Here is a 72089-nt window from a genome sequence, read left to right as displayed (position 1 = left end):
ATGTTGATGGTATTTCTTTGGTAACACCGATCATTACTGAAATGAATCTATTCTAGGCGTGATGAAAATGTTTATTATGAGTTTTACATGAGATAAAGTGGTTAATTCTTTAAACTTTAATCTTAAGTATTGTGATGTTCAGTAAGGAAAGATAGATACTAGCGGTGTGCTAATATGCGATACTGACTTTCTGCTGAGCTGGGCAATATTGTATCTTTTGATATGATCTCAGTGATGATGTTATCTTATGGACTTCCATAATGTTGTACCCAGTGGTGGAAATGGAAAAAATGTGGTGGGGGATCCCACAACACAAGGGCCGGCCGGGGTGGAGGAGGAGTTTGGGGGGGGGGCGGTGACCGAGGGTGCGTGGTCTAGAGGGGGCGTGGCTCGTATTGGACATCCAGCAATGCTGGAAGACGTAAAAAATAAAATAAACGCCCGCGACGGCAACATTGCTTTTTACCGCCGGCTTTGGCACTGGTGTGTAATGCACAATGCTCGTGTGTAATGCATAATGCTCGCTACATGTACAACTGAAATGAATCAGTTGTACATGGAGCGAGCATTGTGCATTACACAGCATTGCTAAAGCTGAGGTAAAAGACAATGCTGCCGTCGCGGGCGTTTTTTTAAATTTTTTAATTTTGCAGCGCGGTTAATGGTCTTGGGCGGCTGATTCTGGCCGGATCCTGAGATCCGGCTACATATCTGGTGGCAGATCTCGGATCTGCCGAGAGGCGGCCCAATGACCAGCACTGGTTGTACCTTGATGTTAGTAGAATTGTCTACGTGTATAGTTGATGTTTTATATTAATCTAGGGATTTTAACATTTTGATATGATATGTATGTAATGCATCTTTGTATTTTTGTACCAATGGAATGTATGTACATTTTAAAGGTTCTGTGGTAACCAAAAACAATAAAATAAAAAGGGCGCCATAGACGCCATGCCAGCATGGAGGAGGCTCCAAAGAGCTCCTTTGTGCTGGCGCGGTGGTGGCCCTAGGTAAAAAAAAACTTGCCCATACTGACATGGCAGTGGTGCCCTGGATAAGTGCCCTAGGAAAAACAAACTCCCCAAACGGACACGGCAGTGGTGCCCTAGGTAAGTGCCCTAGGAAAAACAAACTCCCCCAAACGGACACGGCAGTGGTGCCCTAGGTAAGTGCCCTAGGAAAAACAAACTCCCCCAAACGGACACGGCAGTGGTGCCCTAGGTAAGTGCCCTAGGAAAAACAAACTCCCCCAAACGGACACGGCAGTGGTGCCCTAGGTAAGTGCCCTAGGAAAAACAAACTCCCCCAAACGGACACGGCAGTGGTGCCCTAGGTAAGTGCCCTAGGAAAAACAAACTCCCCCAAACGGACACGGCAGTGGTGCCCTAGGTAAGTGCCCTAGGAAAAACAAACTCAGAGAAAACTTTGACTTCCCCTAATTTAAATGAATTAAAGTATGTCTACTGAATACACGATCTCTTAACAACCATGCTCAAAGTGTCCATGACCTTATACTGTCAGACAACATAGACATCATGTGCATTACCGAGACATGGCTAGAGGACTCCATAGGTCCTACATGTTCCATAGCAGTCCCCACAGGTTATAAAATCCATTATACCAACAGAGATAGTGGAAAAGGGGGCAGGGTAGCCATAATATCACGAGACTCGATACCTGTGTTCCCCACAACTTCAATATGTTTAGGCTGTGAAACCTTACACCTTAAATATTGTCCTACAGACAACAACTGTATTAACTTTCTACTTATCTACAGACCACCCTCACTTGACTCTGAGTTCAATAATGAGCTCATACACCACGCCAACTCACTAATAGGACAGAACAAATCCACAATTATCCTTGGAGATTTGAATCAATGGTGTGGTGATTCAAAAGACAAAGAAGCAATCCATCTTGAAAAAAATCTTCAAAAAATCCAGTTTAATGTACTGAACCACGACCCTACCATGGCCAATGGTCACCAATTGGACTGGGTTATCTCTAATAACATTGAAAAAAACAATGTTACTACTACCCCATGTATATGGACCGACCATTACAAAGTAGTTTTCAATCTACTGATCCCTCAGCAAAAAAACCTGCTAACGATGCTAAGAAAGTGCACTCAAGAAATTTTAAAAATATCGAAAGTACAGATCTACAATCCTGCGTCAACAGTATTCTGGCTGACATTAAGGAAACAGACTCTTGTGACACCATCATAAGCAAATATGACCATCAGATGCTAAGTTTGATAAACCTAAAAGCACCTAATCGCGAAAAAACAGTCAGGCATAACTCCAACCATCAAAAATGGTACACACCAGAACTGACTAACCAAAAAAAGGAAAAAAAACTTAGAGAAGCACAATGGCAAAAAAATCCAACAGACGACAATTAGATCAGTTGGAAATCACTAGAAAAATCATATAAGAACAGCATTAACGAAGCCAAAAGGAATTACTTCAATAGTCTAATTGAAGCATCCTCGAGTTCAGCCAACAAACTCTTCGACATATTAAAATCTATTGACAAACCTCAGACTCTGGCTCCCAATTTCAATCCTTCCCAACTAGAATATGAAAACACTCAAATAGCTTTCGCTAATAAAATCACCAAAGCCAGAGAACGAATTGCATCTGCTCTTGAGACCAAGTCTCAACCTAACCCGTCAGTCGAACTGACGACTGACAAGGGGAAAGAGAAATTCGAATTTCAACAAATATCTATCGATACCATGAAGAAAACATTGGCATCTATGAAACCATTGTCTTGCGTGGAAAACAAGCTTCCCCCTAAAATAATACTTGAACACCCTGACATATTCGCTCCTTTATTTACTAAAATTGTAAATTCATCTTTCCGAGACAAAACAGTGCCGGAAAATATTTTAAAAGTCACCATTACCCCACTTGTAAAAAAAAACAACTTAGACCAACGGGACCCTAACAACCTGAGGCCTATTACGAATTGCAGCTTCACCCTTATAGTCATGGACAAAATCGCTATAGCTCAACTACAGGAATACGTAGATAAAAATGAATTACTATATCCACAACAATCTGGTTTTAGAGCCGTACATAGCACAAAGGCAGCAATGCTAGATTTACAAATGAAAATGCTGGAAATAATGGACAAGGGCAAAACCGGCTTACTAGTGCTTTTAGACCTAAGTGCCGCGTTCGACCTGTTAGGCCACCAGCTACTACAACAAGCACTAGCCAAAACTGCAAATTGCTCCAATGAAGCAATAAGCTGGCTCATCTCCTTCCTTGAGAATAGAATGTCACGTGTCCATTGGGGAGACACATTTTCAACCTAACATAACATCTTGTGTGGAGTTCCTCAAGAAGCTAGCCTGTCATCATTGCTCTTTAATATCTACATACACCTCTTGTGTGAATTACTAGAACAACTCCAAGTGTTTTTCACAAACTATGCTGACGACACCCAGCTAGTCATGGAATTGAGCGGTGATCATGTCAAGGACAGTATTACACTGAACACCCTCCACAAGAATATTGAAGAGTGGATGAACAACAACTGGGTGTGCCTTAACAGCAATAAGACCGAGTTAATGGTATTTGGATCCACCCAGGCGCGTGCCAAATTGACACCCGACTACAAGGCATTTCAAATCAAGGAATCTTGCATTGAAGTAGTTGGTAAGGTTAAAACACTTGGCATGACTCTGGAAGTTTCTCTCAATGAAGATGCTCAAGCGATGTATGTCAGCAAAAATTACAACTGCTACATTAGACTCCTCAAAGCAATTAGACTGCTTCTCAATGAAAAGAATTGTGCCACTATTGCCAGAGCCACCATTTTATCACGTTTGGACTATGGTAACGCACTCCTTGCTGGTGCCAGCAAGCAAAGCTTACACAATACCAACTGATTCAAAATCAGGCGATAAGAGTTATCAAACAAAAATCAAGGAGAGATCACATTAGCGAAGCTAGACGCGACCTACATTGGTTGAAAATGGAAGACCGCGTACAATTCAGGTCCATGTGCCTAACCCATAAATGTCTTTATGGAAAAGCACCCGCCTACCTAAAGACTAAACTCACACCCTACAACCCGACCAGAACATTAACATCTGAAGCCAAGGGCTTGGTAAGAACCTTAAAATTTTAAAAATAACTAGGTCTAGTAAGAGCCTTCCCCACCCGTGCGGCAACCTTCTGGAACAAACTACCGACATGTCTCAGACTGGAAACAAACCTTTACTCTTTCCGTAAAAAAATTAAAACCATGCTCTTTAAATAATCCCAGATAAGATCCCTCGTCCACTGCTGGCCTAATCTCTCTATGTTCTGACTTGTCCCGTCTACTGTCTTGTCTTTTTTATTATTTGTCCTTGTCTTCATGTATGCGCCCCGATGCTTGTGAGCAGTCGGCGCAATACATATAAACAAATAATAATAATATCAAGTGTGAAGAAAAAGTTGCATCTACATAAATGCAAACCTTTTTGTGTGTCTAATAGCACATCATGGAAATGAGAGGCAGTTTGATTGTTCTTGTCTTGACAAAAGGCACAGACTTGGATATTTATTTGGAGCTTTTGGCCTTTCTGATGCAAAATAGCTAACACCCCCACACTCCCGTTCTTATCACTGATCATTGCAAAGAGTTGTTAAGTTTTCAAAAGACTCAGTGGGAGCCCTGTGCACTTGGCTGCCTGAGTCCGTGTTTATCCCATCTCTCACAGGACTCCTCTGATCCCTGCTGAGCGATGGCCCTCAGGCTCCTGTTTATGTGCCGCTGTTTCTCTTATCGTTTGAGGACCCCCTAGCATCTCTTTCCGCCCTGACCTTCCAATTTCCATAAACTCTGACAGTGGCCTCTGCCCCCACGAGATACCCGTGGTAATGCCAGTTACTGCCCCACCTTCCCAGAACTCTGTGACTTACAACTGAATGATGTTCTGGTTGTGTCATATTGCAAAAGACTAATGAGCGTTGTCAGTTCTCACTTCCAGCAAATCCAAGAGGCTCTGCCTCTACCGCCTGAAACGCTGTGCCACAGCCTCCTGCTGGGGGGACTGGGTGGTCCCGAAAAGGCATCTGCAATAACAATCCCTGCACCCTCGCTGGAAAGGTCCTTTCCAGATCCTGGTGAGCATAGTCTTGTACACTTCTGGTGGGCGGGCGCTGCTTTTTCTGACCAGGCTGTTGAATGTATCTGTTGAGATCGGCAGGAGGTGGTTTAGTCTAGTAGATGGTTCCAGTGTTGGCTGGTTGAGCTGGTCGATGGTGCCTTTCAAATTGCTCTCAATGATTTGCTGGATGATTGTGATAGTCTACAAGGTAATCACAGAGATTTTGTGATGAGTTGGTGTGTTGTTGCACATTGCTGGGTTTCCTAACGTGTTTATGATGTTGGACATCTATTTCTGGTTGTTGCATGAGTTTGTGATCCGTTCGTTCTAGAATATCTTTTTTGCTTTGCGTATTTCGGCTTTGTATATTCTAATCTGTTTTTGGTGTGTGCTTTTTTTTCCGTTGGTCATAGTTTTTCCTCCGTGCTTGCTCCAGATTCTGTTTTTTTCTTTCCAGTGCTCTGAGGTGGGTTGAGAACCATCTGCCTATTGTTTTCTTTAGCGAGGGGGTGAATGTTATCTCTGGTGCAATGTCATCCACTGTTTCCGCAATCCATTTTTGGATGGTGTCTGTTCTTTCTTCTATGCCAGCTGATTCTAGACCTGTGATTGATGGTTTTGTGGCTTTCAATCTCGCGTTTATGTCCACACTGTTAATAGATTTCCTGTTTCTTTTCAAGATCCGAGGATTTTTTGCGAGGTTATCAGGTATCCGTGTTGGCTGTTGGATCACAAAGGGTATAATGAGGTGGTCGATCCAGAGGCTTTGCATTCGAGGTGCAGTTGTGAGCAGGTTTTTGATTATGGAGATTGCATCTAGTGTGTGCTCTGCTGTGCGTCTCGCTCCTTTCACCAGTTGTTGCAGATGCATTGTTGCTAGTTGATTAGTTAAAGTTTTGGGTGAGTTGATGTTCTCTTCTATGTTGAAGTCCTTAAGTATGATCGGGTGATCGTGTTTAATGGCGGTGTTGATGATGGCATCCACGAAAGTGTCTATGAAGGTAGGGTTGTAAGTTGGTGGCTTGTAGTTAGGTTGGTTTGAAGACCTACGGCTGGGTGCAGGAGGAGTGATTCACAATTTGGGATGTTTAATGATGGTGCTGTTGTTATTTTTAGCTGGTCCTTGCATGCTATGGTGAGACCTCTTCTTTTTCCTTCTCTGTTGACTTGTTTAAGTTTGAAGTTGGTGGGTAGGCAGTTGTGCGCTTTTACCTTGTAGTTCGAGTTAGCCAGGTTTTAGTGTGGACTAGGATATCTGTCCCTCCATCGCTTAGCAGTTTGTACATTTCTGTTGTGTGTTTGGACTTTGATCTCGCGTTGACTATGTTGCAGTGTATCTTTTTGTTTTCTGTGGTTTGTTTCGTCTTTGGCTGTGTATTTTTGTGATTGCTTTGGTGTTGGTGCTTTTTTCCACTGGCTTGTGAGTTCAGCTTTGTTGTTTCTGTTTCTTCATTGAGTAGTTTAGCAAGGTTTCGTATTGGATTGGATATGCCCAGACGTGGGTCCCGTGAAGCTGGGCCTAGAGACCCAAGGTACTCCTCACTGATGAGGCCCAATAAGGCCGAAACATGTCTGGGGACGCTTGTGGTCTCATGTAGAAGGGATGTGACCAAGCATTTCGGGCTGGACTGCCCCTTTTCGGGTGGACTGAGCCTCATTTAAATATGGTCTTTCCCCTTTTGTAATGGATTGGTAGGTGAAGAACGATGGTCTGCAGCGTTGCCCAGAGCAATGCCAGAGGTTAAGATTAATTTAATTCCAAACCTTCCAGCCAGTCAGGCAAGGGGTAGTGGGTAGTGGGGCAGGGAGATGGGCGGGGGAAGGCTCAGAGTGAATAGCAGTGGCAAACTTCACAGGGCAGATGGGTACAACACAGACACCAGCCCAGGACCGCAACAGGATTAAATGCAGCGGCAGAGTTCTTGTGACAGCAGGGTTCAGCACAATGGCAGACTTCAGCGCAGGAACATTTAAAGCAGTGGCAATTTTCTTGTGGCACCTGGATTCAACACAGTGGCAAACCTCTGGGCACAGCAGGACCTAAAGCAGTGGCAAACTTCAGAGGGCAGCCAGAGTCAACGCAATGGGCAACTTCAGAATGCAGCAATTTTAAAGCAGTGGCAAGCTCAATTGTCATGCCTAGAAACACTTGTGTACAGGCATGTTATAAATGCCACATCATATCATATCAAACTTCAGAAGCACCTGGATTTAACACAATTGCTAACTTCAGAGCAGTGGTAACACAATTGCTAAATTCAGAGGGCAGCAAGTTTTAAAGCAGTGGTAAGCCGCAGAGGGCTAGCACCTTACTTTATTGTTGCTGTAAAGCGGCTTTGTAGGGCACCCAGGGTGAACCAGTGCAAACTGGCAATGGGAGGTGCCCTTTGCCTATGCTCTGAGCCGGCTGCTGGCAGGGCTGCCCTGAGCGAGCACCTGATGAAGCAGTGTTTCCGGCCAGGAAGGGGAGTGGATGGAGGAAGCCTGGAACAAGGAAGGAGGAAGTGTTTCCGGGCAGGAGGGGGAGTGGATGGAGGAAGCCTGGAACTAGGAAGGAGGAAGTGTTTGCCGGCAGGAGGGGGAGTGGATGGAGGAAGCCTGGAACGAGGAAGGAGGAAGTGTTTCCGGGCAGGAGGGGGAGTGGATGGAGGAAGCCTGGAACGAGGAAGGAAGAAGTGTTTCCGGGTAGGAGGGGGAGTTGATGGGGGAAGCCTGGAACGAGGAAGGAGGAGGTGTTTCCAGGCAGGAGGGGGAGTGGATGGAGGAACCCTGGAACGAGGAAGGAGGAAGTGTTTCCGGGCCGGAGAGCGAGTGGATGGAGGCAGCCTGGAACGATGAAGGAGGAAGTGTTTCTGAGCAGGAGGGGGAGTGGATGGTGGAAGCCTGGTACGAGGAAGAATGAAGTGTTTCCGGGCAGGAGGGGGAGTGGATGGAGGAAGCCTGGAACGAGGAAGGAGGAAGTGTTTCTGGGCAGGAGGGGGAGTGGATGGAGGAATCCTGGAACGAGGAAGGAGGAAGTGTTTCCGGGCAGGAGGGGGAGTGGATGGAGGAAGCCTGGAACGAGGAAGGAGGAAGAAAACAAAAACAAAAGATCACGGGTACAATGGGCATGGCAAAGCAAAGGTCCGCTTCCAGCAGGTGGATTGGGGGCAAACTACTGCCAGAGCACTTACCAGAATATAAGCAGCTGGGAAAATCTCATCAAACAAACCCTAAAGACCTACACCAAAGCGATTGTGCCATCCTCAAACTCTGCTACTCACACCTAAGGGGTAATTCAAGAGCAAATAACTTGCGCACTAATGACATACCTCTATTTTCTCTCACTGGGGCAGATATTTTATGTAATTCTGAACTTCTTTGCATGTGTTCAAAAGGGGTCGGTCCCTATCACCCCCCCACCTAACCTGCTGTGAGTTTTTCTTTGGGGCGCTTACCTGTGTTACCGTGAGGGTGAAAACAAGCCCCTGGCATCACACCGTGAGAGGCCAGTTGAGGGATTTTCAAGTATTGGAATTGTTACTGAAGCAGGAATTAAAGGTTTCATTGCATACTCATTCATTTAATCATCTTGCATATTTTGATGTCTGATTGTCTTTGGTCAATAATAACTTTATTTTTTGTGCACCTAGAAGCATATTTGCACACCATGATTTCTAAGAAAAGAGGCAGACATTTGCCAAAATCTTTATCTCCTCCAAATGTGGGTGCAGATTCTTTGGGTACTCTGTGTTTGTCAACTTTTTCTGATGGCCAATCAAAAAACACGATAAACAATGCTAGGCTTTACAATCACAACATCTATCAAAATAATCACTCAAGAGCACCCCAATCAGGATTTAGGCAAACCGGAATCTGACTGTGGCACAATTACTCCAGACAGCATCCCAGTCACTCACAAGAGTATGAAAGTAATTTTCCAAATAATTCCCCAGCCACTTTAAAGTAACACAAGGCAATCTTTTAGGACGCCTCCTGTCCCTCTAGAGCATGGCTCTCCACATAGAAGGCATCAGGGCCTTGCCATCCTTTCAAATGAATAGGGCTGTGAGCCTCAGGGGGACCCCCAGCAACTGCCCCATGATAGCAGTCAGTAGTCTTATGACACAGAAATATATTCCTTTGTATTGCTTTCAGTCTAGGGCATTAAATGTGCACTTTGCAGCACTCGCCTTACAAGCACGTTTGCTGAGTCCTTCGGGCCGTCGCTTCCCTCACGGTACACGGAACGGTTGTCACCTTGTTGCCTTTTAGCACTCGTTCCTGTACATCAGCCCCGTGCTGATAAAGGATTTATAGCTTTTCAGTGGTCATTCAGTGTTTAAGCTTACTGCTGGCTGGCCGTCTCATGATCATCGGCGGCTATTAGCCTTATCGTTGTCGCCATTGTAATGTATGCGCCTAACAAGTGCCTCAGACTCTTTTAGCTCTAAGCAAGGGCAGGGCGAACCTTCATGTTGAAAAGGGCCCCCCCACACATCTTCAGCCGGGACTGGCTCTGCAAGACCTCAAGAATCTTATCCGCTCCATGTTTTCATGATAGCCATACACATTACATTTGAATACAGTGGGCCTCTTTCCTGGTTTGGAGCTAACCATGGAGTAATTAGCTCCATGGTTGCCTCCGAAACCGTCCCAAATCCGGCATGCTGAATGGAGTAATTACCGGTCCATTCCAGGGTTGGAGGGACCGGTAATTCCCCATTCATCTTTTGCCCTTCCCCATTTCTGCCCCATAGGGCTCAATGGGAATGGGGAAGGAGGTAATTACGGCACCGTAAATTACGGTACCGTAATTACCTCCGAAGTACCTTTGTGGGTCCCGTACTTTACTCCTGCTAAAAGCCTCGGAATACGGAGGTAAGGAATTACCGGCATCGGCAACCTTACCGGTGACGGTAATTCCTTACCTCCAACCTCGGAATTACCCCCATTGACTGTAAATGGAGGTTCTTGACGTAGTGAGTGGTTTTCCTGAAAATCTGGCGTAGTCGGAGTACTCTCGAGGATCAGATTTGGACAGCCTTGCTCTAGAGCAGTGCTTTTAAGGTTGAAAAGAGGAGAAGTAATGTGTGAGCGCCCTCAGTTTCTTTTCCCATCATATCCCTTTAACCCAGAAGTACCTAAATCATTCCTGAGAGCTCCCAGTCACTCCTGAGAGCACCCCCTATTCCTATGCAGCAATCCCAGCCACACTCAAGTACAGCAATAGCAGCGTATCCGCATTCTCAGCCTCTCCCACTCCCTCTTGCGAGCGCCCTGTCAGCCCGCAAGACAATACTTAGACACTCTCGAGAATACGTCTCCTTTACCTGGTTACCTCCCTAATCACTGTAGAGACCGACACTTTTTAAGAATATGCCCAAGTCAGTCGCAGAGAACCCGAGTCACTCTACAGAGCAACTCCCATTCACTTTCAGAAACCATAATCACCTTGCAGATCATCAGAGTCATTCCAGACAGCGCCCCACTCCCTACAAATAAAACACTGCCCCTCCAGGGAGAAGGGCAGTCACACAGAATACCTCCATTTAACACAAAGAGAAAACTAGTGGCTAAATGGACAATCCTATTTACTCTCAGGAGCAGCCCATGTCCCACCTAAAAGCACCCCTTCTCTGGAGCACAATCCATCACCCAATAGCACCCAAGAGCCTGCAGTCACTCCAAAAAACATCCTGTCACTATAATGTTCCACAGTATCTCCCGAGAGGCCCCCAATCACTGTCAAGGGGACGTGTAAGTGCGTTCCATCGACTCCTGAGGGCACACGTACTGGGTCAGTCACGAGCAGTGGTGGAAATGGAGCTGACGACGGAAAACGTCCGAAAAAATGAAGGAGGCAGCAGGGTAGCCCCTGCGGGGTCATGCCGCCGGGAGCTGGGGCCCTCACCCGGAAGGGCAAAGGACAAAGGGGCGGGATGGCGCCAAAAGCCGAATGGCCCAAAAGCCCGCGAAGGAGAAACAAAAGGAAGGGGGCGGGGCTTGCAAGATATAAGCAGCCGGGACCAGGGACCAGGCATCTCGCTCTTGCACTGGGACCCGGTCGCCGCCACCTGAAGTGCAAGGAATTTCGTTTCGTCGGAAGCCCAGCTGATCGGACCTCGGAGGGTCTGGAGAAGAAGAAGCACAAAGCGGCGACGGGAGGAAAAGGCGAAGGACTGGCTGCTGGATCGCCCGCCCAGCAGAAGGAAGGAGGATCAGCGGCAGAACAGGGAAACGCGGGAGAAGGAAGGAACCAGCAGGCGGGATCGCACAGCCGGTGGAGGACAGCCGGCGGGGCGTGGAGGAACGGCCCAGCCGGTTGGGAGCCGCAGCGGGAGAAGGCGCGCTCAGCCCGGGACCAGGAACGAGTGTCGAGGGTGGAGCGGAGCTGCGGGTGGGCCCGCCCAGCAACAGCCGAAGGACAGGGGGTGGAGCGGAGCTGCGGGTGGGCCCGCCCAGCAACAGCCGAAGGACAGGCGGGCAGCACCGGCAGGAAGGCAAGGGGCCAAGGGGCAAGGAAAGGCGGCCAGGACGCACGGGGCTGCAGCCTAGCCGGAACAGGACAAGGGGAACACCGGCCGGAGACGCATCCGCCTGGCACCAGCCCACCCCACCCAGACACCCCCCCCCTCTCTAAACGACCGGAAGCATCCCGGGCAGAGGGGCCAGCGCAAGGGCACGCAGACGCCCACGCCCTACCTCCGAAGGATAGAAATCGGACGGCGGGACACGGAGAGGCCGCCGCGGGGGAGGAGCAGATCACGGGCAACAGCAACGAGCGGCCTAGGGGGAGCAGGAAGCAGGGGCTGACCCATTGGAAGGCCGCCAAACAATGGATCTGGCGTCATTTATGGAAATGGCCAGGGTGGCAGCAGCAACCCATGGCCCAGAGTGGATGTCCAGGATGGTGGCCCAACCTTGCCAGGAAGGGCGCAGCCAGAGGGTTGAAAGCTCCCCTCTGATGTTTCAGGACAGTGGCAGCGAGGCCATCATGGTCGAGGCCGAGATCCACAGCCTGGGGGAGGAAGAAGAAGACGAGGAGACCCGGGGGAGCAAAAGGAAAAGGACAATGACGGCCAGGGCTAAAGCAAGCAAGGAGCAGGCCAGCAGCACCAAGAGACCACGGCTGAAGGGGAGGGCGCAGGAGGATGCGGCCTTAACTGCTCCTACACCTGCTGAGGCTCCAGGGAATCGAGTGAGCCCACCCAACACTCCTGCGACCAGAACGGTGGAGGTCGCGGGTGGAGGAACAACATCCCTGGAGGCGGTAAAAGGTATGGTGATGGAATGCATGCAAACATGGGGAAAAATGGGGCAAATGCCGAATGTTGTGTCCAGTACTGGTATTGTGGTAGGGGGGGTGTCTCAAGGAGGTATAGCCATGCATCCGGGGGCGTTACAAGGGCTGGGAGGGCCTTGGTGCAGCGGTAGCACGCAAGGCTGGGCTCAGTCGGGTGGAATGAGTCAATTGCCTCAGAAGAGGGGGATACCGCCCGGGGGTTTCTTATCGGTCGGGCTGCCTAGTGTGGGTCCACCTATGGTAGGCGGGCATCAAGTGCAGATGGCGGGGCTCCCTTGGGGTCATGAATGGACAAACCAAGGGCCAGGAGCGGCAGTAAGCATGGGGGGGGGGCAGCAGTTGGCTTCGGGTTTACCTGCAGGGGCGCAGGGGGTGCAGAATGAGACAGGGCCGGGAGTGGCGTTGACAGGGGGGCCGAGCTCGGCTCAGCCGTCAACAGCAGGCCCGATCGGCGGGGAAACAGGGGGATTGTGGGGCCAGACAACCCAGTATGGGAGGCCAATGCCAGGGTTCGCACCTATGCGGGCTACGGTGAATTCTTTGGTGTGGCACATTCCATGGGGGGTCAAGGAGAGGTTGTGGAGGAAGGAATTCATTGACATCTTTGACTTGTTGGGGATCGTCCCCACGGGGGGAGGCCTGAAGGAACTATCAGAAAAGGAAAAGGAGAAAAGGGACAGGGAGGCCACCAAAGTGGAGCGTTCCATTAACAACTGGCTGAAAGCTTATAGGATGTATATGTCAGTAATGTTGGAGAGGTACCCGCAGGGTACACTGGCGATGATAGCATATGAGCAATACGTGCATGATTTATATCAGAAATATGGCGGCGAGGGATGGCTGGAGTATGACCGGGGCTTTAGATTAAAGATGCAGATATGGCCAGCAATGTCATGGGACGAGATGGATGTCGGGGGATACATGGACAAAGTGGTCCCCTGCAGGGAACCCCAAGGCGAGCCGCTAGGAGAGAAGTCTCGGGGTGGGAGAGGCAGAGGCGGGTTCCCGCAACGGGGGAGAGGGTCCTTTCGCGGGCCCTCCTCCTGGGTGTACCGGGCAGCAGCCCACCAGGGGGAGCAAGAAGTCTGCTGGAGGTTTGCAGAAGGGTATTGCTCATACGGGAAGACATGCAGGTACAAGCACCAGAGGGGCGGGGGGATGTGCCCCCGCAAGGCCACTCCGGGAGAGGCAAAACCCAGGGATGGTGGGAACCAAAAAAATAAAGGAAACGTTGAGTGATGTGCCGACAAAACAAGGCAATGCTGGGGAACCAATGAATGACAAATGTATGATTAAAGGGGCATTGCCCACACCAGTTAGCCTTCGTGCCATGACTCCCTATCTAAATGAGTACCACAACAAGGCTGACGCGAAATTGCTATGGCAAGGGTTCAGGTGGGGCTTTAGGATCCCGGGGGCGGGGACTCAAAGGGGAAGGGAGACAGCCAACCTGCGATCCGCTCTGGAGAAACCCGAGGTAGTAGAAAGGAAGGTCGACAAGGAGGTGGGGCTGGGGAGAGTGGCCGGCCCATTTACTAAGCCTCCTATGAGCAATCTGGTGGTATCTCCACTAGGATTGGTGCCAAAGAAGGAAGAGGGCCAATTCCGCCTGATACACCACCTATCCTCCCCCGAGGGTCGATCAGTGAACGATGGCATCCCAGAGGAGCAGTGCAGGGTGCAGTACGCCTCCCTGGAGGATGCGATACTAATGGTAAAAGCTGCAGGAGAAGGGGCGTTGTTGGGGAAAGCAGACATAGAATCAGCCTTCCGTCTATTACCAATCCACGAGGATAGTCACCACTTGCTGGGTTTTAAGTTAGGGGACAAATACTACTATGACAAATGCCTCCCCATGGGGTGCGCCATTTCCTGCGCATATTTTGAGGCATTCAGCTCCTTTTTGGAGTTTACGGTAAAACGGGAGAAAAAAGGTGGGGGAATGTTGCACTACTTAGACGATTTCCTCTTCGTGGGGAGGGAGGGGACGGAAGAGTGCAGATCCCTGATGGAGGTATTTCAAATTAAAATGGAGCGGCTCGGGGTCCCCCTAGCACCAGGAAAGACCGTGGGTCCAGCAACAACATTGACATTTCTGGGGATCGAGATCGATTCAGTTAAAGGGGAATGTAGGCTCCCGCAGGACAAGGTACAAAAACTGAGGGGCTTGATTCAGGAACTGATGGGGAAAAACAAAGCGACCTTGCGGGAGTTGCAAGCACTGGCTGGAAACTTCAATTTTGCAGGCAGAGTGATACCAGCGGGGAGGGCATTTGCCAGAAGTGTGGAGCTTAAAACTGTGGGCTTGCAACATGCCGCACAGCACGTCCGATTGGGTGCAGAGGTTAAGGAGGATCTCAGGATGTGGGATAGCTTCCTGACAAGTTCCAACGGGGTGGCAATCTGGAGGGCTGACTGGGCAAGCAGTCAGAGGCTCAAATTGTTCACGGATTCATCGGGGTCCCTGGGTTTTGGGGCTATCCTGGGTGACAGGTGGTGCGGCATGGCGTGGCCGGAGGAATGGCATAAGGAAGGGGTCACGAAAGATATCACGCTACTAGAGCTGTTCCCCATAGTGGTGGCATTTAAGTTGTGGGGCGGGCAGCTGCAAAATTCTAAGGTCGCGCTATGGTCGGACAACTTGGCGGTGGTACAGATCATTAACACAGGGTCGTCCAGTAACCCGAGGGTGCTGCGGCTCCTCAGAGAACTCACCAGAAGTTTGTTAGAATTAAACATCGAGGTTAGAGCTCGGCACATTCCAGGGGTAAAAAACACGGCCGCTGATTCTTTGTCTCGTTTACAGTGGGACCGGTTCCGGGAGAGCTGTCCCGAAGCAAGGGAGGAGATGACCCCATTCGAGGTACAATGGTGGGGGATGATTGGGGCGATCTGACCGCATTGGTAGAAACTGCCCTGGCACCCGGTACAACCAAGAGGTACAGGGCTTGCTGGAGTCGGTTTTCACAGTTCCAGGAGGAGGTACTAGCAGGGGACCCCGGGGAGAACCCGGTGAGAGCATTCATAGGCTGGTGCTGGAAAACAGGGAAGACCCGGGCATGGGTAAGCTATCACCTGGCGGCCATAGCACATCATGCAAAAGTGCACGGGGAGAAGGACCCCACTAAGGAACACTACGTCATGCTCACCATGAAAGGCTGGGCGAGGCAAAGCATAACAAAACCAGATGAAAGGCGGCCAATCGATATTGGGAAATTGCACGGATTAATTAAATGTCTAGGGGAAGTATGTAAGGAGGAATCAGAGCGTGTGCTCTTCTCGGCCGCTTTTACGGTGGCATTTTTTGGGGCGCTCAGAATCGGCGAACTAGTGCCGGAAAACAAGAACGGCAAAGGGAATGGGTTCTTGCGCGTCAGGGACATCCAAGTGGGGAGCGCGCAGGTCATCATTTATGTGAGGAGGTCAAAGACGGATCAGAAGGGAAAAGGGGCGGCGCTGACCGTACATGCCATTCAGGCGAGCAGGGTTTGCCCGGTGGCGGCAACGGCAAACTTTATGCGACAGAGGCGGCAATCAGGGGCAGAGGCGCCATGGCTCACGCACAAGGATGGGTCCGCACTAAGCCGCTTTCAGTTCAAGAAAGTGATGGGGCTGGGTCTGGATAAAATGGGTCTGGCAGGGGGCCAGTTTGGGACACATTCTTTCCGGATTGGGGCCGCCACCTCAGCATCAGTTGGGGGACTGGGGGCGGATGACATTAAGAGATTGGGGAGATGGTCGTCAGGATGTTATAAACGCTATGTCAGGCCAGAGAAAGTGTAAAGATAACCATGCCATTCCCTCCATGTCATTTATCAGCAGTGCACCAAGGGAGACTACGCACAGTATGGGTGGTGGGGCACTCATTCATCTCAAGGGCAAAGGCGAGCTGGAACCAGCAGCAAGAGATCTTGACAGCAGGAGAATTCAAGATCGAGTGGCACGGGGTGCCAGGGATGAAATGGGCCCAGCTGAAAGGGCAATTGCATAAACTGCTAAATAAGCGGCGGAAGCCGGATGTGTTGGTGATACACTTGGGGGGGAATGACCTGACCAGCCTAGGGAGGGGGGTCCTGCTGAGAGACATCACAAACTCATTACAGGAAATAGCGGCACAGGTGGAGGAGACAGAGATCATCTGGTCCGAGGTGATTTCTCGGGCACAATGGAGAGGGGCAGAGAACCATTCGGCTGTAGAGAAATCGAGGAGGAAGCTGAACGGGGCAGTTGCCAAATTCTGCAGGGGCAGAGGTTTCCATCAGATCAGGCATGGCCTGATTGACGGGAAGACCCCCGAGTATTTCTTAGCCGATGGGGTGCACTTGTCCCCAAAGGGAATGGAGCTCTTTTTCTGGAACATTTGCACCAAATTGCTGGAGTTGTGAGAAGGATTGAGGAAGGAGGGAGCCAACGGTGTGCGGGAACCCACCAGTTGGCGTGGCGGTGTTTGGGCAACCAAGCACAAATGATAGACTCCGGACGAGCCAGAAGGAAACGGAATGGGTCTTCGCTCTTCTGGACCAGCGCCTCTTGGGGGCCTAAACGGCGGGGGTGTCTGGTAGGAACAAATAAGGCTCAGCTTCCCCCCAAAACAAACGGCGCTCTCCCCACCCACGGACCCCTGCACGGGCAGGATAGGAACAGGTACAATGGGTCGGGGGAGTTGGGGGCCTACTATGCCAAGTACAGGGGGAAGCAAAGGAAATCCGGCAAGCAAGCGCCACACGTACAGAATGAGGTCAAGAGTGTGTACAAATACTTCTGTTGTCATGGAAATAAAACTGCGGCCAATTTTGCCAATTGAAATCTTGTGTCATGCCAATTCATGGGGGACAAAAACATTGTGTGCATGCGCAAAGATAAATGGGAGTAAAGGCAAATGGACGGCTGCAGGGGTTATGGAAAAAAGTGGTGGGGGATCCCACAACATAAGGGCCGGCCGGGGTGGAGGAGGAGTTTGGGGGGGCGGTGCCCGAGGGTGCGTGGTCTAGAGGGGGCGGGGCTCATAGTGGACATCCAGCAATGCTGGCATACTTTAAAAAAAAAGGGAAAAAAACGCCCGCGACGGCACCATTGCCGTTTACCGCCGGCTTTGGCACTGGTGTGTAATGCACAATGCTCGTGTGTAATGCACAATGCTCGCTACATGTACAACTTAAAGGAATCCGTTGTACATGTAGCGAGCATTGTGCATTACACACTAGTGCCAAAGCCGTGGTAACAGGCAATGGTGCCGTCGCAGGCGCTTTTTTTTTCTTTTTTTCTTTTTTAAATATTGCAGTGCGGTTCATGGGCTTGGGTGGCTGACTCTGGCCGGATCTCGGATCCACCGAGAGCCGGCCCAATGACCAGCACTGGTCACGAGAGCACTCTCAGTCACGTCTGAGCTCCTCCCACCACACCCAAGAGCCCAGCCTTTCGCGCAAGATTATCTCCATTCATGACGGTTAGAACTCTTCAGACACTCTCGAGCAGCTTAGCTGTCCCTCCTGCTAGCTCTCTTGACAGCACGAGAAGTCCATGTCTCCCAAGAGGGAGGAACTCGAACCCCTCTGAGCTCGAAAATGCAACACCGTCCTCCCAGTGCAAACATGCCCCAGTCCAAACTTTCACTCAGCTTTCAGATCCTGAAGGGGAGCGAAAACGAGAACGGAGAGTCTCCCCAAGCAAGACCCCCACCAATGGGGCCAAGGCAAAAAGAGCTGAGCGGAGAACAAAAGGCAGGACCCGGAATTGGAAATGTTCCTAACTCACTGCATACTGCAGGTACTGCCAGCAAGTGTTTTCAATCGGCAAATGCACTTAAGCATCGAGTTGGTCTAAAGAGACATGTACAGCGTACACATGGGAGAGCATCTATCCCAGTGCACTTTACCAAAAAGCAACTATCCCAGTGCACTTTACCAAAAAGCTAATATTCCAGTGCACTTTACCAAAAAGCAACTATCCCAGTGCACTTTACCAAAAAGCAAATATCCCAGTGCACTTTACCAAAAAAAGCAACTATCCTAGTGCACTTTACAAAAAAGCAAATGTCCCGGTGCACTTTACCAAAAAGCAACTATCACAGTGCACTTTACCAAAAAGCAACTATCCCAGTGCACTTTACCAAAAAGCAACTATCCCAGTGCATTTACCAAAAAGCAAATATCCCAGTGCACTTTACCAAAAAGCAACTATCCAAGTGCACTTTACCAAAAAGTAAATATCCCAGTGCACTTTACCAAAAAGCAACTATCCAAGTGCACTTTACCAAAAAGCAAATATCCCAGTCACTTTACCAAAAAGCAACTATCACAGTGCACTTTACCAAAAAGCAAATATCCCAGTGCACTTTACCAAAAAAGCAACTATCCAAGTGCACTTTACCAAAAAGCAAATATCCCAGTCACTTTACCAAAAAGCAACTATCCTAGTGCACTTTACCAAAAAGCAAATATCCCAGTGTACTTTACCCAAAAGCAACTATCCCAGTGCACTTTACCAAAAAAGCAACTATCCCAGTGCACTTTACCAAAAAAGCAACTATCACAGTGCACTTCACCAAAAAAGCAACTATCACAGTGCACTTTACCAAAAAGCAACTATCCGAGTGCACTTTACCAAAAAGCAAGTATCCGAGTGCGCTTTACCAAAATGCAACTATCCCAGTGTGAATTGTGGGGAGGAGATAGCAGAGAGCCCCTAATAATATTAGGGGAACACATACGCCTTTATTTTTATTTTTGCTTTCTTAGGCATCCATGGCATTTGCCACCATAAAACGAACACACAAGCACTAAAATAAACTTTGAGAGGGCAAAATGGCCACAAGATATGTTACATCTTATCGTCAAATTAAACATGATGTGAAATGTGTATCATGTCTACCCAATGCTCATGTCTACCCAATGCTCACAGTATTTGTATTTTATTGAATTCATATAGCACTTTAATCCAAAGTGCTTTACATGAGAACAAGAAGAAATACAACAAGCTCAAAATGGCAATTGAATCACAACTGGAAAACCGTACAAGGAACAATTTACATTATTGCTGAGGTAAGGAGGGGGTGGAGAGGGACAGAGGAGTGAGAGGGAATGAGAGGTACGAGTGGAGGTGTAAGCAGAAGTAAGAAGGGAGGCGAGAGGGTGTGAGGAAGAAGAGAGGGAAGAATAAGACTAGATAAGAGCAGGAGGCAGGGTAGAAGGGAGTAGAGAGGAAGGAGAGGGTATGTAGGTAAAGGAGTAAGAGGTGAGGCATGGGCGGTGGGAGAAGTAGGAGAGGAAGTGAGAGGTGTTGGGGGAATGGTAAAGATTTTAGAGAAGAGCGAAAGGAAGGGTAGGAGGGAGAAGAGCGGGTGGGGAGGGGGAGGCAGTTCCAGTGGAACGGAGCAAGGAGTTGGAAGGAGCGGAAGCGGGAGGGGGCGCAGGCAGGTGGAGGAGGAGAGAATAGGAAAAGATCAGCAGGGCGAAGAGAACAAGAAGGGGAGTAGAGAGTAAGAAGGGAGGAAAGGTAGGGGGGTGCAAGACCATGGAAGGATTTGAAGACAAGACAGAGGAACTTGAATTTAAGCTGGGAGTGAAAAGAAAGCCAGCCTAGAGAGGTGAGATAAGAGGAGATGGAGTCAAAAGGTGAGAGAAGGAAGAGGGCGCGGATGGCGGAGTGGTAGACAGATTTAAGTGGGGAGAGGTGAGCGGAGGGGAAGCCGAAGAAAAGGGAGGAAAAGTCTGGAGAAGATGAGGGCTGTATGAGGGCAGTATGGCTGAGCCTGCAAATGGCTCTATCCTCCCGACGGCCCTCCGGTGGTAGCGGTGTGCGGTATAAATCAACATAACATAACTATGGGATCACAACGGTGGAAACACTCAATATCAGGTGCATAATGACACGCTGTGTGCAATGTGCAAGTCACAGCTTTGAATTCTAACATGTGCTTCTCAAGCAGGTGCTGAGCAATGATCTTATTTGTAACCTCATACTCCCCGAAATGGGTGCAGTTCTGCATTATCGCCTCGCAACATATGTCAGTCGCACAAACCTAACCGGAAAGGACCACAATATTTCTATTAAACATTCGTGCTACGAGTGGTGTGTGGCATTGTATCACAAAGCAATAAATAAATGCGCAAATACACGAGAAGCAACATAAATAAGGTGAAATTCATTCATTCCAAATGAAGAATTTGTTTTCTCAGCTACTGCCTGCCACACAGCATGAATAACATTTAAGATGGCTATATCGAGGAATATGTATTACCATCTTTTCATTTTTTTGTAAAATCACTGGTCATACTTCTTCAGCCTGCTTCTTTCACTCCTCAGCCTGCCTCCTTCACTGCTCAGCCTGCCTCATTCACTGCTCAGCCTGCCTCCTTCACTGCTCAGCCTGCCTCATGCACTGCTCAGCCTGCTTCATTCACTGCTCAGCCTGCTTCATTCACTGCCCAGCCTGCCGCATTCACTGCTCAGCCTGTCTCCTTCACTGCTCAGCTTTCCTCATTCACTGCTCAACCTGCCTCATTCACTGCTCAACCTGCCTCCTTCACTGCTCAACCTGCCTCATTCACCATTCAACCTGCCTCCTTCACTGCTCAGCCTGCCTCATTCACTGCTCAACCTGCCTCCTTCACTGCTCAGCCTGCCTCATTCACTGCTCAACCTGCCTCCTTCACTGTTCAGCCTGCCTCATTCACTGCTCAGCCTGCCTCCTTCACTGCTCAGCCTGCCTCATTCACTGCTCAGCCTGCCTCCTTCACTGCTCAGCCTGCCTCATGCACTGCTCAGCCTGCTTCATTCACTGCTCAGCCTGCTTCATTCACTGCTCAACCTGCCTCATTCACTGCTCAACCTGCCTCCTTCACTGCTCAGCCTGCCTCATTCACTGCTCAGCCTGCCTCCTTCACTGCTCAACCTGCCTCATTCACTGCTCAACCTGTCTCGTTCACTGCTCAGCCTGCCTCATTCACTGCTCAACCTGCTTCATTCACTGCTCAACCTGCCTCATTCACTGCTCAGCCTGCCTCATTCACTGCTCAACCTGCCTCATTCACTGCTCAGCCTGCCTAATTCACTGCTCAGCCTGCCTCCTTCAATGCTCAACCTGCCTCCTTCACTGCCCAGCCTGCCGCATTCACTGCTCAGCCTGTCTCCTTCACTGCTCAGCTTTCCTCATTCACTGCTCAACCTGCCTCATTCACTGCTCAACCTGCCTCCTTCACTGCTCAACCTGCCTCATTCACCATTCAACCTGCCTCCTTCACTGCTCAGCCTGCCTCATTCACTGCTCAACCTGCCTCCTTCACTGCTCAGCCTGCCTCATTCACTGCTCAACCTGCCTCCTTCACTGTTCAGCCTGCCTCATTCACTGCTCAGCCTGCCTCCTTCACTGCTCAGCCTGCCTCATTCACTGCTCAGCCTGCCTCCTTCACTGCTCAGCCTGCCTCATGCACTGCTCAGCCTGCTTCATTCACTGCTCAGCCTGCTTCATTCACTGCTCAACCTGCCTCATTCACTGCTCAACCTGCCTCCTTCACTGCTCAGCCTGCCTCATTCACTGCTCAGCCTGCCTCCTTCACTGCTCAACCTGCCTCATTCACTGCTCAACCTGTCTCGTTCACTGCTCAGCCTGCCTCATTCACTGCTCAACCTGCTTCATTCACTGCTCAACCTGCCTCATTCACTGCTCAGCCTGCCTCATTCACTGCTCAACCTGCCTCATTCACTGCTCAGCCTGCCTAATTCACTGCTCAGTCTGCCTCCTTCAATGCTCAACCTGCCTCCTTCACTGCCCAGCCTGCCGCATTCACTGCTCAGCCTGTCTCCTTCACTGCTCAGCTTTCCTCATTCACTGCTCAACCTGCCTCATTCACTGCTCAACCTGCCTCCTTCACTGCTCAACCTGCCTCATTCACTGCTCAGCCTGCCTTCCTCACTGCTCAGCCTGCCTCCTTCACTGCTCAGCCTGCCTCATTCACTGCTCAGCCTGCTTCATTCCCTGCTCAACCTGCCTCATTCACTGCTCAACCTGCCTCATTCACTGCTCAGCCTGCCTCATTCACTGCTCAACCTGCCTCATTCACTGCTCAACCTGCTCCCTTCACTGCTCAGCCTGCCTCATTCACTGCTCAGCCTGCCTCCTTCAATGCTCAACCTGCCTCCTTCACTGCTCAGCCTGCCTCCTTCACTGCTCAGCCTGCCTCATTCACTGCTCAGCCTGCTTCATTCCCTGCTTATCCTGCCCCATTCACTGCTCAACCTGCCTCATTCACTGCTCAACCTGCCTCATTCACTGCTCAGCCTGCCTCATTCACTGCTCAACCTGCCTCATTCACTGCTCAGCCTGCCTAATTCACTGCTCATCCTGCCTCCTTCAATGCTCAACCTGCCTCCTTCACTGCCCAGCCTGCCGCATTCACTGCTCAGCCTGTCTCCTTCACTGCTCAGCTTTCCTCATTCACTGCTCAACCTGCCTCATTCACTGCTCAACCTGCCTCCTTCACTGCTCAACCTGCCTCATTCACTGCTCAGCCTGCCTCCCTCACTGCTCAGCCTGCCTCCTTCACTGCTCAGCCTGCCTCATTCACTGCTCAGCCTGCTTCATTCCCTGCTCAACCTGCCTCATTCACTGCTCAACCTGCCTCATTCACTGCTCAGCCTGCCTCATTCACTGCTCAACCTGCCTCATTCACTGCTCAACCTGCTCCCTTCACTGCTCAGCCTGCCTCATTCACTGCTCAGCCTGCCTCCTTCAATGCTCAACCTGCCTCCTTCACTGCTCAGCCTGCCTCCTTCACTGCTCAGCCTGCCTCATTCACTGCTCAGCCTGCTTCATTCCCTGCTTATCCTGCCCCATTCACTGCTCAACCTGCCTCATTCACTGCTCAGCCTGCTTCATTCACTGCTCAACCTGCCTCATTCACTGCTCAACCTGCCTCCTTCACTGCTCAGCCTGCCTCATTCACTGATCAGCCTGCCTCCTTCAATGCTCAACCTGCCTCCTTCACTGCTCAACCTGCCTCATTACCTGCTCAGCCTGCCTCATTCAATGCTTCATTCCTTATTTAATTTGGGATTTCATCAGTGGATTAAAATGTTCTAGGCTCCTACTGACTACAATTACCATCAGCCCGAGTAAGCAAAGTCAATAGGGAAGGATCATGGGAATTTTTTCGTGTAAAACATCTGGAGAGCTCTAGGTTGCAAAAGACTGCTTCTACTGAATCTTGCAGTAACCGACAAAGACACAACTGCGTCTTCACATTCATTGTGTGTCTATATATAATGATGCTCTTGTAGCTAAATGCATTCTCAATGCCTTTATCATGGCAGAGGACGGTGAAGAGTCTTTGGGCTCGATTAATAGAATGTTTTGCACGGAATGCGTGCAAATCCACATTTGTTGATTCATGGAATTGAATGCACTTTACTTTTCCTGGACTTGCGTGGAGTTTGAGTAGGCTCAGCATGTCTCTGCGAGGCATCGAGGGCCTTGCGCGAGACTCCATGCAGAGCATGGCCATGGCTTGCGCAGAGGGCGGCAAAGGGGTTGGTGCCATTGTTCTTCACCTGCCAAGCCATTACAAAAGTAGAAAGACATATGCAAATCAGGCTTTGCCCCACCCCAGAAGGGGCAGCGCAGCCCAAACTGCTTGGCCACATCCCTTCTACATAGGACCACAACCATCCCCAAACATGTTTTGTCTTGTTGGGCCTCATTAGTGGGGAGCAGCTTGGGTGTCTTGCATGCTGCGCCCCACGTAACCAAGCTGCACCTCACTGAGAAGGGCCAACTAGGCCGCAATATGTCTGGCTTGATTGTGCTTACGTGCAGAGGGGGACCTGGCCTAGAAGTTTGAGCAGGGCTGCTACCATGGGGTGGCAGAACCTGACTGTTTTGCATATGGCTGGACCCCTTTTGCAATGGCAGAGACGGCTAAAAAACGGTGGTGTGGAGGATTGCCCAGAGCATTGTCAGTGGTTCAGATTTATTGAAAACCTTTCACCCATCACTTTTTTGGTTGTTTCGGGTGTCAGTACAGCAATATATTTTCTTTTGTCTAATAGGAAGTGCTGACACCAACAGGCAGCCCTTTAACCATGCAGCACTTTGGCTACATGGACTGCCTTAGGTGTCGCCTGGCTGGGACTAGTTAGGAGTGAGCCCCGGCTTGGGAGACCTTTTTGGGGGACTGCCAGGGCTCAGTCCCGGGTAGTCCTAGCCCACTTAAAGCCCTGTTCCCACTCACCATCACACCCACACCGTCCATCTCCCTACACACACTGTCCCTCCTCATACACTCCACACACACCTGATTTCCCGTATCGTCGCCAAGTTGACGTGCAGGTGGAAAATAAATACACACCAGACGGAGGGTCAGATGCAACTTCCATTGTTCTTTCTTTTCCTCTTTGCCTTTCCTACGTCATCTTGTTCCCCTCTTCATGTCCTTTCCTTTTCTTTCCCCGCCCTGACTACGTACGCTACGGTTTCCTCGTAGCGCCACAACACCCCATCCCTCTAGTGCTGTTAAATCACCGTTTTTAGGTTCCATTTTTACACCGGTAAGGTCCCATGTTTGGTGCAACAAATAATACAGATAGACGCGCCAATCCAACCCGTGAAAACCCACCGTGCTGACGCTGTTCATGTGGAGGTGTTTTCTCTATCCCACGTTCGTATGACAAGTATCATGCATATACAAAAGGTGTAATACATAGGAAACAGGAAGTGCATGCTCGTATATGCTTCAAACGGATTAGATGGTCTCTGAGCGTCTAAGGCCGTTGTGTATTTCCCTGACTCATGACCATACAAACCCTCACCACCATCTTTAAACCTACTGCACGCCATCTTAAAGAAAGGGTAGACTAATGTAGCAGTACCTTCTGTTTCCCGTCGCTGCCCCATCATTCTCACATTGCCTGTAGGTGCCATGGCCAGATGGGACCGGGGTCCCTAGAGAGTGGCGGTTGAGGGGGTAGGGGGCGTGGCGTGGGGGTCATCTCAATGCTTGGGGGAGATTGTTTTTCTCCCTGGGCTTTATCTGTAACTGCACCCACTCCCCACCTAGCGTATCAGCATTGAAACCACAGCCGCGACGCCTGTCGGGTGTAAGCAGCTGATATCCGCCCTCTTCGGACAGACTAAGGATAAAAGATATGGAGAAGAATATAGGACTGGAGGGGGTTTCCGGGATCAATGTTTCCTTTTTGCAAAAAGAAGTGCAGGTTTTCTGGAGAAAATTAAAACGGTCTGCCTCCAGCCAAACCCCGCCCAGTGGGAATGCAGCCAACGTCATCATTCTGATAAAAATAATAATGACAGCAAGAATATGATGGCACCTAACAAACTGCCTGCTCCCTGGGTGCTGTGGCAGTTGTGACGCAGTAATTCAGCGGGGCTCTTTCCTCAGGAGGGCAATGCCTGTGGGGGAGGGAGGGAGGGAAGTCGTTGTTGGTGGTAGAGGGGAGGATCATGTCTTGCAAAAAACATCCATCGACGAAATCAATAGCAACAGATCTGGCTTTGTAAATGTCGAGGACATGTTTTTTTTTGTTGCTGCACACGTTTTACAAAATTAAATGATCATTCGCACCCACGCCCTGTCCATTTACCAAGCCAGTCCCATGCTCCTTGCTTATTTTATATTAGACATGATAATACAGCAAAGGCTTTTATACGGTCACACAATCGGTGGTAAAGTGCAAAGCTGGCATTTTATCCTGGATCACTGGCTTCCTCAATCAACAATTCAGGCCTCATTATGCGCATGGAGGTATCAATAAAAAACGTGGTATTTTGTAGCTGAGTAGGGAAAAGCGCATGACCCCCTTGGTGGGTGATGGGCGCACATGACCACACAGCGCCTCCTTCGCCCCTCTGAGCAGGGAAAAATGTTGGCGGCCATTGTCCTCGCCACAGAGCTCCACTCTCCCTCACCACTGGTGGGCCCGGGACCTTCTTTGTTGTGCGACCGACACCGCTCCGGTGGCAGCGCCTCCTCACGGAGCACCACACAGACCCCTTGCTGGGGCAGAGAGGGTGGTAGACTAGCCGTTTGAAAGTTTTAACTCCACTACCGCAGGAGAGAGGGTGCATCGACTGCAGCAGGAAAGAAGGCCAGATGAACCCTACTGTTTCAAATGTGGTTTTGAATATCCACACAAAGGATCCTGCCCCGCCAGCGGGCAGCGATGTGCCACGTGTGGTGAAGGATGCTTCAAAACCATCTGCCGACTCAACAGGGACAATGGAAGGGAGAAAGGGAAGGATGCTCCTCCCAGATACAAACCAAAGCCCCTACCTTAGACACCCCAATCATCGGGGGTAACGTCACACCTCTGAGATTGATGGACCCTGAACCCAAGGACCGAGAATCTGGGGATGAGAGAAACAGGAGAGAGAGAAGGAAGAGTAAAAGATATATGACCCGAGTGCGGCCGGAGCGACGTTCCCGATGCCATGTGCCGTACTTAGTCGAGCAATACCCGTCAGAGTCTGAACTCCTCTGGGAGTGAACACTGAAGGCTTAGGAAATGCTGTGGCTACGGAGCACAGTTCCACACTAATCATACATTTGAATAAAAGACCCACTGAATTTCTCATTGAAACTGGGGCAACAGTAAGAAGGTCTTTGAAGAATTACAGCAACACCCGAAACTGAGCCCAGCCACCGTAGAAATCTATGCATACAGAGCCAGCATGCTCCTCAAGTCCACAGGCCAATTTGAGGGTTCATGCAGATACAAGAGACAAGAAAAGAAAGTGTTGATACACGTGCTAAAACTGATAAAGAAAGTGGCTGCATACTGTTTTAAAACAGCCATTGAAATGGGTCTAATACACGTGCTCTACAAAATCATGGTCCAGAAATACATAGACCCGGTGCATATGATAAAGAACCTATACCCCAAATTGTTTAAAGGCATTGGAAAGCTCTGTAACAGACATATAAAGCTACACATTGAGGAATCAGTGCGCCCAGTACCCCAACACCATTGGGGCATACCAGTGAACATCCAGAAGAAGGTCGAGGATGAGCTGCACAAGCTTCTGGAACAACACATCATAGAGCCAGCGACGGGTCCCACAACCTGGGTCTCGCCCATTGTTCCAGTACGGAAGAAGGGTTCCGACGCAATAAGGTTTTGCGTGGACATGAGACGGCCAAACCAGGCAATCCAAAGGGGAAGAGACATGGCTCCACGTATCACTGATATGATACATCTACTAAACGGGGCCAAAGTCTTCTCAAAGCTCGACCTGAAGAAGGATTACCAACAGCTAGTTTGAAGTCCAGAAAGTCGAAACATCACGACATTCGTCACTCATTTGGGATTGTACCGATTTAAAAGATTGAGCTTTGGGGTCTCCTCGGCGGCTGAGATATTTCAGGCAGAAGTCCACAACATAATCAAGCACATCCCGAACTGTCTGAACTATAGTGACGATATATTGTCTTTGGAACCGACGTGAGTAAGCACGATGAAACCCTGGCCAAAGTGTGTATGGCCCGCAAAGCTGCCAACCTCACGTTCAACCAAGAGAAGTGTGAGTTCAGGAAAAACACACTATGCTTCTTTGGCCACGTGTTCTCTGAAAACGGCATGTCACCCAATCCAGATAAAGTAGCTGCGCTCAATGAGACACCACCACCAACCAACATCTCAGAACTTAGGTCTTTCTTAGGCCTTGCAAGCTACTGTACCAGATACATAAAGGATTTTGCCACTGACAGCGAGCGCCTCCGAGCACCTACCAAACAAAACGCAGTGTTCAACTGGTCAGAAGGGTGCCAACAGGCTTTCAAAGTCATTCGAGAATGGGTAGCCAGAGCCAAAAATATGTCATACTACGACTAAGAACGAAAGACTGAGCTCACCATAGATGCAAGTCCAGTGGGGCTAGCTGCCATTCTGGCCCAGATCGATGAAAAAGACCCAACACAAAAGCTCATAGTCGCATACGCCAGCAGGAGCCTCTCTGCTACCGAACAGGCCTATTCGCAAGCAGAGAAAGAAAGTGTTGCCGTGGTATGGGCGTGTGACCATTTTCACCTGTTCCTCTACGGCAAACCGTTTTGAGTAGTGACAGATCATCAAGCACCCCTATTCCTTTACGGTAATCCACAAGCCAAGATGCCACCCGGCAATGCAAGATGGGGGTTATGAATACAGGGCTATGCATTTGAAATTATCCACAGGCCGGGGAAGGAGGAGAACCCGGCAGATTTGCTATCCCATCATCCCAGAGAGGAGTGCGCATCTGAACCCTTGGTGGCAGACCGCTCACTGCGATACCTGATCCAACAGGCAGTGCCCGCGGGCATCGAGCCATTGCGTCTGGCACAGGAAGTGGATGCAGAAGGTGCCTGCCAAATTGTGTGTGAGGGGCTCAGGTCCAGTCAATGGAGGAGAGCCAAGGAACGAGGCCGTCTCGCATTAGAGGAAGTGCATCAGGAGGTGGACAGACTTCTGCAGGTAAAAGGGGAGCTAGCACTCTCTGAGGACAATCTCCTGTTAAAAGGTCACAAGGTAGTGATCTCCACCTCTTTAAAAAGAAAAGTGATAGAACTGGCCCACGAGGGACATTGTGGAGTGGTCTCCACAAAGGGGATGCTGTGCCAAAAAGTCTGGTTTCCGCAGCTGGACTCCATGGTTGAGGAGCTCCTGAAGCAATGCCTCTCCTGCTGTTTTCTTACCCCGAATCGTCATCTCGAGCCGCTAAGAATGTCCGAGCTCCCTAGAGGGGTATGGGAGACAGTGGCAGCGGACTTCTTTGGGCCTATTGAAGAGGGGAGGTACGTACTGGCTGTCATGGATGAATACTTGAGATATCCTGAGGCTCAAATCATATCATCAATGGCCACCCACCATGTGATTACTGTGCTGGACCATATCTTCACGGCCTACAGTTTCCCTCTCCAGGTAAACACAGACAATGGGCCCCCGGTCAGCGGGCATAGCTTTGCCAAGTTCAGTGAGTACATGGGGTTCCATCACCACAAGATCACACCAGTGTGGCCTCGGGCCTATGGCATGATTTAAAGGTTCAAGGCCAATGTGAAGAGGGCGCTACAGGTGGTGAAACTCACTGGGCAGCCCTACGAGCAGGTGCTACACCAGCTGTTGCAGGATTATCGCAGCACACCCCACAGCACCACAAGGAAAACCCCAGCAGAGGTCATATTTGAGAGAGACATAAGCACTCAGCTGCCCCAAGCCTGCCACCCAGAGGACCGACCGCCAGTGAACCCTGAAGTGAGAGAAAGGGATCAGGCCGCGAAGGAGCGCATGAAGGAATATGCTGATGGTCGCCAGGAGGCTCGAGACTGCCACCTTGAAGTAGGGGATGTGGTGGCCATAAAACAACCCCAGACCCATAAACACACTGTGCGTTTCAAGAGGAGCCACTTACTATAACCGAGAAGAAGGGTTCCATGATCACAGCCCAAGGAGATCGGGGCATGACCACGTGCAACTCGTCACAATTCCAATTCAAGAAGGTCTCCCTTTCAGGGTCAGTGCGCCTCAGTGGAAGAGTGGAGATACCCCTCAACTATGTGTCCGATGACCACTACCGAGGAGACCACAAGGATTTAGAGGTGTCAGACATGGAGAACACTGACGGAAGATCTGGAACAAGTGAAGTTGCTGAACACTTTAGCTCTCGACCTCAGAGAGCCAGGAATAGGCCTCATCGCCTCATATAGGAAACGGCCTAGAGAACACGGTTCCTGTGTATTTCCTGCACACGATGGATAACTGTTTAAATTGGGGGCAGGGGTGTCATGATGATGTTCTAGTTCTGGGATAGCGGGAGGCGGGAGAACGGGAGGGAAGTGACGTTGGGAGGCGGGGTTACAGGAGATTAGGAGAAAACGAAATAAAGGAAGACGTTCATGGTTGCATCTCCGTGTTGGTGCCTTATTTCAGCACTGCGGTGTGCGCGCATTAAATATTCAGTTCGGCCATCACACCTTTTTTCTGAAAACCATCTTCTTGTTGCGACGTGGGTTGCTCGTATATGCAATAACCTTTTCATAACAGATTTTGCTGGGAGCTCCTGAGGCTGGTAACACTGAAAGAACGAGCAATCTGGACTTCAATGACTGCTTTCCAAAGACTCGGCCGCACTGCGCGGAAGCGCGGGTTGCTCTTCGTCGGCTTCAGAGCAGTGTCCTGCACTGGACCCTTGTTCTGGGGACAGGAAAGCGCACCAGCAAGGCACGTTTTGCTGAAGCTCTGCTCTTTCTCACGCTGCCTGAACCACCAGGCCCAGGGAGAAGTACGATACCCCTAGGTAGGTTGGTGGAGGCTGCCTCGGGGACAGAAATAGGATATGAAAGTAGCAGTGTCTGGACCCAGAATTGACAAGAAAAGCACACGATTCGTGTGAATGTAGACATGTTGTGAAAAAGTTCCATATTGATGACATTACTATGGAGTGTAGAGCACTCCAGTTGAACCAGAGAAAGCTAAAGAAGGACCGCACACTAAAGGCAAGGCAGTCCATGGACATAGAAAAGGGGCAGTGAGCACAGCCAGAGCTGCGCCTTTACTCTGACATGAAATATGGGTATTGCCTACTTTTACCTCCTACGCTTGCACCCAATTGCTTTTTGTCGAATTTCTTTGCACTCTTTTTTACCGCAGATTGTGAGTTGGGTTAAGGTTTATAGAAAAGGCTAAGGGCATAAAAAAGGAGCTGTGCAGGTGGTCGCCCGCTGGATTTTGCACGGAAAAAAGTGGTACATTTGAGTAAATAAAATTGGCTAAAGTGTAAGTCAGAAAACAAAGTCGCCAACCCAGAGCCCAAATGAACATGCTGCAAATATCAACAGCATCATTTGGCTCAGAGTATTCACGCTCGGACTATGCTTTTGAAAGCACCTCCATCCGTACAGCGTCACAGGGTTTCTGGCTTTTCCATAAACTGATATTCGGGAAAATCCAACAGGTAGAGCTTCTTACAAACAGGTGGTGCTTTGTGCTACCCACTCATGGGGCCTCATCACGAGATGGGCGGTAACACCGGCGCTATTAGCGGATCACGGGTTTGGCGGAAGGGTTATTTCCCATTCCCCATTGGGCCCATTCGGGAATTCCTCATTCCCCATTGGGCCCAATGGGTAAAATTCACGCTATTACTGCCGGCGGATTTCCTGCCAAAAATCGGCAATTTTGCTGCGGATTCCCCCCAGCTCTGAGCTGGGGGGAAATCCGCCAAAGCCATGATCTGGCGGACCATTAAATGCAGCGTTAATAGCGCTACCGCCGCATTTAAGGGTTACCGCCAGACTCGTGGTGAGGCCCATGGTCTTGCATTGCAGTGAGAGGTGAGAAACAGTCGAACAATCGTAGCACTTCCATCCAGAGAAGATGGGGGGGCTTATTGGGCAAGCAGGCTCGGGTTACTGTTCTTGCTTATGTCTGAAGTAACCTGTTCTATGTACTGAAGACCCTACAACACCCCACTGAGGTGGCCAGCTTTTCATTAACAATTGCACTGACGGTCCGGCTGCGCTGCTCCTTGCCAGGCAGTAGGATACAGACTGTGCACTGAACCTCTTCAGGCATGCTGCCCCTAGGGTCCACGCAGGCCTCTGACCTTTGTGGTTTACCTCTTGCTGCTTTGCTAGCCCCTTCCAGGCTAGCAGCCGAGGGTTCTACTATAGGCTTATCTAATGATGTGTTATTTTATATAGCTCTTTCGTCAAACCGCTTTATAGATGTGATATGATATTTATAACGCGCGAGGTTTCTAAGCGCAGACCCGGGGATCGAACCTGTGTTGCTCCATGTCGTCTTGCTTCCAGGGCGAGCGCATTGCCACTGAGCTATCCTCCCGGGACAAAGAGAACATATCTACATACAGTATGGTTGGTACTTATTTACCAACCTCAGAAGGATGAAAGGCTGAGTTGGCCTTGCCGGGAATCGAACCTTTGACCTAAAGATGAAACACAGATTGCATCAGCAAGTGATCAACTCGCTGACCTATCTTACTGACTTAATGTGTCAGCTGCTGATGATAATGTTATAAGGCATTTACTAGTTCCACACTAGAAAGCCACGCAACTGCGGGTCATGCCCACCAAAGAAATACACGTTTCCACCAAAGAAAGTGACCAGGACAAAAATCACAGAGATATCTTGTGTGTGTGTTAGGCAGACTGTAATTTACCTCAAATCCCTCCAAATAGAGACAGAGAGTACCACTTACTGTCCCTCATGGAGGTGCCTCTCACCCTAGTACCTACTGGGGAGCCGCCTATTTAAAAGTGGATAGAATAGGAAAAATCTCCCAACTAATCATAAAATAGAGGAGTCACTCATATCTAATCGTGGATAATCTGCGTTCAATGCTATAGCAATTAGCGACCCAACAAACTTTAAGGTCCTTACATACACACACCCCGTATTGAAAGAACACACAGGCCCCACGAAAAATCAAATGCTTAAAACAGGGGATCATCGGTGAGGAAGTAAACTTTATTTGCCTCAACCGACAACATCCACGGAGGGTCAAAAGAACCCAAAATATAACATTTAAATTAAGAAGTGGTTTAAGGGACTTAGCAAACACAAACCTAGCAAGTTGGGTCGCAAATCCACTGATCGGCTTTGCCAAACAGTTTGTCACAAATTTGGTAGCAACTCCACTACCTTGCTATCTCAAAGAATGTTCGACTGGTTTCAGCGAAATTACAACAAATGTGAAGCCTTCATCAGGACCAGTTTTCACATTGTTTTATATATATATATATATATATATATATATATATATATATATATATATATATATATATATATATATATATATGTATATATATATACCCTCCTTTGTTATTCATTAAGGACTCCATACATTTCAAAGTGGTATATATCTTAAATCACTGCTTCCATATTCACTGGATACTGTCATAAGATGTGACTGCAAACGCGTCAGGTGCATTCCAACTCATTTTAGTGCCCCTTACATACTCTCATAGATGGTTAAGTCATTCCATCCTAATCAGAGGCTCCCCTGTTACCTGTAGAGGGATGCATAAGGAGAAAAAGACAGGGAATGGGAAGGCCATTGCAAAACTTCAATTATGAGTCCCCACCATTAATAACAGGAATCATGTATATCACACAAAAATGGCATGAGCGTACAGAGTACGTTTAAGCAATGACTTGTGTCTGGGTGATTCCAGAAGAGCACTAATGCTGAGCCTAGACAGAAGAACACCCTGTCCCTAGTGGCAAGGCACTGTCCCTAGATGGATGGTGATGTGCCCCCTACCTAAAAGGAAAGGAGAGAAGAAACTATCCCTATGCCACACCATGCGGGTAATCATTTATATCAAAGGCACTACAGCCCACAGGTGAGTACTTAAAGGGTCTGACTTTTCTCGTGCTCAGAACATTCCAAAGGGGCATTTTGGTTCTATTTATTTTTATTGACCGGCAGTGGGTTATGATATGATATATTATTTATAATAGGTTTTTAAGCACAGAGGGGGATCGAACCTGTGTTGGTCCGTGTCGTCTTGCTTCCAAGGCAAGCACAATGCCTCTGAGCTATCCTCCCGAGACAGTATGTTCCATGAGTGCACAGGTGGCACTAGGTGTTAGGTCAAACTTAACAGAGAAAGATGAGCACTGTGTATGTTACTAAATGTGCCCGCCAAAGGGCTGGGTGCTGGTTGTTAAAAGGAAAAGGTGATATCCGACATGTTCACAAGGGTTACCAGACATTTCGTCGAAAACAAATGGTCGAGAGGACATTTGGTCGAAACCATTTGGTCGAAAACCAAATGGTCGAATTTTTTTTTTTTTATTTTCACTTTTTTTTTTTGGGGGGGGGGGCCACCCAACCCCCTTTTTTTTCTAAAAAAAACCTTTTTTTCCCTAAACTAAAACCTAAAAAATATATATATAAATTACAAAAAAAATTCAACCATTTGGTTTTCGACCAAATTCTGTCAACCAAATGACTTTCGACGAAATGTCTTTCGACGAAATGTCCGGACACCGTTCACAAGGATATCCAGGTAATAAAAGGCTGATCGGTTTTGATCGCTTTGGTGAGGGGTACATAAGCACACCAAATCTGCGCTCGTAGTGGGTCTGACAAACAATCTTAACTTGAACCGAACCAGTGTTAAACACTACCATAATTCAAGAGAGTAGGTTAACTTACTGATTGTCAACTTGCTAAAAGGTACCTCTCCCTACTGGGACTGCAGGAAGAGTTGTACTCTCATGAGTTTCCTGTAGGGTGACCTTTCAAGGAACAAAGTTTGCTTACTGTTCTTGCAGTTGTCCACTTGGATACAATACATACAAACTCATAACAGAACGCAGGGTTTAGATATACCATCTTGCAGACAGCTACTTCTGGAAGCAGCTCCTTCCATCTGCAGACTGCAGGTAAGTCATTACTACTACCTATTCTAAACGTGCAACTTCTCTATGGGCACCCCCTCCTGCATCCCGGTCTACGATCCCATCTCTGACCCAATAATAAGCTGTTAGGTTATCACCTTGTGCAATCGCGAATCACTCATCGGATCGCGTACCTTGCACTAGGGTGGTAGGTACCTCCACGAGGGACAGGAAGTGGTACTCTATGTCTTTATTTGGAGGGGATTGAGGAGAATTATAATCTGCCTAAAACACACATATTACATTTCTGTGATGTATTTCTGTTCACTTTCTTTGGTGAAAACGTAAGGCATTTTCTGCCATTCCATGAAAAACACTGTATGACTCCGCTGCCAGAAATAACATTACAAGCTATCTGCTACCATTCTAAGATAGGACACTTCAAAAAGCATTACTTTAGTTGAATGTTATGGATGGGTAACTTGGTCATGATATTATGTACCCACTTTGTGAAGCAGCACTAACGTGAACATAATCAATGGACCAAGCAGCTTTTAGAAGCACAAGTCCACGAGCATCTTCTTAATGTAGGCCGTTCACTTGCTCCTTCCATAACAACTGGTTGCTCAATGGGTAAAAAGGGCTGCTTTTTATGCGTTGCACTGCAAATTTAGCCTCAACTTTCATAACCGCAAATTCCAGGCCATTTAGAACCAGGACTACTTACTACGGCCAGTGTCAAACTTACATCCCTTGGTTGCGCCTCAACATCCACTGTTCAGACTCTAGTCCCTGCGTTCAATGCCTGGACACACTCTCATGTCGCCCAGAGAATATGCCCAGGGCCAAGTGTAGACTGACATGTCTAGATGAGTAGACCCTGATTGCCAGGCTGAGCTTTACATTCCTAGGTTTAGTCTGGCGTCCACACAGTTTGCCTAACAGTGCCCAGAGGCGGTCCCTTTGTAAATATTTTGCTGTAGACAGAAGGCTTTAGTCTATGATGTCAAGCTAACGCCCAGTCTAAGGCTTAGATTGCTTGGCAGCTGCCTCGGTGCCCACGTGTACCAAGATATGCCAGTGTTTAGCCTCATACGCTCAGGTTGAGCCACCTATTGCTAGTGTCTGACACGTGGCATTATAGTCAGCGGCATATGCCCAGGCGCCTCCTGTTGCACATAGGGGCTGGCCCTGGTAGCCAGGTGCAGTCTAATATGGGTATTGACTTCTTCAGATTCCCAGAGTTCAGCCTCATATACCCAGGGGGGCTACCTCAGATTCCCAGAGTTCAGCCTCATATACCCAGGGGGGCTACCTCAGATTCCCAGAGTTCAGCCTCATATACCCAGACGAGCTACCTCAGATTCCCAGAGTTCAGCCTCATATACCCCGGGGGGCTACCTCAGATTCCCAGAGTTCAGCCTCATATACCCAGGGGGGCTACCTCAGATTCCCAGAGTTCAGCCTCATATACCCAGACGAGCTACCTCAGATTCCCAGAGTTCAGCCTCATATACCCCGGCGGGCTACCTCAGATTCCCAGAGTTCAGCCTCATATACCCAGACTGGGCTACCTCAGATTCCCAGAGTTCAGCCTCATATACCCAGACGAGCTACCTCAGATTCCCAGAGTTCAGCCTCATATACCCCGGGGGGCTACCTCAGATTCCCAGAGTTCAGCCTCATATACCCAGACTGGGCTACCTCAGATTCCCAGAGTTCAGCCTCATATACCCCAGGGGGCTACCTCAGATTCCCAGAGTTCAGCCTCATATACCCAGACTGGGCTACCTCAGATTCCCAGAGTTCAGCCTCATATACCCAGACGAGCTACCTCAGATTCCCAGAGTTCAGCCTCATATACCCTGGGGGGCTACCTCAGATTCCCAGAGTGCAGCCTCATATACCCAGACTGGGCTACCTCAGATTCCCAGAGTTCAGCCTCATATACCCCGGGGGGCTACCTCAGATTCCCAGAGTTCAGCCTCATATACCCAGACTGGGCTACCTCAGATTCCCAGAGTTCAACCTCATATACCCAGACTGGGCTACCTCAGATTCCCAGAGTTCAGCCTCATATACCCAGGGGGCTAACTCAGATTCCCAGAGTTCAGCCTCATATACCCAGGGGGGCTACCTCAGATTCCCAGAGTTCCGTCTCATATACCCAGAGGGGCTACCTCAGATTCCCAGTGTTACACCTCATATACCCAGAGGGGCTGCCTCAGATTCCCAGAGTTCCGCCTCACATGTTCAGGTTTGATGCCAGATGCCCGGGTACAGCCTTACGCACGCAGGAACGCCAGATGAGCAGGGCATCTGCATCAAATTGGTGACATAACCACTTATTCTTCCGAAGCACTGGTTCAGTGGCGTAGCCAGGATTGTCTAACTAGTGGTGCCTGAAGCTAATGTAGTTGGGCCCACCACAGTGACATTAACATCTGTAAATGCCCACACAGTGATGCTGAGTGGGCATTTTCAGAGTTTGGATGGGCCTTGCCCGCTCAAGCCTTACCCTGTCTATGCCTCTGGCTCCGGTCTTACTTGCTCGGTTTCAGACTTTGCTTCCTCCACATCAGATTCATATCTGTGCTGGCGGGCCTTTGCACAACTGACACACCCCTCGGTCTTCACATATGCTGGTCACCGCTGTCTGCAACGAAGCATGCAATAGACATGTGCTTTGGGTCAAAGGCCTATTTTAATATAGCTCTGGGTGTGATTGCGCCCTGTTGTTGTATCTACCATTTACAGAGATTATTTAACACTTTGCCCACAGGTTTCACTTGGTAGAAACTATTCAACATCACAGTATGTGTGCAAGGGTATAAGGGTTCATGAGGGCTGTCCCACACACATTTCTGTCTCTCCCCACAAGGCACACAATGCTGCACCCTCGGGTTGGGAATGGACCAGAAGGGGGGTGGGACACTGACACCGCAGTCACACCCCGGTTGCAAGAGAAAGAAGATAATGGGGAGTAAATATTTTAGGCAGGGGTGTACCCAACGTCTGGTTTGTGTACGAGTGCGGTTTAGATCCAGCTAAAAATAACTATTCGGCTCTGGCCGAAAGGTTTCTTGATATTTGGCTCCTGACCAATACTTTGTCTTCTCATTTGAATACAATATAATACCTCAGAGCGATGCATAGGGAGTCCACATTACAAAAGTGAAAATAACTGAACATTGCCGGACAGCATTCCTGATAAACTATCAGACCACAGTGCATGTGTTTGTGTATTGGAGAGGGGGAGAGGTGAGTAGGCTTTGTTCCTATGGGAAATGCTGGTGGACAGGACCCTCAGAGCAAATTCATGTGAGGAAATCTCTATGGTTCCCCTGTGGGCCAGTCTGCCAGAGGAAGAATAGAGAGACAGGAGTGAGGACTCCATTTGCATGGGACATAGAGAGCTATTCTCTGTTAGTTACATTGGTAGGAGAGGGGGATGCTTGGAAATTGGAAGACTTTATAACTGATGGGTGGCCTCCTCTAGGTCAATAGGGCTAGGGATGAGTGTTAGTTACAGGGGCAGCGTGTTTGTCCTGGAAGCAAAACAAAGCAAAGCAACACAGGCTCGAATCCCAGTCCTGCACTAAGAGATTGGTCTATGGCATTAAGTGCGTTACAAAAGATTAATTAAGTGGACGTGCTGGCGGCAATTAAAGATCTACACACCAATACCAACATAGAAATCAGGCTGGATCGGAGAGGCACCTTATCTAATCCAATTAAAACCTACTGTGGGGTTAAACAAGGATGCCCTTTGGCCGCTATCGTATTCAACCTTTTTATATCCGACATAGGGGACGAGTTTGATACCATTGCTGCATTCCATCCAAAAATTGGCATTAAAGAAATAAACTGGATCCTCTATGCGGATGATTTGGTTTCACTGGACTCTAAGCTAATATGTTTACATCGAAAACAAAATTTAATTGAAAAATACGTAGTTAAAAATAGCTTAACAATTAACACCAATAAATCTGAAATCCTGACACTGCAAAATCTGGTAACACACAAATTAACTGCAAGGGAAAAAAAATGCAAATGGTATTTGGGAAAGGAACAGGTGAGGTCGGTCTCAAATACCAGATACTTAGGTATGCAAATCAGTGCCAGCCGTAATGATATGATCTGGGTCAACTCCATTAAACCAAATGTCGCCAACTAGCTGTACAGGCAGCAGCCCTACAGAATAAATATGGGAAGTTCTCTCTGCTGCCAGCTATACGATTTTACAAACAAAAAGCAGTGCCTGCGATGCTACACGGTGCAGACTGTGCCTTGGCATGCCCTGACACAATTTGGAACACACTGGAAACATGTTTTGGTCGAAGGTTCTGTGGTTGCCTAAAGGGGCTCCAACGGTGTGATAAGACACAAATTAAACTTGCCATCCCTAAGTTCAAGAGTCTCTTGGAACATGTTGGCTCACTAGCGCAAAATAACCATCAAACCGACCCTACCTCAATTTGAGATACTGCAGTTGGCAGATGGCCTAGACAAGTCCAATCTGCTTGCACAGTGGATGACACAATGTGAGCAAGTAATGGAACACTCCGACTTAGAGATGGAAACACTTCCCACAACCCCAAATAAAGTTAAGGAAAAACGTTTTCAACAGGACTGGCATGAAACTGGCGAACTCAGACACAAACAAAAACGGATGCTTTTGTCTCCACCAGAAGCAAATAAACGTAACGAAATCCAGAAATATCAAGTAAAATTTCCAGATAAACGCCGGAGAGATTTATTTCTGAAATATCGTTTGAATGCATTTAAAACTAAGGAAGTACTGGCACTTTGGGACAAGAGTTCGCCAAAAGATAACAAATGTTGTCTATGTAATATCGAACCAGAGTCCCTAAAGCACTTGACTCTATATTGTTCTGCATTGCGAGAAGCGTGAACTATTCACTTGGGTGGGGTTCCTGGTGATCATCATACGCTGAGTGCCGACGATTTGTGGGCTCTATGTTTTGAAGACTCAAAAAGAAAACTAACGATCGCACTAACTTCTTTCTTGGAATTTCTTGTTAAGAAATGTAATGAAAAATCAATCGTTATCTAAGAAACCTCAATGCTATGTAAACTGAATAGAGCTGCAGATCGTTTTGTTTTTGTTTGAGGTCACTTGTGGTTGTTGTTTTAGTTGAAATAATTGTGAAATAATTGTTCTATATATATACCTCTTTTTTAAAGGTTTGTAACAAACCATATAAAAAATAAAACATTTAAAAAAAAAAATTGAGATTTGGTGGAATTGAGGGAATGCCCAGTGGGCAAGCACCATTCTAAGATCTTGGAGGGTTTGTGCAGATTCAGTCACATGCCATGCTTTCCTGCTTGAGATTTCCCGTGCCGCAGCCTTATTGACCCTTCTGAGAGAGTCCACTGCCTCATTTGCCTCTGAAGCTGGGGAGGTAGGAATAGTTGGAGATGGATTCCTCTACTCACATCTACCCTCGACTGGATGGCAGAAAGCATTTATATATTTCTATGTGAGCTGCAAGGACGGAAACAAAACTAATTTTCCAGCTACACTACATTGCAACATGTAAAGGATTGCAGTGCGTGTTATTTGCAATGGCAGTCGACAATTGCAGTATCCATTTTCTTCATTGTTCATTAGAACACTTGTACAAACCTGGCTCTTCAACACCTTGGAACCAGACGGAAACAACTGAAACAATCAAACAGGAAATACAAAGAACAGACTGACAGAACATATGACGCACAGACAACACCTAGGACTGACTAAGGGAAACTCCTACAAGAACAAGAGAGACGGTGCTAGGTGGAACAGAACACGAGCGACAACCCCATCAGGACAGAACAATAGCAAACATGCCTAACACAAAGGCACTACCACCACCCTTACCCATTCAGAAAGGGCGTAGGGTACGATCGTAGGTCGCAAGTAAATCGATCCGAAAGGACTAGGTTGCACCAACCACAAACTGGGATGTAGGGGGTGGCCAAATACAAAGATAGAACACAAAGACTAGCTAACTTAACATAATGACAGACAGATGAGACCGTTTATCATGCTGAAACTTAATCACTGAATGGAAGACAACTTTCTCTAAATCCCGAAAGACACACAATAGGAGTGTGCATTTCTCCTAATAACAAGGCTACTAACCAACCCCACAAAAACTACTAAAAACCCTCACCACTCCTTATACACCCCTCACACTCTAACAAAATACAGCCACACCTCTTAAAACTGAAGCAATCCGCATGCATTTCACCACACTACAACAACAAACACACCACACAGACCCTCACACAATAGCATACGCCGGACTCAGAACTGGATACCACACTAAAAAGCTCAGCGAATGGTGTTAACCGAACTGAAGCTGCCAACAGTACTCCACAGCTCCCTTGCTCTTCTCCAAACTGTCTGCTACTAACACGCCCTAACCTACCCCCCTTTTGTTCCAGAAATGCCAGTGCGCCAGGGGACCAATCCGGTGGTGATAGTATGCGGTACAAATATCCTTTAACATTAACATTAACATTAACAATGCAACCTAGGACTTTGCATTTGGGAAGCCTTCACTTTGAGCTGAACTGGCTTTGCATAAGCGATATCCTTCAGGAATATGGTCCCTGCTTTTTGGTTATTCTATCCTTTTCTTGCTGCTTTGCTTTAAATAAGATATGATATGCTGCTTAAAATGAAGTGAAATAAAAGAAACACTGAAAAATATTTTTTAAAGTTCCTTTAAAAAAAATTGGTGTCTTTTTCAAGTTTTGACCATGATTTATTAAAATAAAGCAGCTATTCATCTTCATATTCGGCTTCACCTGAATACTTGACAAACTATTCAGCCGAATCCTAAATATGCTATTCGATACATTCCTAATTTTCGGATGATTCAATTCAACGACAATGACAACGAAACAAAAACAGCGAATACCTTAAAGAAGGCGGAGGAAGCAAGAGCGTAAAAGGTTGCAGCAATACCGGCCCCTAAAGGAAAATCCATAGGGTAGAGGTCGACCGAATAGAGGCAAGAAGGTTACAGCAATAAAAAAAGAGAGCGCAAAGAATCTAGCCCGAAGGCGCATGGATGACCACTGACTCAGGTGACGGTAAAGTAATAAGAAAGCGGAGGATGGGGGTTCATGAATGCAGAGATAGCTGGCAGGAGGCAGGTGAGTCAGTAAAGCAGGTCCAGTAGACTGGAAGACAGGAATCAGAAGTACGCCAAAGGAAGGTCACAAGGCAAACTTGCCCTAGTCTGCAATGCAGATGTAAATAACCACTAACCAACCGCATCACTCATTGCTGAGCAGCAGCAAAAGTGTACTGGGAGAGTACTGGTGTCATCACTGGTGTTAGGATCTCCCAGAGTTGATTGTTACAAGGTCATCTAATCTCTGGGTTGAAAGGTTGTGTGTGCAGTACAGCGTGGTATGCATGTTACCGCCTAACGTGCTTGCAGGTGAAAGACGACGAGTGGGAGATGACTAGGGTGACCAGATGTCCCGGTTTTCCCAGGACGGTCTGGGGAAATCGCCCTCTGTCCCGGTGGAAAAACCTCATCCAGGGTTTGCAAGGTAGGTGGCTACAGTCCCTATTTTTGCCGGGACCCAATTTCGAAATCCCGAAATTGGGTCCTGGCGCAACACTTCCTGCGCGATTCCTCCCCCTTCCCATCCCCGGCGCTCTCCTCCAATGAGAGGAGTGTGCATGTGAGCACACTCCCTCCCTGCCCCCGGATCCCCCACCGCAAAAGGCCAGCAACATAGAAGTAGGACTACAGTTTTATTTGTAATTAGTGTAGTCCTACTTCTATGTCTATGACCTGCCCGTTTTCTTTTTTTTTATTTGGTCAACCTAGAGGTGACCTATTCACACCAGACGCATTCGGCACCAGGTACTCATGAGTGAATGTTTCAGTTTCGCGTTTGAAGTATTCTGTTTTTATAACAGAATAGTACAGCCAGAGGATCCCCAACCTGTGCTAAACAAATACACTCTGACACTAAATCGAGCAGGACTTAATAAACCTAACAGAATCAGACACAATTGGTCCTTTTTACTCAGCTTCTACCACACACTAACCTGTGAATTCATATTTTCCATGGGCGAACACCACATGTTATGTTATGTTATGTCTCCAGGAGCTCAATATGACAAACAAGAACTGGCAATGGCAACAGTTGGGGCTTTTGTGTAGGCATGGGAAAGGCACTTGCGAGGAATTTTGTAGTGGTATTAATTGGCGATTGATGGTAGGAGAGGCAAAATGGTATGAGTACCTGGGCATCTAATAGCAGTGCCTGGCAAATGGCTAATACTTAGACACAAGTCACAACATTTCTCTCTGCCACTGCCTGTTTTTAACAGGACTTCAGTGAAGGACAGGTAGAGTGCTTATAAAGAGTGGCTGAATGCAGACCTGGTAAGACATTTTTATTACACCAGTAGCGCATTTACAACTCCAATTAAGTCATTATCCTCAGAAGACTGCTTTGAGAAAACACTGGCAGACACTTTGAGAGCAAGGTTTGATGGTAAGGCTTGAGTAAAGCGAGCTCAGAGTCCCCATGAGGAGGTGGTTTGGGCGGGAAGGGGCAGGAAATTGGTGGTAAGAGCCATAGGGATTGGCATTGTCATGGGCAGCCGACGGGTGGGCAAATAACCCAACAGCACCTAGAAGCTGTGTGTCCCTCTTCATATGCTATTTTCCCGGATCTGCACTCTAATGCAATAGCTTTGGCTTAACACCTAATAGCCCAAACTAAATAGCCAAGTCTGTTGAATAATCATGATTAAATTAAATATGCAAATCAAAGCATTTTGTTATGTTAAAAAAGGAAGAATATATCAACTAAACTTCTGTAATTCATGCTTCCACCTACTCCATGAGTGCTTAGCGTTTGCATTGCAGTACCCCTCTACCCACCATATGACTTACCTAGCACTATCCTACCCACTTCGGGCATCATTTATATTTCGGTTTTAATGGTAAAACAGACGCTATTTCCAAATACTGCCTTTTTTTATTGCTCTGCATAATTAGGAAGTGTGTGGCACTTACCATATGCGGTATTTGTAGGAATACCACATGAGATATAGCACCGAACCATGAGTTTCCAAGAGGTGGAGGCAAACATTCTAAAAGTGAGAAATCTGTGTGGGTTACTCCTTGGAAACATCCAAATTGGTCGAAAAGGGGGCCTCTCTTATGCCCCACTTCTCACGCACTTTGCCATGCAATGCCCAAAAGGGTCAGACATGCCCCATTTGTGCTGTCACTTTTTTATGCAGTAGCAGTAGATACAAAACAAATATTAAAATTCATGATATTTTCTAGAAATGCCACATGCGGTAATTCAGGACATCCGTGTCCATTACCGCTGACCTAGCAGCATTCTGAATGTTATGCAGATTTTTAAAAATACTGCACACAGTAACGGTAATTACCACCCACAAATCCACCTGAATCTAAATGAGGCCCTTACTCTACTCCTCTGCCGTTTGCACTATATGCATCCATAGCATAACATAACATGACATAAGGCAACATAAGGTAACATGAGGATATGTGGTGTGGCTGGCTGGGGAATTGTTGGGGTCTGCTCCACACGCCCCTTTGGACCAGCCTCTGCTGTTCCATCGCACCTGCCATGGTTCACTAGCTTGTGGTATTAGGCTAGGCATTTGGCTCAGGACTACAGAGTGCGCTGCCTCTGCCTCCCACTTGCTGTACGTCTGCTTTCTAGAATGGTGCTGTCCTATCACATTCTCTGGCCGCGCAAGCACTCATTTCATATGCGATGGCTTCGTAATGGTCGAGCTACCCAGCAGCACTGGCTGGTCCTCTTAACCCACTGCTCAGGACGAGGCTGGCAGTGTTTGAAGCCTGGCCCGGGAAATAATGGGCTGCAAATATTGCATGGCAGCGCCTACTGTCACCGAGGCCCTGGACTGTCCCGCAGAGCTCATCTGAAGAGGGCGAGGGTGGTAGTGAAGTCCAGTCTGCGTGCCCGTCCAACCCTTGGCAATACTATGGATGGCGCGCCGCCAAGGCTCCAGCCAGGTGTGTGCAGTGCACTCCAGGCCATCCTTTTACTACAGACCCAATCAAATCCATCATGCTAATTCAAATATTGTAAATATATAACGTCAAATGCAGAACATTTATCAAAATATATAACGTCAAATGCAGAACATTTATTAAAATTGTTCTTTTGTTTCATATCAAGAAAAGATGAGCAAAGATCCCATTGATTGTGGACCTCTTCCGGTGTCCACAAACACAACTATAAAATTAAGATAGCATCAAAATCACTCCGAATAGATACGTTGCTTCTCACGGCCTTAATACCCTGTCTCCTTCTGGCAGGTGCCTTTCAGATCCTCACACATTTGCCTGTGCACCATGAATCGTGGTGCGCGTCACTGACGTGATGGCCCTGATGTCCAATGAAAAACAAGGGACAGCCTGCGAGGAAGACCTCTGCTTATTCTACAGTCACAGGAAGGGGGAGGCCATGCCATACGCCAGACATCTGCAGCCGGTGGCTCTCCAGATGTTCTGGACTATGATATCCATGCCCCCTCCCTATTGTGGCTAGCTATGAGGGCAGTTGTAGTCCAAAACAGATAGAGAGCCAAAGGTTGCAGACCCCCGCCATGGAGTAATGATATTCAGTTAGGAAGTGCTTCCGGGAAGAGAAGGCCCCCTGGGATAGAATTAGCACCTTCTCCTGGCGTTGCCACCTGGGTCTCTCTAGCTATGTGACCCTCAGCCGTTGTGTTTGTATTTTATTATATTTATAATGCCCTTTCGCCAACGCGCTGCACAGACAAAATGTGGTACAGCATCAAGTACTAAAAGGAGACGACGTACAATTGAGCGTAAATAACATCACGTACTACAGGTCGGAGCTAAGCCGGTGTTAAAGTTTAAGAGTGGAAAGGTTAGCAGTAAACATAGATATGATATGCTAGGATATTTATAACGTGCTCCAGAGGTTTATAAGTGCAGACCCGAGGATTGAACCTGTGGTGGTCCGTGTCGTCTTGCTTCCAAGGCGAGCACGTTGCCCCTGAGCTATCCTCCCAGAGACTTGGGGGGGGGTATGGAATGAGAGTAGCGAATACTATAATTCATTCCATAGCTATTCATTAGTACCCAGCGGGGCGTGGCTTCAACCTCCCACCACATAGCAAAGCCCCAGCTCCCATCCTCTTCAGAGGTTAAGGCTGTCATCTTGCTCCGTCAGGTAAAGGTAAGTGCGCACTCCCCCGCACTTCGTTCACAAGCAACCCCCTTTCCCACATCTTCTCTCCCCTCCTGCCCTCACCCCATTTACCTGGTCCTGCTATGTCCCTTGCCGCCACAGGGAACTACGAATAGTTCCCATCTCCCCGATCCATGGCGGCCATGTTATTTTGTAGTTTTTCTAAAGTTGAGAAATGGCGAGCAAGTCGTTTCTCAACTTTAAAACAAATCACTATTACTACCAGGTAAAACGTGTCGGGGTACTAACTGCAATATTACCCTTGCAGGGGGGCATTACCGGGACAGGTAATGCCCTGAGCTATCATTAAAGCCCTTGCTTTGCTCAGCCTTCTAACTGGCCCCAGCCATTTCCTGGCCCGGTAATGCCCCCCACCCCCCTCGCTCGTGTAATATTGCTTAAGTATGCTGCCTGGGGCTGACAGTGCCGTCACGAGGGGAGTGCAGGGGGGGGCAAACTGCCCCGGGCCTCGCGGCCCCCTCTCCTAAGTGGAAGGCAGCACAGTCTCCCGTGTTCTTTATTCACACGGGGGACTGTGCTGCCCGTGCAATGATTTTGCTTTTTGTTGCGAAGCCGTTTGGCTCAGCAAGAAACAGCAAAATAATGGGAGACAGCAGGGCTCAGAAGTGAGCTCTGCTGACTCCCATTATTCAGCTGACAACGTGGACATGCTGAATGACAAGAGAGGGCTCCTCTCCTGTCAGTCAGTGTGTTCATGTTGTCACCGTGACCACGCTGACTGACAGGAGAGAAGTTCTCTCTTGTCTATCAGTGTGTTCATGTTGTCAGCGTGACCACGCTGACTGATGGGAGAGGAGTTCTCTCTTGTCAGTCAGTGTGTTCACGTTGCTCAGCGTAACCAAGCTGACTGATGAGAGAGGGGTTCCCTCTTGTCAGTCAGTGTGTTCACGTTGCTCAGCATGAGCACGCTGACTGATAGGTGAGGACTCCTCTCCTGTCAGTCAGTGTGTTCATGTTGTCAGTGTGATCATGCTGACTGATGGGAGAGGAGTTCTCTCTTGTTTATCAGTGTGTTCACGTTGCTCAGCATGATCACGCTCACCAACAGGAGAGGGCTCCTCTCCTGTCAGTCAGTGTGTTCATGTTGTCAGCGTGATCACGTTGACTGACAGGAGAGGAGTTCTCTCTTGTTTATCAGTGTGTTCATGTTGTCAGCGTGATCACACTGACTGATGGTAGAGGAGTTCTCTCTTGTCAGTCAGTGTGCTCACGTTGCTCAGCGTGACCACGCTGACTGATGGAAGAGGAGTTCTCTCCTGTCAGTCAGTGTATTCATGCTGTCAGTGTGATCACGCTAACTTATGGGAGAGGAGTTCTCTCTAGTCAGTCAGTGTGTTCACATTGCTCAGCATGACCATGCTGACTGATGGAAGAGGAGTTCTCTCCTGTCAGTCAGTGTGTTCACATTGCTCAGCATGACCACTCTGACTGACAGGAGAGGAGTTCTCTCTTGTCAGTCAGTGTGTTCATGTTGTCAGCGTGATCACGCTGACTGATGGGAGAGGGCTCCTCTCCTGTCAGTCAATGTGTTCATGTTGTCAGTGGGATCACGCTGACTGACAGGAGAGGAGTTCTCTCTTGTCAATCAGTGTGTTCATGTTGTCAGTGTGATCAGGCTGACTGATGGGAGAGGAGTTCTCTCTTGTCAGTCAGTGTGTTCACGTTGCTCAGCGTGACCACGCTGACTGATGGGAGAGGACTCCTCTCCTGTCAGTCAGTGTGTTCATGTTATCAGTGTGATCACGCTAACTTATGGGAGAGGAGTTCTCTCTTGTCAGTGTGTTCACGTTGCTCAGCGTAACCACCCTGACTGATGGGAGAGGAGTTGTTTCTTGTCAGTCAGTGTGTTCACGTTGCTCAGCGTGACCACGCTGACTGATGGGAGAGGAATCCTCTCCTGTCAGTCAGTGTGTTCATGTTATCAGTGTGATCACGCTAACTTATGGGAGAGGAGTTCTCTCTTGTCAGTGTGTTCACGTTGCTCAGCGTAACCACCCTGACTGATGGGAGAGGAGTTGTTTCTTGTCAGTCACTGTGTTCACGTTGCTCAGCATGACCACACTGACTGGCAGGAGAGGAGTTCTCTCTTGTCAGTCAGTGTGTTCACGTTGCTCAGCATGACCACGCTGACTGACAGGAGAGGGTTCCTCCCCTGTCACTCAGTGTGTTCCCGTTGCTCAGCGTGACCACGCTGACTGATGGGAGAGGAGTTCTATCTTGTCAGTCAGTGTGTTCATGTTGTCAGCGTGATCACGCTGACTGATGGGAGAGGAGTTCTCTCTTGTCAGTCAGTGTGTTCACATTGCTCAGCGTGACCATGCTGACTGATGGGAGAGGAATTCTCTCTTGTCAGTCAGTGTGTTCACGCTGCTCAGCATGACCACGCTGACTGACAGGAGAGGGTTCCTCCCCTGTCACTCAGTGTGTTCACGTTGCTCAGCGTGACCACGCTGACTGATGGGAGAGGAGTTCTCGCTTGTCAGTCAGTGTGTTCATGTTGTCAGGGTGATCACGCTGATTGATGGAAGAGGACTCCTCTCCTGTCAGCCAGTTTGTTCATGTTGTCAGCGTGATCACGCTGACTGATGGGAGAGGAGTTTTCTCTTGTCAAGCAGCATGTCTATGTGTCGGCTGCGTGGATGCTTTTTAAGGGTGCATGGAGGTAAGTGTTTTTATTTTAAATTAAAAGTGTGTATGTGTATTTAAATTAAATTAGTATGTATATGTGTATGTATGAATGCATGCGTGCATGTTGGTGTTTGTGTCAATGCTGTGTTTGGTTTTATGTATCCATGCATGTATGGAGTTGTGTAACTGGTGGATGAATGCATGGGTGAAAGTGTTTTTTGTGAGTGTGTGTTCAGCACCACACCTAAATGTAGCCGCCCTGGGGGCCACTTGATTAAGGGTTGGGTTCATGGCACAGAGGTGCACCTAGGCTAAAATGTCAGGGGGGAAAGGGGACTAACACTTCAAATGTTGGGAGAGGCGCTAACGTCAGAGGCTGTGAGGAAGGGGCAAACTTCCTTGTGTGGGGGCACCTAACATCTTTCCACATTTTGAATGAGACTATTCTTTTGAAACTTCTATGTTACAAGCAGCTACCTCTTGCCTTCATTTCTGAAACGTCACACTTAAGGACTGCTGTGACTGCTGCTCATGTCACCACTTCCCTTCTAATCACTCCCCTAACAGGCAAGTGCTAACCCCACATCACAATTTCAATTACCTAAACATGTATGGATATGAATGAAGGTGCTAACAGTGAAATTACTTCTCATGGCCGTGCTAATCCCTATGGCAATTCTCACCCAGTTCCTGCCCTCCCCACTCAAAACACCTCCTCACTGGAACTCTTTGAGCTAGCTTTACACATGCCTTGCCATCACACTTTGCCCTCAATGTGCCTGCAAGTGGTTCCTCAAAGGAGTCTTCTGAGAGTTCATGACTTCATTGGAGTTGTAAACAGGGAACTGGTGTAATAAAAATGTCTTAATCAGGTCTGCCTTTGGCCACTCAATTTAAAAACACCCTGCGTGTCTTTCGCTGAAGTTCTTTTAAAAATAAGCATTGGCAAATCCAACAGTTTTGGCTTGTGTATAAGTATTAGGCATTTTCCAGGCACTGCTATTAGATGCTCAGGTACTCAAACCATTTTGCACTGACACTATCAATGGCCAGCTAATACCAATACAGAAGTGCCTTTCCCATGCCTACACGAATGCCCCAACTGTTAGCATTGCCAGTGCTCTTTTTGCTTTACCCTTTAAACACAGGACTAAGCATCAAGGTTAAAGCAAACATACTACTTGGCTAAATTGGCCCACATTGAATCTAGGCCAATCTAGCCAGTAATAACACGCATGGTACACAGTCAGCCTGGATATACTTTCTGTGGCATGGCATTTTTACTGGCTGGGAGTCCTTACAAGGTAATAATGGCATATATTGATGCAGCCTGCATCGACATAATTAGAACAACCAACATGTATATATTTTTATACTAGCTTATCTCGCGTGGAAAGGCGGCATGAAATGTATTGGAAAATGTTCCTATGCACAATTTGTGATTTGCAACTATTGGGAATTTCCATGTGCTTTCATACAAAACCAATTGCAAACTGTATGGATTTCTACCCAATTTTGCAAAGAAAGTGCTCTAAAATGCATACTTTTAACCCAATGTTTCAAAATTTTCTTGTGAGTGAGAACCCCCCTCAAGCAACCCTTGTTTGGTTTGGGCTCCCTCACTGTGCTCTGTTGATCCTGCCTAAAACACAGATCTTACTAGGCCTTGTGTCATTCAGATCGCGCAAGAGCAGGGAAGGGGGGAGGGGAAAACTGCCGAGGGTGGGGTAGGATGCAGAAGTGCAGAAACAAAGGAGAAACAAGAGTGCAGCCAATGGGTGGCAAGTGTGGGTACTCATAAGTGCAGCCAACGGGTGGAGAATAAGAGCAAGAGCGGGGACTGTAGGGTTACAGATACAGACCACAAGCGCAGGGGAGCCAAGAGGCAGTGCAGGGTTGCAACAGGACAGGGAGGGACCTGGGCCCAAATTCAGAGCTTGACCAGGTGACCAGTGCATGGATCAGGCAGGTTATCAGCAAGGGAGAGGAAGAGAGAAGGCAGAAGCAAAGAGACAGGTCTTGAGGTGCTTCCAGAACCAGAGATGGTTCTCCTCAAGTGTCAACGAGGACGGGAGGCTGTTTCCAGGGGGAGGCCCCAGCCGAAGAAAGAGATCTGCCCTCAACTCTTTGCTTGGAAAAGTGACTGACCCTCAGAGAATTGGAGGTGGCGCAGTGGAGAGCTCATGCCATTTTATATATATTTATGCATATGATAAAAAAAAGTTAGTCTGGCATGAACCTTTCTTCAGTAGAGAAATCTAACTTTGCTGTAGTTGATTTGGGGTTGTAGAAATAAACCATATTTGGGATCCTGCACACAAACTCAAGGGTAGATTTCGAGAGTCTCCTGTTTGTGGAGGTGCCGCCGCTGGCCGAGTGCAAAAAATTGTAAGGGGGCCTCACCAAATCTTCTGACAGCCCTGGGGGCTGATGGGAGTTGAATGCCATAACATCCGGAGAGCCAGAGGGAGCAGACCCCTGCTTGACTAGGAAGCAGCACTGTGATGTGAAGCCACCAGTGGATCAGAGCCCCTCTTAAAGCTGCTACAGGGGGAGAGTGGGCTCTCCCTGGGAAGTGTGCAATATAGTCAACAACACTTCCTGCCACCCAGCAAACAAGTGTGTGCCTGATGGATTGCCTTTTCCAGAGAGTGACTCTCAACTTGCCTGGAAAGGGGTGGACTGGCCCCTAGGGAGGAACTCTGGAGATTTCCTGGTAGGCCTCTGCACCCTGGGCCTCTTATGTGTGGTAGTTCCACATTTTCTAACAGGAAAAGGGTTGGGTTTGCTGAAAATGTGTAATATTTGGCCACTTTGAAAGATATTTTCAGGGCCTCTGTTGGTTCCCAGCCCCCCCCGCCCACGTCACTCCATTGCAAAATGTTTATTTATTCTAAAATCATCAGGAGTGGGAGACTATGAGACCCTCATTGGTCTCCCAGCGAGAAAGGACCCCCAGTTGCAAGGTTGCTATCGGTTCTGGTACTGTTTTTGGGAGCAGCATTGACTCCGGCAGGATGGGGGCACTATTAACGGGGGTCCAGGTTGGATTATGTACTGTGGATGCCTATGAGTGGAGACCGTGCCGCCCTTAGCGCAGCAGCGCCCTGGTCGGTTTAAAGGCCTTTTTTTTTTTACTCCCCGCTCCCGTGCCTGAGCAGGGAGTTAATCACTGGAATAGGGCGCTCATGCCAATGCATGAGCGCCCTATTCTAAGAAAATCGCCTCACTCCCGCATCGAAGCAGGGAGGTAATCATCTCAATAAGGTGCTGATGCTTCTGCATCAGCACCATATTGTTATTAAATGCGCCCCACCGCTGCGGACGAATTTAATCACAATAGGGCACCTGCTGCGCCTTCTCCCACTACGCCAGCTCCAAAGAGCCGTTGAAAGACTCCCCGAGCTGGCGTAGTGGGGGGCTAATGGCACCCGGGGTGCTAATGGCTCCCCGGGCGGTCGCCCAGCCTACCCTGCCCAAAGGACGGCCCTGAGAGGAGACAATGTCAGGGCCCGCTCACCAAACTATGCAGGGACGGGGTCTGTTCATTTTGTGTAATGCCACTGTCGATGTCCATTTAAAAAGGCAGAGCCAGCACTGGGGGGCCGACAAGGTTCCGCACCCGATCACGTGCCTTCTGTCTGAATGGATCAGATGCAGGCGTGGCAAGAAGTTGTATATGCGAGTGGCCTGCTGCTAGTAATATGTGTTGCAAAGATTAATACGTAAGCACGGAAGGGGAATCTGAATAAGAATGTGCATCCGTTTGATAGAGGAAGTCAGGAACCATCAGGTCGAGGGGCGGAGGGGGTTGGCACGAGAGATAAGAGTGTCCAGCCTGACTCAGCAGGAGCAGCACTGGGTGGGACCTGGCAGAGGTCCCTATAAATCTCCGGGGCTCTGGCAACTCTCCAGCAGAAGCAGCTTCCAGCAGCAGAATCTGACTCAGCAGACCACAGCGCCACCCGACCCCAAAGCAAAGATGGTTCACTGGACAGCAGAAGAGAAGGCCGCCGTCGCCTCTGTGTGGAGTCAGGTGGACGTGGAGACTGACGGGCAGGAAACCCTGGCCAGGTAACTAGAGCCAATTGTATTCTGAGACCACTATCCTCTTATTTCCAAATTCTCTTGCATTTTCACTCCTCCCAAATCCCTAATCTTTTTCATCTTTCCCACAGATTAATCCGTTTATTTTTGTTCACCTATGACCTCTGCCACCTCGCCTTTCTTTCTGTCTCCTAGACATTCTCTTACCCCATCTTTCCCTTCCCTCTCACTCTCACCCTCTCTTTTTCTCGCATGAAATCTTCCTTGAATGCTGTTGTGACAGAAACTCTTGTACACCGCCTGCTCCACACCGCGTAGTGACGCAATGCAAATGCGACCACAGGCACGCTCATCTCCCTCTCTGACGTTAACACTTGAATCCCCCGGTTCCGAATCCTAGTCACAGTTTTGAACTCTGGGAGTTTATCGTCCATGTCTTTTCTGTACGTTTTCGTGGGTCGCTCTGGGTTTCACCCCTGTTTTACGAACTCCATGTTCCCTACTCTGAGGTAACGTCAGCATTATTCACAGATAAACCTTCTGCTGTGCCCCCTCTTGTTTCTCCTCTATTAGGGTGCTGGTCGTGTACCCCTGGACCAAGAGGTACTTCAGCAGCTTCGGGGACCTCTCCAGTGTGGCAGCCATTTCTGGAAACAGCAAAGTCCGCGATCACGGCAAGAAGGTCCTGGCCGCCCTGGCAGACGCCGCCCACCCCCTAGAGGACATCAAGAACAGGTTGAGCCAACTTGGCGAGCTTCACGCGGACACACTGCACGTGGACCCCCAGAACTTCCAGGTCAGGAGAAACCTGCCCATTAATGTTACTCTGCGGGCAAAGCCCAGGCCCGGGCAACATGCCCACCTTGCATGCCCTTAGGCCATGCCCGGTTGGTAGTGTACATATCTATGTTATTATGGCTTATTCAAAAGCATAGAATTATCAGTGAAAAAAACGTTGTTAAAGGGATATTCTGGCTGCCGTGCAAGAAGTCCCCCAAAATTCAACAGTTATGATTCTTCTTAAGGAAACCAGAACTCGGCCACCTCTCTGCACTGCTCTTTATAAATGTAGTCATCCGTCGCATCGCTGATGACATCACCGATGACATCACTGATGGGTGCAGACTCTGCAACAATAATGATCTCTAAGCAAATAATACATATATTGACATGTGCTGCGACTATTCGCTTTAGAAACGGGAACTCTCTCTCTCTATATATATATATATATATATGTGTGTGTGTGTGTGTGTAGCACATTTTCAGGATTAACCCTGTTGCTCCTGGATATTACCTAGGCCAGGTCATTTCATGTTGCCCTTTGTCACACTTTTATTATACCTACTCTATGTATAGGTTAGGGCATGTGCGCTCTACAAATAAAATATGCCTTCTTGGCGCTCGATAAGGGCTTTATTGAAGCAGCAAGGAAGACTGAATGGCATTTGGAGACTGGCATCTGTGCTTAACATCTGTCCTAAATGCGGACTGACCTGGCAAGCAACATCTCTAGTTAACATAGTTTGCATTTTTCATCCCACCAAGCAAATGTCTCCTTTTTGTTATATGTACATATACATTTGAAATGCCATCAGTTCCTGCACATTTAACAATTGTCAAAGTAATATTGGGTCATTGGCTCACTGCATACAACACACTAAACTGCCTTTAACTGATGTGTTGCAGTGAGTACCCATTGTTGATACAATAATGCAATGTCATGGATGACACACTATGTGACGTCATCAGTGATGTCATGGATGACATCACTTCTGAAGTAATGATATGGGTGACGTCATCCCAGTAGAGGGCAGTGGCCGAGTTATGGTTTCTTTGGGAACCATAACTGCCAATTATTTGGTGTTTTTTTTCTTGGGCTGAAACCATAATAGCCCATTAACCAATGAAAAACCAGTGTTAAATGGACGTTATGGTTAAAATGCATTAATAAAAACCCATGAAATTCAATAAAAAAACGTTGTTAAAGTGACGTTATCGTTACAAGTAAACAAGTAAAACCAAAACCCCACCAGAAATTCACCAGTTATGGTACGCTAAGCAACCATAACTCGCGTCACCACCTTGCACTGCTAAGATTAATATCCAGTACATGAAAGATGACATCACAAATGAAACCAGGTATGTCGCTGTCTTGATAGCTTTGCAAAATTTCTCCTTTGGCTTGGTTAAGCTATGCATTTAGTAGCACTGCCCTCTAAAACAAAGACAATTTGCACTTGGGCTATTTTGCACACCCTCAATACCTTGCTGATGTGCCTTGGAACTGGAGGTGAACTTCTAGCGATGGCTACTAGGTGGTGTTGTAGAATCTGTGACTTGGCTCATACAGGACTATCTTGCTTTCACATTTCAGGTGGAAGGATTTTTCAAATCTTTTTAAACCCATCATCATTTTCTTGGTGCATTATAAATATATATATATATACAGAGAGAGCAAGAGGGAGGGATGAGCGAGTGTGGGCTAGATGGCTGAGAGGAATCTATGAGGGGAAGGGGCAAAGATCTAGAGGGAGAGAGAGAGAGAGAGAGGAAAGGAGAGAGCGAATTGGTGGTAAAGAGAATGCGGGACAGGGTGGGGGGCGGATGGAGAGGTAGAAAGAAGGGAGAGGCATAGTGAAGGAAAGAAGAAAAAGTAAAAGGGACATAAGTGCATTTAGAGAGCAAGAGAGCGGGATGATGGAAAGAGTGGAATGAGAAAGAGGTGAGATGGGCAAGGAATTGATGTGAGTAAAGGGACAGGGTTTCAGAAGTGACCCAGAGATAGGGAGAGATTTGGTCCTCTGGTTTAACTGTAATATTTTGTTGCCCTAGGTTAGCCACGTGACTTGATCTTGTCATAAATTGCACTCTATGTAACGCAGTCTCTGAAGAGTTAATTACCACACCAGGGTTTGTATATGCACTTTATCTGCCACGAGCTCCTTACTAACAGGGCCTCTTATTTCCCCCCTCAGCTCCTTGGAAACTGCCTGGTGATCGTCCTGGCCCGCAAGCTGGGAGCCGCCTTCACCCCGGAAGTCCACGCCGCCTGGGAGAAGTTCCTGGCAGTGGCCTGTGCTGCTCTCTCCAAGCACTACCACTAAAGGCCTTACTGTCTGCGTAGAGGCGTCAGACTCTGGACTGTGGTGCTGGTCTCATCATACTAGTCTGGGGCAGCCATCTTGTCGATTTCTCTATGTGAATCATGCTCTATGTGGTTGATGGTTTCTGAAATGCGGGCTGTGGGGAGTGGTCTGTGAATGCTGACATTACAGGGATAACTGTTAATATATTGTAACATCAATAAAGAGGTGCAATGACTTTGTATCAAAATGACCCTCGTGCTTTGCTTTATCACCGTCGGCCCAGGTCAGGTGTGCACCTAGACTAAACTTTTTGGGTTGCGGGGGTGCTAACCCTTAAAATGTTGGGTGCAGCACTATCTTCAGAGACTGCTGGGGAGGAACGAACATACTTGTGTGGGCGCATCTAACTTCTTTACACATTCTAATGTTACTATTCTAGTAAAGCTTCAATGTTACAAGCAGTTAACGCTCTCCTTTAGGTCTGAAATCACCCACTTAAGACTGTGAGAATGAGTGATCTCATTTCCCCCTACCCTTCAACCCACTCCGATGACATGCAAGTACTAACCCCCATCACAATTTCAATTGCCCAAAAGCGCATGCAGACGAATGCAGGTTATAACAATGAAATGCTTCACAGTAGTAATTGCTGGGCCTCTGTTAGCTGTGTAGCCGCAGACACTGTTTATTGTATTGGACCTGTTCTGTCCTGCTAGGGCTCTGCAGATCAGCCAGGTCAAGTCAACAAAGCCCAACATTTCAGGGGGGAGGGGCTAAAGCCCGATCTGCTCAATTGCAGGTATTTCTGTTAGTATATACTTTAACATGTTCAAGTTACTATCCAAAACATATTAATACATTTTCTGCACAGGCTAAAGTTCAAACGTTATTCAAACCTATGAGCACCCTCATGGAGCGGAGGCTACGCACACATGGGCATTGTAATCCCAGATGGAATTGGGGCAATGCCTGACCTTTCTTGCACACCCTCCACTTCTACACAACAAGCTTAGGGGACTGTAGGTCAAAGGTCAACAGAGTACATGGCTGCATTGGCAAGAAATGACTTTCGTTCCTCTACTTGGCCAGTGAGGTCCAGGGTTGGATTGGCCCCTTGGCCTTTCGGCCTGTGGCCGGGTCGAAATCGTCTCTGGGGAGTGGGGGCCGGTTTCTGGCAATGCCTGAGCCGGTTTGGAAGAAAAAAAAATTGAAAACAAAAATATATTTTCTAAAGCCTTTCATCCTTCTTAGGTCAATAAATGAGTATCAACACAGGTTGGGTGATATTGTATGCATATTTGTTCTATAAAAAAGAGCTTAAGTGTAAGTGCTATACAGTAACATATTATCATTTGGCCTTGGACGTCTGCTTGGATTCACAGTAATTTAGTGTACTTAGGAACAATGCTATTTGATGCCACTTCCTGTTTTGTCAAGGGGTGAAAGGTCATGTTTCATCGCTTCCCGGGATGTCACTTTGGGGTGTGGTCAAATTACATCACTTCCAGTGATGTCATCAGAGGTCAAGGGTGGTGAGGCAAGGGGTGGGCCACTTTTTTGAGGCGAGGGTTGGGCCACTTTTTTTTATGTGACCGGGCCTATTTCTTGTCCCAGTCCGGCCATGGTGAGGTCATCAGAGAAAAGGAGCTAGTGGTACTTTGGCTGCATCGAAAAAGGCGTGGGTGGCGTGGTGGGGCCGTGCGTGGCAGGATGGGGCTTGACCTTTGTTTATTATTTGTATTTGTTTATTATTTGTATCGCGCACCGAACCCTGAGGTAACTGGGAGCTGGAAAACTTGAAGGTTACAGGCATAAATAAGACGTTGGCAACAGGTAAGAAGACCAGAGGTTTTGAGGCCATGAAGATTGGTTTGCAATCTTGGCCTCTTGCTGTATAGTGGCTAAACTAGAGATTGACTGATTTTTGTTTTAAAGACACTAGATTGCCCTTGACAGACATTTGAAAACAATATACTGATAAATAGAAATATTTGATCCAAACCTGCATGAAAATTAAACAAGATACTATTGGACACAAATCTCCTCAGAACCTGTGAGTCATCATTTACACAAAAACACACAGTTGCAAACATAACTGAAATATTTTGTGAAGGTCATTATATTAGAACTGCATAGGGCTCAAAACAGTGCATATGTATGCATAATTAGGAAGTGAATCCAGCTATGACAGGTGATGCTTTAGTGTTCATTTTATATTATTACTGTATAATATTATCTTAATAAATTATTTTACTTTAAAATAATTGAGCAACACAGAAATTCAGCACTTTGGGCAAGCGCATACACATGTCAATACACTTTGTAGTTGCCAGTAATTATCTGGGGGCAGTCGCTTTAGTTCAATACAGACATTGCCAAGGACACCATTTGGTATTTAGTGTAGGAATAGGCGTTTGCCAGACACTGTCGTATTGCCAGCCACTGGTCATACAATGGAAACAGCTGGAAAACGGTGGCATAACCAAGGCATATGGTAGGAGTGCCTGGCACATGCCTATCTAATACATATACACAAGCCAACACTGTTGACTTTGACAATACTTGGTTTAACGGGACCTTGGTGCAAGGAACAGATGTAAATGAAGTGACTGAAGCCACACTTGGCTAACACCTTTGCACTACACCATTCACGCTTTTACAGCTGCAAATCAGCCTTAAACTCGCATTAGACTACTTGGAAATAACACTGTCAGGGCCACGTTTGATGCTACTGCTTGATAGAGCCAGCTTAAAGAGATGTATTTTGAGTGGGGAGAGCCAGTGGGTGGAAATGACTATAGGGATTGACCACGGGTAGAAAATGGGTGGGTAAACAACCAAACCCTCTTTAGCTGTCTGCCCCTCCTCACATGCCATCTCTTTCTTAGCTATAGTCCAGCGCTATCGTTTCAGATCATAGCCAGCACTTGAGCACCAACCACCTAATAACTAAAGCTAAAAATGGACTGAAGTCCAATGAAAGCAAAAGAAACGGTCTGTGGTCTGGTGCCCATCGGCCCTTGTCTGCTCTGGTGAGTCACTCTCCTCTGGTCCTGGTGAGTTGTTTCCCTTGTGTGGCCTGGTCTCCTGTAAGACTGAAATCCAGCACCCGGCCTTTATATTTGATATGTTGTGTATGTTGTAACCAGGACCGGCCGGAGTGAGTCTATGCCTGGTGTCCTTAAATGTCTAAGAAACCTTGTGAGTTGCTTGTCTGATCTTTCGCGTCCCTGCTCCTTGGCACCCTGGTGAGTTGCAGGTAAAAAAGAAACGGAAGGAAAACACTTCCTTTTTTTGTGTGCAATAATTTAAGCGGCCCAAATTCCCACACTTGCATGGTGCTGACATGCAATCACATTCGGCACTGACTGGAGAAAGATATGGTAAAAAAGAATCACTTCAGAATCATTCTCCGTTCCACCCTAACTGATCAAACCTAGCAACAACACACGTCTGCACTACATTTCCCTAAACGCCAAACGGACGCAGCACGGATGCACCGACACAGCTCCCCATTCCCCGTTAGCACTGTTCTTCTGAGAGACTCACGGCAGAGCAACCGGGAGCGCACATTAACCCATGCTTCAGACAGCCCACAAAATATTTCAAGTGTACACCCCACAGAGAACCCCATCTTTTTGATCTGCACACATCAACACTGTAACACAGAACCTGGCCTTGCCCACCCTTCTGCTGCATGAGTCCCATATAACACAACTTGCAGACCCAATAGCTCCTAAGAACAACATGGCAGAAGGCCTGCCATAAAAATTCAACAGCATAGCACAACAGGGCATAGGATAGCTCAGGCGGGTAGCCCGGGAGGATAGCTTAGTGGCAACGTGTTCGCCTTGGAAGCAAGACAATACAAGCAACACAGGTTCGTTCCGCGCGTAGAAACCTCTGGGTATTTAAGCCATTATAAATACGCAACTAAGACAAAAAATAAAAAGCAATTACGCATCTAAAAAACAAACAATTCCTGTAACAGCGCCTCGATGCCCACAGGCTGTATGAGCGCTTTAAAAATGCAAATTTAAAAAAAAAAAGAGTTTCGCCCATTCTCCTATGCAGCAGTACTCTAGATGGCCCAAGCAGCTTCAGACCCTGATCCATGGATTATTTGTGCTGAAAAAAAACGGGATTTGTGCGCCATTCGGCCTGCAAATCCCTGTTTAACAAATGGGGATTTACGGGCAGAATGGCGCACAAATCCCGTTTTTTTCGGTTCAAATAATCCATGAATCGTGACTGGCAACAGCAGAATAAGAAGTGAATCTTGGCTCTGCCGCAGGTAGTCTGCTCTACTAGAATCTCTGGTGCATCGCCTGCTTCTAAATCAAGTTATATGGGACTGAGAGAGTGCCAGGGCAACAATAATACAACTCTAGGTGATGGCCTTGGGCGCCATTAACAAAGGCCCATGGGGGGGCACCCCTAGGAAGGAGCTTGATTCACAGAAGCGTTTTATAATGGCGCTATCCCATTGAAAAACGATTGTCTCCAAAGCATGAAATCTGCCCATTGTGACAGTCTTTTTTTTCAGAGTGTGTACATGTATAATGATCCAAATTTTAGCAACTAAGTCAGAGTGAGTTTACATGATTTGCCCAGGAACACACACTTTGGCACAACAGAGAAGCAGAGATTCAAACCCACTCTGCAAGTTAGGCACTTGCCCCCGTGCCTTCCAAGTTTTATATATCTTGGGATTGCAAGAACCTGCAATAATACTTTTTTGCATGTCAAGCTAGTAGTCACAGAATTTAACTAATCTTTAAAAGGGAGCTTTATTGTGTTACTTTAACTGTCACAGATTTGCCAGGTCACTGGTGCTTTGTGGGGTCTTTCAGGTGTAAATGTCACATCATGCAGAAGGAGGGCACTGCGCCTCGTATCGGCAGGGTCATTTAGGTGTGGGCTGCACGGCCACGGTGGGGGTGTGGGGGGCAGTGGCCTGCCCATACCATACTCTTTTGACTGGGGTGGGCCAAGTGGGGCACTGACTTATGCAGGGGTGGCATTAAGTATGAGCGCACACACACATAATGCTCATAGTTTAGGATAATGGGGTGGCACCTGGGGTGGCCAATCAGATTCCATGGGTAGCACGTGCCGCCCCAGGCCACTCCCAGACATCCCATTGGTGGGGACAGGGGGAGAGAAAGAGAGAGAGAGTGTGAGCGAGGGAGTGTAGATGCGTGCATGCGATATGTGTTTGTGGCCCTGACTTGGTAAATGGGCAGTGCTTGATCGTCTGAGGCGAGCCGATTCTGCTCTTGGCTCAGGAGAAAAAAAAACATGTCTAGGCGCTTTTCCTGAGCTTTTAAACTAAAGGTACACATTTAAAAAAAAAAAGCAAATGATGTAGTGGTATGTGGTACCAATGATGTATTCTCCACTTCCGCCTCTGCTCTTGACTCCACTGCTTTGGCTTCTTTAAGAAAGGCAACGGACCACTAAAGTATGTGTATTTTTGTGGTGTTAACTCAAACATAGAAGGAGTAGTAAATGTGTATAGAGTGGACGCAGAGAGAGCCATGCTCTTAGAGAGGAGTATTTACCGAACTTGGAGGAAAAACATGGCTAGTGATGGATCTTCGATAGGAGCAAAATAGTGTCTCCCTCTTACGGTTGCCCTTGGGCCTTCCACATTCATTTCGGGGATATTACGCTTCATTGGAGCCTGTTTCCTTCACTTTAGACAATCAGGAAGTGTAGAATTCAGGCTCCAACAATCATTAGCACCCTGGAAGGGGTGCTGGCCCGTCAGGAAGCTAGGAACACGGGCTGTATTCTGAGGTATAAGCCTGCATTGCAAGTAGCCTGAGTGCTGCTGGCCTAGTCCCCCTGCCCTTCCAGGCAACACCCTGCTCCTTTCTCACCCATTGGCACCCGCGTAGCGCGCATGCGCGCGCTTAGCAGTGGCGCCACCAGACATTTTTCATAGGGGTGCCTGATGAGGTCACTTGGTGTGGCATATTCATTGACATCTATGAGGCGTAGGCGGGCCGGTGGACGCGCAAGCATTTTTATAAGGGTGGTCAAGAAGCCCCCCCCCGACCCCCGGCCGCCGACTCCCAGTACACACTGGTGCGAAGGTTGGGTTAAAAAAAATAAATCTTACCATGCGGCTGCACACTATGCTTTAGTTCCCGAGTTTGCTTACCGTGTTGAGGACGTCAAGGTCATCAACATGGAAAACGATCACGAGAAGTACCACGCAGCGCTGGAGACACAAGATAGGAGTTCTTTTTTCATTTTTTAAATGTAAACAAACCTTTAGCACCCGCGTGTTAAATACACGCATGCTAATTGCGATACAACCCCTGGGGACAGGCTGAGCACTGCCAGTGATGGCCCGCCGCCATCGTTAAGGTACACTCACTTCACTCAGGTCCTTAACTTGGGTGGTGGGCCATTACCGGCGGGGTCCGCCCGCCCCTCTGGGTTATATCGTCTTAATAGAAGCCTGCAGTCCATGCTTTGCTTTTCCTTCTCGCTGTTTCCAGCTCTCTAGCCAATCAGCGAACTTGGAGCAAGGCGCTAACCAGCTATGAAGGCTGCAATCTGAACTTGCCTTTGTGATGCGTAGACACTGGGCACCTGGCAAGGAGGACACATGGACAAGCTCAGCCACACGAAGCACCATTTCAGGCTTTAGGGTTCCCACCTGCAAGAGCCCTAATAGCGAGAGAACCCTTACCATCTATCTGGCTGTATCATGTGCTAGGGGACCTCCGGCCCTCCTTAGAGGCCCTAGCTTTTGGCTTGGGAGCTTGGGCAGCGGTCCCTTACCAAACACATGGGCGTAGGACATGGGGGTGACAAGGGAGACAAATCCCCCCCACAATTTTCAGTGGGGGGTATAATGGGTTTTATCCCCCCCCAGAATATGTAAGTGTTGTTGTCCACAGTGCAGTGCACAGAGCAGATGCAACTGCAGACAGTGCAGAGACAGTGCACTGAGGACTGTGTGCCTGCACTGTCTGCAGTTGCATCATGCACTGGGTAAAAATACGTTTGCAGGCTGCAGCCGTCATCGTGCAAAAGTACAAGTTCTGCAGACTGTCTGCAGGCCAAAAGTACTTCCGCTCGCACAACAAATATTTACCAGACTGGCCACTGGAGATCCTGTCCATGGCTGAAAACAAATGTCCTCACCCGCCCCTCTCCCTTTCCCTTCTGACCCCTCCCCCCCAGTCTGATTCAGAATAATGTGATGGAGGACTGAAAGGAGGCACCTGACCCCGCACCTGTGTGTACCGTGCATGCATACAGGAAGCCCTTTGATGAAGCAATTGCTACTGCGGCCTGAAGGTAAGTACAAGGGCAAATGTGTCTGTGCCTGTCTCTGTGAGAGAGAAAGCGATACTGTTCATGTGCAAGTGCTATAATGGAGTGTGAATGGGCGATGTAAGCAGGGACGAACTGGGCCATAAAATTGTCTCGGGCACCAATGAAAAAGTCTCCCACAGTTGTAAATTGCTATTCATTCCTTTTGTGACACGGTTTGAATATTAACCAAGGAGGAGGTTTTTGATAACGTGTGATGCAAATTGTGCATTTTAAAGAATATTTATTCAGCAACACTGGTCACAACTACTAGCTGCAGAGTGAATACACTCTTCCACTGGCCCAAATTGGCCAAAAAAGTGCCCCATTTTGACCAACAACTGGCCCACACCAGCATTTTGTATTTTTGGTTCGGCCATGGACCTATTGCCCCATAGGCCAGTCCGGGCCGGGATGTGAGCATATGTGTGTGTTTTTTGTTAGAGTATTTGTGTGTGAGCTTGTGTGGTTATGAATTCTCGGGTGAGATTTAGTCTGCATGGGGATGTTGTGTTTGTGATGTGATGAAGAGATAGGGGATTGCGGGCTGTGATGGAAGGAGCTGGGGCATGGCCACTTTGCGAGAGGATGCTGATTGGTAAACGTGGGCAAGCATTGATCTGTTTTTTAATGTGACATGGCAAAATTATTGGCATTATGGGAAACGGCAGCAAGACTGTTCTTAAGGGTGTTTTCACCTATGTTGGCATAGCATGCTTGAAAATATTTCTATACAATAGCCTGGCAATTTGGCTGGCATTATGGGCCCAGCCAACATGAGTTTGCTTAGATGTAGGTACTTATCTGTGTTGGCACAGTCTGCATAATACAGTGTGCTGAGGATTGGGGATGGATAGGTGTTTCGGTGGGTCTATGTTAGAACAACATATTGTTCTGCTTGAAAGTCAGAAGGTCAAATTTGTTTCACCCAATTGTTTACCACAAAATGTGTGGGGTGACCCTCGCTTACCTACGCCCAATGGCCGGTACTATTTACCTAACCCCAAATGAACCATCTACTTTTTGTGGTAAAATAAATGCTGTACAAATATAGGGTGAACAAATGCGACCATTTTACTTTTGACCAAAAAGGTAAGCGCCCTTTTGATAAGCAAATGTGAGCTGTGGACACATCTTATGGATGTGCAGGAGGTTAAGCCTGGGACCCATGGCAGTGGAGCTGATAAAGTGCTGAAGCTGCAGGCGCCTGTCAAAGAGAACCCCCACATTGCAGGCCATGGGTTATGGCGGTCGGAAACAAGATCTGGGTGCGGGATTCATGGCTGATAAAAAGATCACTTTATTTTTAAACAAATATCTTTTTGTTAGGGTTTTAAGACATATAAATAATATGACACGCTAGATCTACATACAATAGCATTGCTGTAAACCCTCCCAGACACCTTCACACACTTCCCTCTCCCTCTTATCAACTCCACACCCCGGGGGAGGGCTTGAGGGGGGTCGCTCTCTTTTCTGATTGGTCAGTTAGCCACGAGCACCAGATCATTTCTTTTTTCAAGCCTTGTCATTCGGCTGACAAATCATGGGCAAGTTCCCGGTCTAAAACAGCTTAGTCTCCTGGAGCTCAGATGGTGAATCAAGGGGTTCCATCTTGATTTGAATTTCCCTGTGTGGCCTGGAACTCACGCTGCCAGCTTCTCCATTGCAACCATTTCCCATAACTTGTGGCCCCATTGTCCCATCGAAGGTGCATGCTTTTTACCCCACATGGAGGTAATAGCAAGTTTGTCACCAAAGTCATATTCTTTATCACCTTTGCCTGACTGCCCAGTCCCTACCATTCTCTTTCGGAGGTCAGTCCAGGCAAGGCAAGAGATGGCTCATCTCATAGCGCAACCCCTTTGCTTTAAAAAATCACATTTTTTATGTCTTTCCACAATGGCCCTGGATTTGGACAACTCCCCATTGTGTGTGTTACTGTCCACTCTTGGCCACACCCTCTATAACATGATGACCTGCTCTTGAACCTCGACTCCAACACTCCGTGTGTTCTCATTCTGCTCGATTTCTCTTCTGCCTTTGACACTGTCAACCATGCCATCCTGCTCAACCGTCTCTGCGATAACCTGGGTATCACTGGTCAGGCTCTGGCGTGGCTGTCCTCTTTCCTTTCCAATCGACCCTCCCAGGTCCAACTTGGGTCCTTCCTCTCTGACATCTTTTTCTCCACCTGTGGTGTTCCCCAGGGTTCTAATCTCTCTCCCTGGCTTTTCAACCAGTATCTGGCACTTCTTGCCCACCGCATCGCCGCCCTCTGCCCCAACTTTCAGTGCTATGCGAACGATACCCAGCTCATTTTCAGGCTACCCTCGGCCTCCTCCTCTCCTGCCCTCATCTCTGACTGTCTGTCTGCTATCCAGGAATGGTGTGCTGCCAACGACCTCCGCCTTAATGCTAGTAAGACTGAGATTCTACTCATCGGCACACCCACTCCCTGCTTCCCTGCAGCTCTCTGGCCAGCCTCTCTTGGGCCTCTTCCTGCTCCTACCTGCAAGGCAAAAAACCTTGGGGTCATCTTTGACTCCACACTCTCCTTCTCTCCTCATATATCTGACGTCTCTAAGAAGTCACACTACCAGCTGCACCTCCTTAGAGGTATTCTTCCCTTCCTCTCCTTCCCCCAGAAGCTCACTGTCTCCCGAGCCCTGGTTCTCTCGAAGCTGGACTACTGTAATAGTCTCTATCTTAATCTGCCTGCCTCCACTCTCCGCCCTCTGCAACTCATCCAGAACAGAACTGCGAGACTTGTCCTTGGCCTCAAGCCCAGGGACCGTATCTCTCCAGGACTGAAATCTCTACACTGGCTCCCAGTGGCTGCGAGGATTAAGTTCAAAACCCTCTGCATTGTCCACAAGGCCTTCTGGGGCCTGGGGCCTAAATACCTGCAACTCTCTCTTCCTAAATATCTTCCTTCCCGAGCCCTTCGCTCATCCGTCTCCAACTCCCTCAGGGTCAGCCGCTTCTCGAAGCAACGAGCTGGGGGTAGATCTCTCTCCGCGGCAGGAGCCTCCCTCTGGAACAGCCTTCCTGCCTCCCTGAAACTTGAGGAGAACCATCTCCGGTTCCGGAAGCACCTCAAAACCTTCCTCTTTGCTTCTGCTTTCTCTCTCCCTCTCCCCTGCTAAATTCTTCACTAAATTATGTACTGAATCTGAAACTTGGCCACTCTCACCGACCTCGGTCCTGGGCCCAGCCACTCTCCACTTGCACTGCCTCCCTGGCAACCCCTGCACTGCTGGACTGTCTCTGTATCCCTACAGCCCCCCCTTCCCAGCACTTGTCTGCACTTACCTTGCACTTGCCACCAGCTGGCCCTATTTATTTATTTATCTATTTATTTCTATTCTACTTACCTTGTACTGCACTTTTCCCTTCCCCCTACCCCTGCACTTGCGCGGTCTGAATGACACCTGGCCTAGTAGGATCGTTGTCTGTCCTCCCCCTGTTCCCCCTCGTCGCACCTTGAAACACTTGTGTATAGGCGCGTTACAAATGCCTTATCATATCATATCATATCATATCATATCATATCATATCATATCATATCATGTGTTTGCTGTTTGTGGACTGAATCTGTGTAATGTATCTGGAGTACAGTACCATCTGTGTGCTGCTTTAACCCAGAGCTCTTCATGTTGTGTGCATATTTATGTAATTATTTGCATTTTGAAAGCCGGGGGCATGGAGGCGCTATTACAGGAATATGTCTTAGATGCGTATTTATAACGCGCGTAATACCCAGAGGTTTCTAAGCGCAGACCCGGGGATCGAACCTGTGTTGCTTCGCGTAGTCATGTTTCCAAGGCGAGCACGCTGCCACTGAGCTATCCTTCTGGGGCCCTTTGTGTGAGTTGCGGTAGATGTCCTCCCATTCCTGTTCTGAAATTTCCAATCCTACTTCCTCCTCCCACTTCCTTTTGAAGGGCCAGTCTACCACCCCTTGGGCATCGATTATGCAATTATATAGCTTCCCTAAAAGCCCTTTCAAGCTTACGGCTGCTTGCAAAGTCTTCTCGGGTGAAGTAAGTGACCTTGTGGCCCTTTTCTTGATGGTGGGGTGACATACTCAATGCCTCATTTGTCGGTACCGGGATCTATCTACCTCTTGGGGTCATTCCGAGTTTGATGGCAGCCATGGTGCTAATAGCACCATGGCTGCCTTCAAACTCAGGTCTGGGTAGTCGGAATGGGGACTTACCGGGACATTCCGACCTATGCGGACCCGGAAAGTCCCCATTTCGAATACCATTCCCCATTCCCATTTCAGCCCCCATAGGGCTCAATGGGAATGAGGAAGGAGCTAATAACGGGCCCGCAAATAGCGGGCCCGTTATTAGCTCCATGGTCCCTTAACGGGTCCCGCTAAGGACGGCTGGTAAAACCAGCCGGTCCTGGTGGGACCCGCTATGGGACCTCGGAATGTGGCAGTAGGGGGTTAACGGCACCGGAATCCTTACCGATGCCGTTAACCCCCTACTGCCATACTCGGAATGACCCCAAAGTCTCGCTTTCACTTGTCAAACATCTTTTCCTCTCCGGCTGTTATAATATCCCTCAGTTTCCTAGCGTCTCCTTTGTTCCACCCTTCGAAACCTTTATCTCGAAGTGCGAGAGTGAAGTCCCTATTTCTGTGTAAGGGTATGAATAGTGACATGAAAGTTATCAGCTCCACTCGTTTAAAGATCATGCCCCACGTCTCGATTGTACCACCAGTCATTATAATGAGATATAGCCCCCTCGCCCTTTGTGACCTGTCCAGCCAGGGTTGCTTCCACAGATGCTGGCCCGCCATTGCTTGTTCGATAAATAGCCAGTGTTTATCCGACTCTAAATGAAGCCATTCGGTCACCACTCTTGCTTGCAAAGCCAAGTAGTAACTTAAAAAGTCTGGGTAGGCTGGTCCTCCTCTGTTCTTTCCAGCTAGCATTCTCTTTTTGTTTATTGTCCGTCGAGACCCACCCCAGATGAACGCAAGTATGGATTGTTGCAGACCTTTCAACATCTCTCTAGTCCTAGCAAGCGGAACCTTTTGCAATAGGTAAAGCAGCCTGGAAAGCTCTTCATCTTAATTACAGCCAATCTTCCAAACCATGGGCCTCATTCCGGGATTGGTAGTAGTCATGGCACTATTTGCGCCATGACTGCCACCAATAATGGGTCCGGCACTGGTGTAGTTCAATGGGAACTTACCGGTGTAGTCCAGCCCTGGCGGGACCGGTAAGTCCCCATTGAACATGCCATTCCCCATTCCCATTTGAGCCCCCATAGGGCTCAATGGGAATGGGGAGGGCGCTAATAACGGGCTCCTGTTTTGCAAGCCCGTTATTAGCGCCCTGGTCCCTTAGCGGGACCTGTAAGGGACGTGTGGTCAGACCACACATTCCTTACGGTCCCCGCCAATGGACCTTGGAATAGGGCGGTAAGGGATTACCGGCACCGGTCTCCTTACCGGTGCCCGGTATCCCTTACCGCACACCTTGTAATGACACCCCATGTCAGGTAGTTCGTTCCATCTACTAAAATGGTTAGAGAGGTCCTTGAATAAGCCAGGCAGTTGGCCCTTTCCAGGTCAGATCACTTTATTGTCATAGGTGTCGCGCATGAGCCAATAAAGCACCGCCCAGTGACGGATGGATCAAAGGCAGTGAGTGATGGGAGATGACCGCTCACAGGAGAAGGACAGGTATGAGGAAAGGTTAAGAGTGATATAGGGAAAAAGTTGATGTGAGAAACTGAAGAAGGAGATGAGTTTGCCAAGAGAGGAGGCATAGAGTGTGAAGAGAAGGGGACAAAGCACAGACAAAAACGAGGCACCCATAGAGGGGGGGGGATAGAAGAGGAGGTCCAAGTGTTTCGGGAAATTGAAATGGAGCTAACAAACTGGAAGGAGGCCACACAAGCAAGGGCAGTGACCTGAGACTAAGAGGAGACAAAGACTCAGGGGATTGGCAGGGCAAATAGTCTGGCTTTGTTAATCCTGAAGCCAACACCACCGTCTCTCTTAGAGAAGCGAGAGCAATGAGAAAAGCTAGCCGTGTCAGGGTGGTCAAGGAGGGCCCCTTTATTACGAGGGATTCATGTCTTGCAAACCATATTGATGACATGGGTTGGCAGCAAACTGGGATTGTGTTGCAAATCCATATGAATCGAATTGAGTTAATTATATGTTACTTCTAGTGTTACAATTATTTAGATTTTCTACATATTAGATCTTCACACACATTGAAAGATCCAATATTAAAACTGCAAATGCAACATGAACACAAATCCACGCAATGGGGTGCTTTTCTCAATGGTTAGCTGTTACACATGCATTCTAAATAGCAGGCACATTCTTGACGGAAAAGAGAATTAGTTAGCTAGTAAGAAGGTTGTACGAACAGGGCAAGTTTTACAGTCCTTGCAAGGGAACAGATGTTATCTTGTCCTTTGTATTAAAATCTTTAAAGGCGGTTAGTCATTTGTTTGGTGGTAATAAACATGAGGCCCAAGGCCAGGGGCTGACGGTTAAATGTTTTTCTAGGTCATCAGAGGTTGTATGTGGTTGTATAAATTAGAAGGTCTTTTTAAGGCACCAAGACTCTGTGGAATGGAGAGCGCAATATGTCATCCACGAGAATCTTGATTATGCAGACCTTCCTCTATTTGATAAAATACGTCAGCAGGACCATATCCAATCATACTTAAAGTGAAAGGCCTTAGGCCAGTTATTGCTAGCAATGAAGACGTACTACAACGAATCCCAAGAAGAGGTGTGTTTTGAATATGATCTCAAGATAATACTGAAGATAAGCCTGGCTAATGAAAATGGAAGAATTGGGAAAAGATGGGATTTCTTTGAAGAGATTTTGTCCAATCATAATTGGGGGTGGATAGTAATAAAAGCATTTGGGATTGTTTAAAATTGTTGCAAATGGTATATAAGCTGCAAACCAATGATGTATTGTTGAGTCTTCAGTTTGTTTGGCCCCGCATCACCATCTAACCACTCCCCAGAGCTTTTGTACAATAAACTTGCTTTATGTACAACTGTGTAATCGCTGAAGTGGTGGGCCTGTTTTGGGTTAAGGTGATTAAAGGCCCATCCCCACATTTTTGGTGACCCAAGGTAGAAGCCCAGGCATTCCGAGATGTTGGGGGGGTCTTTTGTCCACACCTCTCAGCTATGGCTTGTGACTGGGACCAGTCTTCTGTGCACGGTGAAAAAGTGGTCTGTAGACATCATATTGGTTAAAGGTCCATATGCTACCCGGAGACGTGGTGCCGTGGCTTATGTTGAGAACTATTTGACAAAGCACCACATCGGAACATCTTAGGTTCACATGAATACACGTTTGAGGTGTAAATGAATGGGGGAAATAGAGGTAAAAAAGGGCTGTTTCTTTGATTTAAGGATGTTTTTTTTTGGGGGGGTAAATGTAGACTTGGAGCATGGTTGTGAAATTAGTTCAGGTTGTGGGGATTGGAAAAGTGGATTTTTCTGATAGAGTGGTTTACTGTTCTGTGTTGTAAGTCCTCTGCATATATTTGTAGTGTGCAGCTCCAGGAGGAAGACACAGGATGCAGCTATGAGACAGGAGCCAGCAAGATGTAGAAGTACATTATGTATGTTTCAGGGTATAGGTTATAAGAGGGAGAGCATGGGGAACATCCTCCTCTCAGTTGTGTCTCCCATCCTGAATAACTGTCATTCGTGGAACCTTGAGCGAACCCAGGGTTCCACCACCAGCCAACATTTCATGGCTTGCATTGCATATTGCAATGCAAGCCCCACACTACACATCCCTCATTCCTTATAAGACTAGAGGAAGAGGTCAACACACACACAGCCATACCAGACAGGATTGCATGCAAAGCAGCACACAACAACCTTACTGCAACAAAACAACATTCACAAACCTCACTGCAACCACACCACATTCACAACCATCATAGCGTATTCCACAAGCATATGTTTAGACACAGACAGATTTTTAGTTTGGACTTTCAGACTTCGATGGCCCTTAGAAACATCAGTCAAGGGAACCATCCCTTTAGTGTTAGGGCTAGTTAGGCATTAAACCAACCCAGGAACCTTAGTAAATAAAGGTTTGGAAACTAACATCTATGTGTCTTTGTCTCTCTTGATACATGCATGTCTCACACCTTCCTCCTGATCTTTTTGACCCGGGGAGACCTTATTTGGGCATACATTCCCCTTGCAAAAGCTGGTGCGTTTTGTAGGCTAATGCATGTCACGTGTGTGGGTACCCAGGCAGTGGTCTGGGACTGTTTGGTCCCAATCCACACTATTTGTGCCAGGATGTCTGGTGTGCACGAGAGCTGCAGTGGTCCCTGATTGGACCAATGCTGGCATTTTTTAGTGAGGCAGATCTCTTCATTGGCACACTGTGTGCAAGCACGCCCCTGGACTTTAGGAGATGAGGGGGGTCCTGAGTGCAGACCCGCAGATCAATCACCCGTAGGTCTGAATCGACCTTTACACAGAGCCAAGTTTCCAGAGAAGCTGTGAGGAATTCGATCATCTGCACGGTGGGTGTGGGCTCACCTGGGCTTTTTTGAAATTTTAAATGAAATCGAATAATGGTAGATCAACCTCCGGAAAATGTATGGGGCTAACCTGCACACATTTTCCTATGCTCACCCTATGACATACACATAGATCTGTGTACTCTGGGTGGACACAGCCTACAGGCACCATCACCTCTGCCATATTTAGTTGGAATATGACAGCCAAGAGTACATCAAGGCATCCCAGAAGGGGGGAGGCAAAACCTTCCTCATGCCATGGGCAGCCTAATTAACTAACAAAGGCTCCATGGATCCTCCCTTTCCTTTGTTGCCTGCTGGTGGCAGCCTTGCATACTAATCAGAGTCAATTCAAACAGGCCCACAGGAGGCCTGGTCGCAGGACTAACAAAGG

The 72089-nt window shown here is 48.1% G+C and overlaps 1 protein-coding gene across 1 annotated transcript; it reads left to right on the top strand.

The window, feature by feature from the left end:
* Positions 1 to 52413: 52413 nt before the first annotated feature.
* Positions 52414 to 56054, top strand: LOC138579607 (hemoglobin larval subunit beta-1-like). The gene is made up of 3 exons (XM_069649871.1): positions 52414 to 52748; positions 53295 to 53517; positions 55697 to 56054. The coding sequence occupies exons 1-3, from the start codon at positions 52429 to 52431 to the stop codon at positions 55823 to 55825; spliced, it is 672 nt and encodes a 223-aa protein (XP_069505972.1). The 5' UTR covers positions 52414 to 52428; the 3' UTR covers positions 55826 to 56054.
* The last annotated feature ends 16035 nt before the right edge of the window (positions 56055 to 72089 follow it).

Source organism: Ambystoma mexicanum, chromosome 3p (genome assembly GCF_040938575.1).
Source record: "Ambystoma mexicanum isolate Mex_15411 chromosome 3p, UKY_AmexF1_1, whole genome shotgun sequence".
NCBI classification, from domain to species: Eukaryota; Metazoa; Chordata; class Amphibia; order Caudata; family Ambystomatidae; genus Ambystoma; species Ambystoma mexicanum.
This window is presented reverse-complemented; position numbering and strand designations above follow the sequence as displayed.

Excerpts from the sequence above, each read along its gene's own strand:
- LOC138579607 (XM_069649871.1), top strand. The coding sequence starts at position 52,429 with ATGTGCATCCGTTTGATAGAGGAAGTCAGGAACCATCAGGTCGAGGGG. Across the intron at positions 52,749-53,294 it reads GGGCAGGAAACCCTGGCCAG|GGTGCTGGTCGTGTACCCCT; the intron begins GTAACTAGAGCC and ends CTCCTCTATTAG. Across the intron at positions 53,518-55,696 it reads TGGACCCCCAGAACTTCCAG|CTCCTTGGAAACTGCCTGGT; the intron begins GTCAGGAGAAAC and ends TTCCCCCCTCAG.